Raw genomic sequence first — 72,089 nt, 5'->3', positions numbered from 1 at the left:
ATGATAAGATGATCTATGAGCTAACTGAGTACCAAGAAAAGAAAATAATTATGTCCAAAAATTTCCAGAGAAATAGGATCTCTGTCACTTACAATAATCGTTGGGTTTCCATGTCGCTTTTGAATTGTTTCCATAAATGCAGTAGAGATTGTACTCGCTTTAAATGGATGAGATAATGCACAAAAGCGTGCATACTTGGTAAGTCTGTCAACTACCACCATGGTAACACGCTTTCCTTTAGACTTGGGTAAACCTGTGATAAAATCCATCGAAACCTCCTCCTGTCATTGGATTTGAATGGATAAAGGTTGTAATAGTCCTGGGGTCTTAATTGTTTCAACTTTATTTTGTTGGCAAACAAAATATTCTGCCAAAATCTTTTGAATATTTGATTTAAGGCCATCCCAAAAGAAAATGCTTCTTAACCTTGTGGTAGGTTTTTAGAAATCTCGAGTGCCATCCTAAGGGAGAGGTGTGCAATAACCTAAGAATATTTTGTTTGATTTGGGAATTCTTACATAGGTATAACTGATCCTTGTGCCATAAAGAATCATTTTTCTAGCTAAATGTATTAGATGTATTGGGATCTTGTTGTATCTTTTGAATGATTTCCCACACTTCCTCCTCATTCTTCCATTCATCCCTTGCTTCATTTATCTAATCTGGTTGGATAATATAAATGGAGCAAATAAATGCTTCCACATCCTCATCCTTTCTTGAGAGTGCATCTGCCACAACATTTTGCTTCCCTTTGTTGTAGATGATTTCAAAGTAATAACCCAACATCTTTGTGACCCATTTTTGCTACTCTTTTGAAGATAATCTTTTTTCTAAAAAGTATTTAAGACTATCATGATCTGTTTTTACCTTGAAGTGTCTTCCCATTAGGTAGGGTCGCCATTTCTTAAGTGCATGTAGTATTGCCAACATTTCCTTCTCATAAATAGCTTTTTGTAAATACTTTCCCTTGATTGGACAACTTTCGAAAGCAATGGGTCTTTCTTGTTGCACTAAAACAACACAAATTCCATTTCCTGAGGCATCACATTCCACAATAAAGGTTTTTGTGAAGTCTGGTGTAGCTAGGACTAGTACTTGGCACATTGCCTCTTTAAGATATTCAAAGGCCTTTGTTGCTTCTAGAGTCCATGAAAATGCATCTTTCTTCAATAATGTTGTTAGAGGTGCTGCTATTCTCCCATAATTCTTAACAAACTTGTGATAATACCCTGTCAACCTGAGAAATCATTGTAGATGCTTTATGGATGTGGGGATTTTCCATTCCTTAATTGTTTTAATTTTGCTAGGGTCTACCTTGACACCTTCATGAGATACAATACGACCCAGATATTCCACCTCTTGTACTGCAAAGAAACATTTGGAGATTTTTGCATATAATTGTTTCACCTCCAATAATTTGAGAACCATGTCAACATGTTGGACATGATCCTTCCAAGACTTGCTGTAGATTAGTATATCATCAAAAAATACTAACACAAATTTTCTAAAGAAGGGTTTGAAAATGGAATTCATCAAACCTTGAAATGTAGAAGGTGCATTAGTAAGGCCAAAAGGCATGACCAAAAATTCATAATGACCCTCATGAGTTCTAAATGTTGTTTTTGGAATGTATTCAGTCTTCATTTTTATTTGATGATATCCTGAATGAAGATCCAACTTGGTGAAGTAAATTGATCCATGCAATTCATCCAATAATTCATCAATGACAGGAATGGAAAATTTATCTTTAATAGTGAACTTGTTGAGCTCCCTATAATCTAGACACATGCACCATGATCCATCCTTGTTGTGCACCAATACCACTGGAGCAGAGAAAGAACTTTGACTAGGTTGAATTATACCAGCCTCTAGCATGTTTGCAACCATACGTTCAATTTCACTCTTTTTCACATAGGGATATCTGTAAAGCCTGATGTTTGGAGGAACACTTCCTGGAATCAAATTAGTAGCATGATCTTGATCACAAATAGGTGGGAGGCCTTTGGGGGTCTCAAATACCTTGGAATGATTGTCCAAATTTTTTTGGAGATCTGGTGAAATCGATGATTTCAAAGTGGGAACCTCTAGTGAACATAATTGTGCAATTATTCCTTATTGTTATTTCTTTAGAAGCTTTGTCATTCCGTTAGAGGTGATTATATTTCCCAGTTTCCCTGCGATACCCCTTAATTCAACTTCCTTTCCTTCTAAAGAGAATTTCATGAAAAGTTCTTGAAAATTAAAAGCTATTGTACCCAAGGTTTGTAGCCATTGGACTCCTAGTACAACATTAGCACCACCCATTGGAATGGAAATCATTGGGCTATTCAACACATATTCTCCCATGGATAGCTTGATATTATGGCACTTTCCTGAGAAATTTATGGTTCCTCCACTTGAAACCATTGCTTGACACTCTGGTGCTAGATATAGGAAGCAATTCAATTCCTTAGCTATCTTACAATGAATAAAATTATGGGTACTTCTTGAATCAATCAACACTATTACCTTTTTCTTCTTGATATGCCCTTCTATCTGGATAGTTTGAGGAGTGGTAATTCCATCCAATGCATTACAAGATATGGTCAAATTCATTTCTTATTTTTCTAGGGTTTGTTCCTAGTGTATATCCTCTTCTTTTGATGTTTCTTGTTCTTTTTCTTCCTCCTCTTCACAATCTATGTAGAATAATTTCTTCTCGGCACCTTATGACCTTTAGTGTATTTGCTATCACAACTGTAAAAAAGCCCTTTTGCTCTTTTTTCTTCCAATTGTTGTGGCATCAACCTTGTACGTTGTGGATGGCTAGGGGAAACAACACTTCCATCTTTATGATTTTGAGTGGTAGGCTTCCTTGTTGCCATAATTTTTCTTTCCATTTTTCTTCCCAACCTAAATGCCTTCTCCAATGAATCTAGTTCCCAAAGGTGAACCACATGTTGGATGTTATCTTTTAAAGTCCCTATTAACACATCAATCCTATGGTCCTCTCGAATATCTTTTACCCTTATATTCAATTTTTGGAAGTCCTCAATGTGCTCCATCATTGAACCCTTTTGTTTGAGATTGATCAATTGGCTAAAAAAAGTGTTGCTTTTTGTATCCTCATAATGTGCTATCATTTCATCTGTAAAAATAGCCCAAGTGAAAATTTGTTTACGAAAGCAAAGCCATCGATACCATACAAACTGATTTGGTTCCAAATATAAAATTGCAATGCGTACCTTTTGTGTGTTTTGCACATTATGGAGATCGAAAAATTGCTCCAGTTGTAGTATCCATGTTCTGGGATCCTTACCATCAAACTTCCTCATATCGATATTTGGAACATGGTGGTTCTTCGATCCAACATTAGAGTCTGTGAAATCATGTTTAACATTTATTTTTTTCTCATCATGAGTTTCCTTTACTACCCTTTCACCATCAGTAAGCATTTCTTGTAGAAACTTTGTCAAATATGTCTTCAAATCTTCCATTTCTTTCTTTAAATAATCCATCATAGCTTCCATGCCATCCATCTTAGCTTCCACGTCATCCATCTTAGCTTCCATGTCATTCATCTTAGCTTCTATGCCTTTCTTTAAACCATCCATCTTAGCTTCTGTTACTTCTTGTGCAAGTGAAATTTGTTGCACTTGGTCTCGTAATTTTGATATATCATGTTGCATTTCTTCCTTTTCTTCATGAGTCATGCTAGAGCTTTCAGGTTTCTTACCAGGTGTTTCCATTTTCTTTCTTTGGGGCATCAATTACCAATAATAATGCTTCACTATTCCCTTTGAGTTCCTTCAAACTAATTTTCTCAAACCAAGCTTATGAAAAAATTAAAAAGAAAACTACAAACCTTTTTTCACTTTGTAGGAGCTTGATATTGAATCTAATGTATCTATGTAATTTTGGATCTCCAAGGTTTTAAATTTCTTCCTACAGTAACCCTATGAGTAATCTTTCTAACCCCACAATTCTGATCAATATTGGATTCTCCAATGAAGATTTATGCCAAATCTCCCACGATGACCTGAGTATAGACTTTTTCAATAGAGTGAACTTGTACGACGTGTCGCAGGTCATTGTTTCAACCTTAGGTTCTGAAAATCATACCCAAAAAACTACAACTCATCCTCTTTTTGTAACTTCTTATGAAAATTTAATCTGATGCTCAGAGCGAACGTTATGAAGATATTCCCAAAGTCACCTATTTGGAATGTAATTCGGTGGTCTTCAAAAACGCTAACTTCCTCAGATTATATCTCTGAAAATATAATGAGACAAGATCTGAAGTTTGGGCCCGAGGTTCAGACCGACTCTGTCCCAAATGGGTTTTTGTTTTAGCTTCTGAAACTTTGTATCGAAAATGTTATTACAAAAATTTCACGATTACCTGTTTGGAGTAGCGAAACTGTAGAATCCAAAGCTCTGATACCAAATTCTATGAAACTAGCTCACAAAAAGATAAAAGAGATAGATCAATGCCTTAGAAATAAGCTTCTTTGAGGGGGAAACCTCCTTTACATTACACAAATGAACAATTCTTGGATGATTCAAATGAAAAAACCTCCTTTCTATATATAGGAGTCTAAGGAGTCACAATATAACCAAAGACAACCTAACAATAATAATATAAACGCAAAAAAATAACAATAGTAGGATTCTATGGGGCACAATAATAATAATATGGGGACAATAAGGGTACAACAATAAAAATAAGGGATACAACGACAATAGTAATGGGGGAATCACTAATATTATAGGGACCTAACACATAGGAACAAAATAATATATTACAATTGTGCAAACAAGGGATGGAACATTTGTGTTGAGGATGAGTGTGAGAGGATCAGAGAACTAAGTGTTGATAGTCAAATGTTTTTATAGTGCAGCTAAGGGCTAAGACGAGAGCTTTTCGATAAGTGTAGAGGGAAGTGGAAAGTGGAATTGCAGAGTAGAATGGAAGGAGTTTGTTCATCAACAAATTAGGTTTATATTTTTGAGCATTTGTATAGTTCTTTGTCTTTAGTCTAAAAATTGTATGAAAAGTAGAACAATGGCTAGAGCAGGTAGTGTCTTGCGTTCTAGAGAGGTTGGTGCCTCTTGGAAAGTAGTGGCTTGCTATATTAAGGGGGTTGGAACCTCCTATGATTATCTACTCACAAAAAACTTGACGTAATTAAGTGGGTTCTTAATTTACATCATAATAACAAAAAAATTGGTGGTTTTCTCCCTTTGGGTTTCCACATAAAAATACCTATGTCAATATTTTTGTGGTATTGAATTGATGGATTGGGTGCTCATGTGAATGGGTTACTTTGTTGTATATACATACATAGTACTATGCATTCTTTCGCAAGTAACTTGAAAAAGTGAAAAGGGAAGATAGTAATTGAGCTTAAAGTTTAAGAACCTCACTATTACTGATTGACCCCCACCAAGTAATTCCTTATTCTAACATATAGGAGTATGATCAAGCATGAGCTAGATGAATTCTTGGATTGAATCAAATGGGAAACTACTTAAGATTAGTTGGAGGTGACTAAAGACTCTATTATGCAATATGTAGCTGAGGCAGTCCAGTTACATATGAAGCTAGTCACGTTGTGGAATAAAATACAATCAAGCTCCAAAACCATATATCCAGATGCTTTGGATCGTAAGATCAAATACAATCTAGATCAACGATAGAAGGTAGAAGATGTAGTAGAAAAATACAAAGCTTTGTATCAATACGTGACAATAGATATTTACGTCACCATCGCTAGAATACAATTTCCCTAATGTGTACACAAATGTGTATTTTTTTTAATGGGTTTTGCCACAATTTTTTTTCAAATGTAATTTTGCATTTGAGAAATAATAAAATTTAAAATGTGTGTAGAAGTCCAAAAGTCACATGTGGAATGTGAAGAGTTACTAGGAAGTCCAAAGGTAATATGGGAGCTCAAGAGTCATGGGGAAGTTCAAGAGTCATATGGGATGCAAAATGTCATATCATTTGTTATAAATAAATCATCATTCCTCAAACAAATGAATTTTAGCCTTGGTTTCTCTAACTAAGCACAGGAGAGAGAGAGATCATTCTTTTGAGGAGTAATTTGTGGCTTCATGTTCCACTACTGGAACAAGTGAAACATATTTGTAATTGTGTATCTTGGCACTTTCACTTAATATCTTGAAGCTCTTAGAGTCGGACATACTTTCATGCATGTATAAAAAATGTTGTAAGACTTTTCTTTTAATGTTTTCGGTATATATTTATGTTTATATGAACTAAAGAGAACAAGATATTTTGTTATCTTTAGTACAAACCTTAATTGAAACATGGATCTTATTTGCTTTCATGATCATTGTTATTTTGAGAAACACTTTTCAAATTAATTAATGATTATTTCTATACATGTATGTCTTTATTAGAGTGGTACTATTATTATTCTTCTAAGGGCTCACCTCATTTTATTATGTCCATGAAATTACTTTATACACATTACAATTATATGTTTCATAGAGCTAACATTGCTTGCTTGTCTCAAAAGTTATATGCATGCTCTCTTATGTTGCTATTTGTATCCAAGGCAAAAATATAAGTTCATTATAATGGCAGCTAGGTTGCCTTCCCAGATGGGGCTTCTATTCTAAATGGTGTGAGGTCTAACTGGGGCTTCATATTTGGGAGACTCCCTCTTGTTGGTGGATTTATAGAACCATCAACAAAGCATTAATAAGCTCTACTTCCATATCCATTATGCCTTTAGCTTCTTATTTAGAATCATAATTGTATTTGAGTTTCAATTCAGAGTCTAAGGCCTTAAGCAATCATTCATCACACTCTTCATTCAATGATTGTTCACTACTATCTTCAAATGAGTTGTTGTCTTCTTTAGAATCAAAACTCTTATTTTATTGAGTCTTTCGCTTCTGGTATTTGTGAGATTTACTTCTACCCCCTTTCTCCTTTTATTTCTCTTGTTTCTCATCTTTAATGTAAATTATGATATTTTGAAGCAAAGTGGCCAACTCTACCAGAATCAAAGCAGTTAATGGGTAGCTTACCTTTATATTTTCTTCATCCTTTATTTATATTTCTTACAAATTGGTCCATCTACTAATCTGATTCATAGCTTGAGCAATCTTGATGTTCTTTAGACATCTTTGAAGCTTTTAATGTGAGCTCTTTAGGTTCTAACTTATCGATTCAAATTTTCATTTCATAAGTTGTGATAATTCCATGAAGTTGTTCCACTGTGAGAGCCTTCAAATCTCGTGTCTCTTCAATGACAAATATATTGCCACTAAATCTCATAATACGAGATCCCAATACTTTTGAACGACTACATCATCCACAATATTCTCAATAACCCCCCTAATCATGTTAGCCAACCCATCAAATATGAGAAAAAATTTCACAATACTCTCATCCTAATTCATATTTAAACTTTCAAATCTCATTGTATGAGTAAGAATTTTAGCTTTCTTTACCTTCTCATCTCCTTCATAACTATTATTGAGTTTTTCCGATAACTCCATAGGAGATTTACAGTGCATCTCTTTGAATATTTTAAAGTGGGTAAGACAAAACATAATTGCATTTTTTCCCTTTGCATTATTTGAATAAGCCCTTCTTTCATCTAGATCTATTGGAGGAGCTATTGCAATTGTATATCCAACTTCTCAAAAAGTACATACATCAACACCAAGACACATCATAAAATATTACATTCTAACTTTCTAGAACACATAATTTGCTCAATCAAATTTGGGTGCTCTATTTGAAAAGACATCTTCATTAGTCATGATTCCCAACAAATCTACCTTCTAGCGATTAAATTGTTCTTGAATTGTGTGTTATTTTTCAGAGTCATTGCATTCATGTTTTCAAAATCAACGTTTTGAACCCTCCTCTGTGTTTCGTCATTAGGATAGATCCATGACTCATGGATCTATCATAATCATTAACCACAGAGGAGGGTTTGAAACGTCGATTCTGAAAACATGAATGTGATGACTTTTTGGAAATAGCACACAAAGCATAGATCACATAAGCCTCAAATCAATAATGTTCTTGAATTGTTGCAATCAACAAATAAACAAATATCCATTCACCTTACATAGACACTATTTTGACATGGAAACCCTTCAAGGAGTAAAACCACAAAGTGAGTTTTATTTTGATGTAGTTCTAAGTGCCAACTTTTGATTACATAACATTTTGTGAGAATAAACTCACTTGAGGCCCCAACTGCCTCAGATCTGTAAGCCCAAACTTCATAGATGCACCAACATATGATATTTATATGAAGCAACTTGCAATATCCAATCAAATTTATATTTCATACATTTTCAAACTGAGATCTTTGGCCAATCATGTCCTTTTGATTCAACTAATATAGATCAAGTATATTTACTTTGTCTTCAACAACCTCCTCTCTTTCTCCAATTAAAATTGCACTCACACATGCACACACACTTACACACCTATATAAAATATGTTTATCTCTAATAATTCTTAATATGCACACCAATTTTTAGAACCAATTTAGTATACTTCAATTCTCTGCATTATATCCATCACTTACACATTTTGCTTCACCCCATTTTTACATGAAAATCTATCTTCTTCTCATACATATCAAACTAGTTGTTTGACTCTACACCGCAAAAACTTCGACACTTAGTTTTGTGTTAGATGTAAATGGGAACATTCTTTACTTCTCATGTCATCATCATATATTTTATTTATAGGTGCCACTTTAATTTCATTTTCCAAATTTGGGCCCAAATGCTAAACTTTTGTCTCATCCTCTAGTTTCATAAACATTTCCAATGTTTCTTGCATCAATAGCTTTCTCTTTTATAGCCTTGTCCCTTTCAATACCATGGGTATCAATATGGTTTTACCCATGGGAATTTTTCCCTTTGACTATATCAAGTAGACGAAGTCATTTGACTGAATCAATTAGACCAATCATGTGCAAATCTCTCTTCTTCACATACCATTAAAATTGATTGTTCTCTCTCACATCATGCATGGACACCCCTCCTATTGGTTTAACATCATTCACTACATAGATGCTCTCTCTTCAATTATCTAGTATTCACATTGCCTTAACTTCAGTTTTATCCATAGCCACAATAATGCCTTCGTCTAATAACCTTTAGTTCCTTAAATGAATGTTGTGCTCAAAAGCCAAATTTTCATTTTCACTACCCTTTAAAATTTAACGCTTTGCCTCATATGACCCTAAGCTAGGACCAATGGATTAAGCATAGAAGGAACTTACCTTCATGACTTGTGCAATCAGGTTGATTTTTTTTATCCAAAATTTTCTGTTCAATCTAGTATCTAGGTTTTTTTGTGCGATGGCATGTGTATTGTATGCACAAAGACTTAGATTCCCAGATACGTCTCTCATGGATAAAATCATTGCCACATCATCTACCCAATTCAACATTGTTAACCAATCAGATGCTACCACCTATCAACCATTATGCCATTATACAACACAATCCCACATCATCTTCTGATATACCATGTCATCATAGTGACATTGTCCTGTCATATGGCATCCTCTGAGTGGTGTCGTGTGTCACTAAAACATAGGCCACTTGGCCACCCAATAAGTTTAATTCCACCTACCACATGTCTCTTCAATAGTGTGCCACAAAATCTCTTCGTTGTGTCAATGCCACCTATCTACCACATCATCAATGTTCACCACTCATGCTCTAGAATTTTTCATTGCTACCACCTGACTCGATAGAAAGGGGAATCTGGTATGCAGGTATTTTTTTCTCTTTTATTCCTAAAATGGATGGTTACTCATATACAAAATTTTACTTATGGAACCACAAATCCATGAAATGGTGACCACTAGCATTGAATTCACATTTGGATTTGGGTAGTTCTTTAAGTGTTTTCCTTATTCAACCCCAGATACTTGGTTGTCTAAATATCTCTTCCTTCACTCATAACCACAAATACTATAACCTTGAGCCAAAAATCCTTCAATGGAAATGCAGATTTGGGAATTTTGTTAAAATGGTTACCTTACAAAACTCTCGGATACCCAGATGCCTAGATATCTCTTCCTCCACTCTAAACCATGAACACTTGGAACTTTGGCACTACTCACTTTTCACTTAATTTTTGTACTTTGAGAAAATAATGAACCCCTGGATACATCACACTTCCTAGACAAGTATGGATAATCCAGTTCTTAAGCAATAATGAACCCATGATTTCTCAAATAAGCTTGGATATTCCTAATACCTTAGTCAACACAAACTTACTTCACTTCAAAACACTTTTTCTCATCAATTATTGGGAATTTGACTAAGAGCCACATATTGTTGGAAATATCTATGAGAGGGATACCCAAAAAAATACTTTGCAATTGATTTTGAACTATTTACCTATAGACAAAATGCCTTCAAAGATAGGTGACATCTCATTAGTAATAATCATCAACAATATCCCCTTGAACTTGTAGTATTCACTTGTTCAATTGACATCAATGACTAGACTCAACATCAATGACAATTTTTGTCAACAAGAGAATTAGCAATAGAAATTCCTAAAGTGTTGTTGATAGGCATATAAAAAGAGGATTTTTTATGTTTTCTTGAAGATATAAAAGATATTTTTGAGAATGAAATTATTTCATATTGGAAACAAAATGTGATACTCTCTTATGTCTTTTTAAGACACGCTGACAAAGTGTATGAAAAGGTTAAATAATATGTAGTTGGAATTAATTTTCAAGTATGAATCAAAGATTCATTATGAATTTCACTTAATTTTGCGTATCTTTCTTTCTACGGTTCAAAGGACAGATGGTTTGAAGTAGATCAAGTAAGAGTTGTCTTGGTACCATTCGGAGTATCATTTCACCTATTTAAGTTACATTGTTTTATTTAGAGTAGAGATAATTGTACATAAATAAGCTCTATGTCAAAGAATTTGGAATTAATTTATATATCTAGTTCAAATTTGAGAAAGTAGGGTCCAAGAGAATTTTTTGAAGAAAAAATTTCTCAAAGGTTTTCATCTTCAAATTTCATAAGTTTTTCAGGAATGGTAAAAGATAGGATGAAAATTTGACTCCATATCCCAATGGATAAGGCACATGGTCTACAATTCTTAGCATCCCATAAGGAAATTCTATCCCTAGATAGAGCTAGATGTTGTAACAAAAATTCATAGGAAAAAAATTGTTAGGTCCAAAGAGCTATTAGTAGAGCACCAAGGACTAAAACAAGGTCTGCTAATTGGTCGAAGTAGTAATTTCCTCTCATTTATTTGATGGTGTGAGAATAATAAAAACACTTTACGAGTACCACCAATCCCATTGAATCCATTGAAGTGTTAATGTGAAGTTAGGCTTTCTCAGAGTAGTTAAGAAATGATAAAGGTTGCCACATATTTTGTTAATGCTTTCACATGTCAATTCTTCGAGACATCAAGGCACTTAAGATCCATGGATATTGATTCTAATTGGAATTTTTTCCTTGCTGCATGCCTATCAACACACATTATATTTTATCATCATTCCACTTGTCAATATATAAATTCCCTTCGTCTCTTACTAAAACCTTAGTCCCAAACTACTTTTTAGTGGAGAGCACCTTAGTCCCAAACTATTTTTTAGTAGAGGGAATTTTCCATTTCATCCATTCAAAGTATCCATTTCTCATAATGGATAAGGGGAGGATTTTAGATTCCACATTTGAGTTTGATACAACATTAATGTAGAAAATCTGTGATAGGTTAACCCGATAATGCAATATAAATCAAAGAGGAATACTATAAGCTACTTCTTTTTTTTTTCCAAAGAAAAAAGCGAACTTTTTATTAAAATAAAAAGTTACAAGCATATGCATTAAGCATTCAATTTGGCTCTTTGAAAGTTGATCATACAACCCGCAATGTATAGCACTGCCTAAAATCAGAAAAAGAATGAGTTGCTCCAATTTTCTGGAGTGCAGCAAAAAAGGAAACCCAATTGAGCTAAGTCTTCCTGCCCTTCTTCTCCACTTTTCACCAACCATCCATGTTGGGAGAGGAGTCAATAACAGCTAGCTGGTTTTCCATGATTCTCATTGGTTGCTCCTTATCTGAATCCGATCCTTCAGGACTGTGACTTCGTTTGTTACCGCTTATTTCTAGCTGGAGATCTTGTTCCTTTTCCTCATTAATCTACTTGTCCTTATTGTCCTAATTTTTATCCTTTGTTGTATTTTGTTCTTCTTTCTTTGCTGTGGTTGCCTTTTTATATGCGGTGTCTATATTCTGCCATCCTTTCGGTTTCGTTTATTGTTGCTTGCTCTTGTTGAGACTTGGACATGCATTGTACAAATGACCTATTTGTTTACATCCCCGGCACCTGAAAGTTGTATTCTTATAGTCCAACAGTTGTTTTCACTATGTATTATTGAAATTCAGGATGATACTCTCAGGTAGTCCTCGGCTGAGATCTACCTCGACACATATTCTGGCAAAAGTAAATATTCCTTTTATGTGTCTCTCTACGTCTATCTTTAACATTCTCCCCAGGGTATTTCCAATTGTTATTAGAACCTTTGAATGCCAAAAATGTAAGGGAAGATTATGCATCCTCACCCATACTAGCATCCTTGATACCACCATGGTGTTTGCATCAAAATCAGGAAACCAAGGGGTAATAAAAAGTCCAGCACTGCCCCAGAACCATGGCCCTTGGTTGAGTACTGTTTCCTCTTCTTCTTCTGTTTCAAAACATACTATAAAAAACCCTTTGGGGTATAGGTAGATTTGGCATTTTTTTGTCCAAACCGAGTGAATCCATTGATACAATGCATCCGTTCTAGGTCAAAAGCCATTAAATCTACAAATAATTGCATTTTTTTGTAGATCTGAATATATACTTTTTACCTTTGGTATTTTGATGGAGATAGCTGGGCTCTCCGGCATTTGATCTACAATGTACTGCCCTGGAGGTTCCGTGAAAACTGTGGGATTTTTTCCTTTTCCCTTCACTGCTCCCTTAAAAGACCCATTGCTTTGCGAGCTAGTTCCAGCATTTTCGGCGCCTCCTCGTAATCTCATATTGAGAATGATTGTGGAATCTGGCTTGATATTGTATCCTTGTATGGTTCTGCATTCCTGCAGCGATCTTCCCTCATTTAACAGGTGTTGTTCCTCAGCCGGGTAGCCAGTCTGATCGGCAATATTTTTCTTTAGATCTGAAACCCAGTCACTGTCATAAGTCCAGACCACGATTGTAGTTCCTTTTGGCGTCTTCACAAAAATTTGAAACCCAGATCTGGCAATCTGGGGTGGCTTGGTTCTTGTCAGATCTGAGCCATCCAACTCCGTATCCGAGAGAGGTTCTAGATCTCTTGGATTTTGGCGTTTCCTTCGATTGTTGTCCGGATCAGGTAGATCCAGGCCAGATCTGGAAGTCAATGATCCACCCGCTCTGTCATGGGCATTTATATCCAGCAGTGGGATCCAGATCTTCGGGCTCATGGCCGGTATGGGTAGGGTCTCTATACCCGACTTCCATTCGATGGCGTAAACCCTCGCCTGTTCAGCAATGTACCGGGGCGTCGCATTCTGCACAGACCATATACCCCTTCGTTCTGTCCAGCTTGGCCTTCCTGCTACTGGCTGATCTGAACAATATCCAACCTGCATATTGCATTTGACGAGGTCCAGAGGGGTTACGCCATTATAGGTTAGACCGCATCTGAGAATGCCTCCTATGGTGCGAGCCGCATGTAGGGCTAGTGGAAACATGGCAATTTTCCCTGGCTCACAGGGTGCCGGCTCGACAAATGTCTTTAGAGCATTGGCGTTATCATTAACCTTTTCTGCAGAAACCCTGGCGCCGTTGATATTCGACCGAGGATTCCTGCTTCTGTTTATAGGAGTCTCTGAGACAAACGTGCCTCCTTTGAGATGGCTCAAAGAAGAATAAGCAGGGGAGTACAGAAAGCTTGGAATCGGAGATCGGGTGGTTTGCTCTGAGAACGCCATGGCCGTCCTGAGTTGATAGACTATATGCCGTTTTTGATTCCTAGAGGAAAAGAGAAATATTTTTGTCCACTATAAGCTACTTCTACTATCAATTTGCGGAAGCTTAAAGATTGAGTTGAACAATATAACCATAAGAAGAAGAATCAATGGCACAATATACATGAAAATACTTTGGGGAAAGTCTCAGATAAAAACCCCACACTATTGTATTATCATACATGGTGGAAATATATAGGAATTATACAAAGCCTTAGCTCTCATAGCTAGCCAGATCTCAGTACAATCCTCATAGATGCTCACAGGAAATCTTGGCTTCTATCCCACCTTCCTCTCTTACCTCCAAGCTCCTATTTCCTTGTGGATGATCAGCCTATTACCAAGTGGAAAAACAAGCCTTCAAAACTGTGCAATCCTCAAGGATGAATCCTTGACTACATGCATGACTTTTTTTCCATGAGAAAACACATGCGACTGATAGTACACTATCCTTAAACATTAATCTCAATTGGGTCTTTCTCACAATAGTAATGCATGAGTTTCTGATGAGGGAATATTCAGTTAACTGGAGTAGCACTAGTTGAGTGCATTAATGCATCAACTGACTATTAACTCACTATTAGTTCCTCAAATAGTTTGGAACTAATTTAACTGGAATTAACTCAGTAAAATGAGTTAACTAATTACAACTCAAATATAACTCCTTACTTTAAGGCATAACTCTTGCATGACCTCAGAAAGACTTCTAACTTGAATTTCTCCAACTAATTAATTTAAAATAAATTAATTAATTATTTCCAAGTAGCTGTTAAGACTAAATTTGATTTTAAATCACAATTTAATTCAAGGAAATATTAAATTGGAATATTCTTATTGCCATATTTCAATAGTCCCTCTCAACAAGAAAGGGATTATCTTCCATCTCGATCCTGTCTCTATGAAACTTGAATTTACACTTTGACAATGCCTTTGTCAAAATGTCAGCATCTTGCTCCTCTATCGAAACACACCGCAGCAACATGATCCTCCTCGCTACATACTCTCTGAGATGATGATACTGGATGTTGATGTTCTTGGACCTATCATGAAATACTATATTCTCAGAGAGTTTGATACAACTATGATTATCACAATAGATCACAGTTGGGTCCATCCTCTAATCAAACAAACCAACTAGGATTTTCCACATCCAGATGGCCTCACATGCTACCTGACTTGCAGCCATGTATTCTACCTCTGCCAAGCTAAGTGAAATTGACCTTTGTTTCTTGCTATATCAAGAAACTTCCGATGACCCAAGGTTGAAAATCCCTCCTGATGTGCTCTTCCGATCTAATGGACTCCCTGCCCAGTCTGCATCAGTGAAGCCCTATAGCTTCACTCCCTCTATTCACCTATACCATAATACATACTGAGATGTGCCTCTGAGGTATCTCAATACATGCTTTTATTCCTTCCAAAACATCTTGGTAGGTTGAATCATCTCTTGACTCAGTTGGTTCACCACATAGCACAAATCTAGTCGTGTGTTTATTAAGTACATTAGTGAACCCACAAGCTGCCTATACATAGTAGCCTCGACCACTTCTCTTGAAGTAGCAACCTCCTTCCTCTAGTTACCTGCTAGAGGAGTCTACATGGGCTTGCAATTATCCATGTGGAATCTCCTAAGTATCTCGTTGGCATACTTGCCCCGAGACACAAACAACTCCCCATCCTTCTACCCCACTTCCATGCCAAGGAAGTAATGCATGAGACCCATGTCTTTCATCTCAAATTCTCTCGCAAGGTCATCCTTGCAAGACATGATCAACTGATCATCACCAGTCAATATGAGATCATCAAAATAAACTACTATGATCAACAACTTACCTTTCACCATGATGTGGTATAGGTTCGCATCTGCTTCACTCTTTGTGAAGCCCAACCCGGTGAAGTAGTTGTCTCTCTTGGTGTACCAAGCACAAGGTGCTTGTTTCAGCTCGTACAACGCTCTCTTGAGTCGACACACATGTGACTCATGATCGAAGGTTTCAAAACCTTCCGGCTGCTCTATGTACACCTCTTCCTCAATCTAGCCATTAAGGAATGCAGTCTTCACATCCATCTGATGGATCTTCCAACCCATCTGTGTTAATAGTGTCAACATTGATTTGATAGATGAGTACCTTGCAGCGGGAGCAAAAGTCTAATCATAGTCAATCCCCTCAATGTGTGAAAAACCACGGGCAACAAATATTACCTTATGCTTCTCCACACTACCATCAACAACCTGCTTTAGCTTGTAAAGCCAATGGAACTCACAACTAACTTGTTCTCTGGTCTCGGAACCACATCCCAAACACTGTTACAAACTATGGAGTCATACTCCTCCACCATAGCATCAACCCAAGTCAGCTACTACACTGCTTCCTCAAAGGAAGATGTCTTGGTCTCAACGCATTCCTCAACAAGGGCTATGTATCCAGTGTACCTCTCAGGTGACCTCCTTTGTTTGCGCTGAGAATATGGTGCTCCCACATTCTCTCTCGCATCCTCCAACAATGTGTTAGATTCTCTTGTGCGCTTCCATGCATCTTTGGAAGACTCTGCTTGAGTGGATGTCTCCACTCCTGGAACCTTTGCATGTGGCTGATCCACATCATTCTGAGGCTCTTCCTCATTAGGAACCAACAATTCCTCCACAACTTGTAGTTGGAGATCCCTCTCAAGGGAAACGCGCATGTCCTTCTACTCATCAAACTTGAGATCTCTGCGAACCACTGTCCTCCGACTACTACGCAAATACACCCGATAGTTGTGAGGTGCATTAGTGTACCCCACAAATATCCCCAATTCTACTATCGGCTCAAGCTTCTTTAAAGCATCCTTTGTCACATGGCAATATACCGATGAGCCAAAGATCTTGAAGTGACCCACATCTGGTCTCTTACTGGAGAAAGCTTCATCTAGTTTCCTCATCCCAAGTCTGTGATGTGGGCTTCTATTATGAAAATAGACTGTTGTGTTGCATGCCTCAGCCCACAAGTGAAATGGTAGGCCTTGGTCATGCATCATTGCCCGTGCTACCCCTAAAATAGTTCTGTTCTTCCTCTCGGCCACCCCATTCTTCTATGGGTTATGAGGTGCCGTCAACTCTCATTTAATTCCTTTTGCTGCACAGAAGTCCTTAAACTCTTCAAAGACATATTCTCCACCATTTTCGCTTCTCAAGGCATTGATCTTCTTCCATGACTCTTTCTCGACCAAAGCTTTGAACTCAAAAAACTTTGTGAAAGTTTGGTCCTTCTTCTGCATGAAATAAATCTAGCATTTATGAGAATAGCCATCAATGAAAATCACATAATACCCTTGCGTCATTGTGGATGCCATCGAGAACAGTATGAAATCACTCTAAGATAGCCTCTACTCAATTGTCTCGATCATGAAAGGAAGAGTTGGTGTACTTTCCAAAGGTACAGCCTTTGCATGTGTCAACTTGCTCAAGTTTACCTTCAGGAAGCCATGTAGATATCTGCTACATTATCTTCAAAGCCCGATGATGCAAATGGCCCAACCGTCTGTGCCACAACTCACCAATGTCTTGGCTTTGAAACAATTCTTCTTTCATACTCAATGTTGCACAATCATCTACTTTTAGTTTATAGAGATTCTTCACCCAAATCCCTATCCTCTTGGTCTAACCTGTGGTTATGTGTCTTAGGAATGCCTTTCCTTTACTGAAGACAACATTGTAGCCTTTGTTCTCCAACATCGCGATCGATACGAAGTTCTTCTTCAGTCCAGGCACATACATCACATCTGTCAAGGTGAGAGGAGCTCCATGCTCCCTTTGAAAAGCAACTGTGCCCACTCCTGAAACACTATACCTTCCGTCATCACCCATCTCTATGCACATCTTGAGGTCTTTGTCCTCCAAGGCACTAAATAAATTTTTATCACCAGTCATGTGGAATGAGGCTCCACTGTCAAGATACCAGACACAACCCATCATCGATTACACCATGCATACGATGAGGGTAAATTCCATTTTGCGCTGAGAAGCTAATGCCTTACCTTCTAATCCTTCCGAGGATCCCTTCTAGGACTTCTTCGATGGGTAATTAGTCACATAATGTCCCATCTTGTGAAAATTAAAGCATCTTACTTTAGACATGTCACCCTTCTTCCCTCCATAAGAAGAATTCGATTTGTAATGGGAAGCCTTCCCCTTCCCTTTACTTGCCTTATGTGCTAAGACCAGATTTTCTTCATCATCATTCTTGGATGGAGAACCATCTCATGTGCTCCTCTTGATCTCCTCCTACATAAGATCCTACCACAGTCATTCCCAATCTGGTAGTTTCTCCCTTCCATTCTGTTGACATGGCTAATGTGCACTATGCCAACAAGGGGAACTAACCCGATCACAAGCCCCAATTATACCTGCTTTCATTTGGATTGGCTAGCTCTGACAGGTTTTAAGGGACCCTGTAAACCACTTGAACATGTCAAAATATTGCTTCCGGGAGGAAGACTTCAATTAAATCAAGAAAATTAAACAACTAACCTCTATGTATTAAATCCTATCTATACTACTTCTAACTACTCTAATCTATCCTGCAAGAGCATGATATAGAGGTTTAAACATCATATATATGTTCAGCAGGAGCGTGATAAAGAAGGTTAAACATCATGCATATATTCAAGTCCAAATGAATCAATCACTGAATTCATAGTTGGACAAGACTGTATTAAAGCTAAATTGCAATCCAATCACTCATATAGGAATCCACATTCTTCTATGGAATTAAAACTGCAATTGATGTTTAATTTAGTTTCAAATCAGAGACCATTCACAAGTTAACCATGAAACTCAATCACATTTAGTTTAACAAGACTAATAGTGAACTGTAAGTCATCAATATGCATAAATCTAATTCGCATTTACATTCATGCCAGTAACAACACTCTGATCCAAGACAATACAATGAGTTTGAAACTAATGGCTCCTTCTTCCCTCAAAAATAGTTCTCCTCATTCACAATAAAGCAACACTATTCTTCTAGAAAATCAAAAGCCCTTTCTCCTCTTGGGAGGTAATACCTATGCGGCCCTGAATGACCCTCAGCCTTCCATGACCTTTCCCTGCCTCTTATCATTACACAAATCAAAATGTACAGATGTGACAGGTTGGTGAAACTACTAACAAGCTAAGGTCACCCTACCTCTTCATCTTCCCATTGCTTCAGATATGCCAATTGAGTACACAGAGATAGGATCATTAGCGTGACCACTGGCATGTAGAATGCATAATGAATGGGTCGATTCCTTTCCTGAGGAGGAGAATAGATGTTAGCAAAAAGGGGTGACTACGTGTTGCCTCCTTGTAATGAAGACTGGGATAGTTCTGCTTATGGAATGCATAGGAATTGCGTGGGCTCCCGACCTAAAATTATTGCAGCCAGACCCTTAAACACAACGCTTTTGTATCCATGGATCTTTGTATCCCCTCCTACGTCCTTTACTTCTCACTTGCATAGATAGCTATCATTAGATTCATAATTGTGAGTGATATAACAAAGATATTCACATGAAACACAAACGCTACTTCCATTAAATTTTATAACTGGGAACAAGTGTGAAAAGGATCTATGCATAAAACACAGTCAACATATAATTTCCCACTCAAAGCATAAGCTTGGGACAGTTTTCGAGGGCTTCCTTTCATCGCAATTAGGTATCGGCTCCCTCTCAGGTCACAGGACCCATGCCTTCCACCGCCCCGATGTGCAATTGCACTATCGGGAGTCCACAGGCTTGCCCTTTACACTAAAAACCCGATCCCATTATAATTTCAGAAAATTTGGAAAATAATGAATACACAGGAAAACCCGAGTCAATCGCCCAAGCCAAACCTCAAATATTATATGCTGGAGCCTATAAATATCATCGGGTCTAGCCTATCACATATCGCAATATGCATAAGCCTGGGGCTCCACCGATATGCGATGTGTGATAGGGCTTTGGACCCGAATATATATATATATATATATATATATATATATATATATATATATATATATATATATATATATGTATATCATATTCCATAGGTCCGCAGGTCCACTATATCGTTGCACGTAATATGTATAATGCCCAGGGCTCTGTCGATATGTGATATGTGATTGGGGGTGAACCCCACAATATATACAATGCAGTTCATAAGGCGGGCAAGTTCGGAGACCAAGGGTGCACTATTTATACACATGGCTTTGGGGCTGGGCCGATAGTGATGTGCGATGGGCTCTATATCTGAAATGCATACATTTGAGTTAATAAAACCTGTCGGGTCTCGAAGCCGGGGCACACTATATATATATAAACCCTGGACTTAGGCTAATTGCAATATGCAATGGGCTTTCAGACCTAAATATATATATATATATATATATATTGTGGTTTATGATGCCGTCGGGTCTGGCCCTTATGGCATGCATTATGTTAATTGTGATAAGCCCCAAAAAAGGGATTTATGCATGATTTGTGAGGGATTTTCGTTATAAAGAGTTAGAACGAAAATAAAGTATGATAGAAGTGAGGGCAGAGGTGATTATGTGAGTGAGCATAGAAGTACCATGAATACATATGAATATTGAAAAGTTTGATGAAGGGAATGAATGAAGGGTTGAGCTAGGTCAAGAATGAACTATGCAATAGAGATTTATCAAAAGATGGGTCTTGACCATTACGAATTAAATGTTTGACTTGGAAATGAGTTAAAATCTATGGGATAAAATGGATAATTCAGAGAGGTGGAAGATAAAACTTCTAGGGGGACCCATGAAAACTTGCTACTAGGCCAAGTTTTTAATAGGGTGGTGGTTGTGGCTACAACAATGGTGAACCGCTGGGCGAACCAGTTATCTCTATTTCCAAATAAATTTTTGATCAATAGAGCATCAAGATGTTAAAATAAACTTGAAATGCAAACTATATAGATGGACAAGGATGGGTTCCACTTAAACATTACTGCTTCGGAAGGGATAGAGACAAATAGCTCCTACTTGCTAATATGATTTTGACAAGTGTTCTCCAATGGCAGTATTATGGGGTTTATTTACCTTCCTCTACCTGTTTCCCACTTTCAAAATCCCTTTGGGGCCGTCACTGGTCTATCCATACCTGTTTAGGTGTGTACCTTAGCTCTTTATTGCTCATCATGCTTGATGTAGACATGTTTTTCTTGCATTTTATATGAGAATTTCAGTGCTATATTTTCATTGATTGAATGGGGCATAGTCATGGATCATGCCATATTTTTAAACCACTTAAGCAAGGTTGGGCTTGTTGTGTCAACCGGTACTCTAAGCCCAGCAATAGCCCTTACTCTAACTGGCTTCCCAAACAACATGTCCTTCCAGATTGGCACAAGGACTTGACATTTCATTTTCTTTTAAATAATTCCTTCTAGTTTCAGGCACAAGGACTAGAGCACAATTGGATTTGCCATAAGGTATATGACAGTAATCTTTGCCCATGAAAGGAGATTTACTTGTAGATAAAAAGTATTGGACAATTTAGTGTGGTGGATGGGACCAATGGAGAATGATTGTAAACCTCATAGGCAAGTAGAGGCTAGGTTTGAGTGGGATTTATTTAAATGCAGTGTTCCTTCATGCCAGTCTAGCTGTAGTTACACATTTTTTGTTTTATAAATATGCCCTTACATGCTCCAGATATCCAAGTTATCAATAGATCTCACATAGTTCCCAACATATGCCCATGAGAGGTTTCGGTTTGCATTCCACTGCTGATTCTCAAGTGCTCGTGGGATGATAGAAAGTTTGTTTGATTTGCAGGGAAATTATGGATTCAGGAATCATCAGTAAGTTAATGAGGAAGGGAAAGGCCAAGAGTGGTGAATGAGGGCAATTATGAAAGGTAGAAGGACACTGGAGGACCACCATTAGCTAGCTGAAAAGGAATGTGATTAAAAACATCAAGAAAATGGACTTTGCAGAAAACAAAAGAAAGGAAAGGAATACAACTACACTAACAACAAAATGATATGAACTCTAACCTACTCAGCGGGTAACCACCATGTGGTGGCTACTGGAAGTATCTCTTGAGATGTTGGCCATTAACAGGGAGTTTTTCAATTTCTCCCTGTAAGGTTTTCAATCTGTAAATTCCATGACCAATTTTTTCCACAACTTGGAATGGGCTCAGTCATGAGTGTTGTAATTTTGTGTGCTTACCTATTGGCTCACTCATGAGAGATGAAAAGTAAATAAATTTCTCGATGAAAGATATCACCTCGTCTTCACTTCCATTTATAATTTTGTCATGCTCCTTTTTGTTAATGGATGTGTTTCTAAGTGTTCTCTCACAATGTAGGAACTCACGGATTTGATTATCACCTTTTAACCCCTGCCAATTTGAGATGTTATCAGTTACGGATGATCTAAAAATCAATTCAACACGAAATTTATTCTTGTTTAATCTAAGATTAAGCAAAAGTTTCACAGCCATAGTAGCCATCAGATCAAAATCATGGTTATACTTTCGAGGTATGTATGTGACATTGAAAGAATCAAAATTGCCAATTAAACTCCATAACTCGTGTTGGTACCTCACCGGGTGTGGCAGACTGTAGTGTATCTTTTTCTTTACCTAGTTCACCATTATCTGTGGGTCATTAAAAACTCTGAGATTTTTTATATTCCTTTCAAGGGATCTTCTCAGGTCTTTCAGCAAGCCTTGACGTTCTGTTGTGTTACTGGTGTGCGTGCATTCCAACCAGCTGGCCATCAGGCATTGGTTCCCTAGTGGGCCAATGAAAATGTTCCCAGTGCCTGCACTTTTAAGACAGTTAGCATCATCAAAGTGAAGTGTCCCGAAAATAAACTCTAATGTTACGCTAAAAGAACTACTTCCTATGAAATTAGTCCTACCATCTACTATAATACAAGGTAATTCATTAGTTGCAATATGTGGGTGTTTAATTCTTTCTTCCAACTATGTGTTTATCAAAGCCTCCGTGACTATTTCTGCATGGCACTCCCCGAAACAGGTTTCCATGGCATAACATCAAAACTGTGTTTCCCAAGGATAGAGTTATAGAACATTACAGGTTCATTGGGGCTGTTTGGTTCCGTTACCACGTACTTCATGTATCTTTCCCTGTCCACTCTTAGCATATCACTTTTTCCCCTCTAAGGCAACAAAAGATGGGACCAAACAGTTGAGAAATATCCATTTATATTTGATGACTAGTCCCTACTAAGCAGCATCCCATAAGCCTCAAGTATATCCACTACCACTATATCAATGACTTGAGTGTATTGAGGCTTGGCAACCATCCGAATCAACACATCTTTCAGCTCCCCAATAACTCTCACATTCGTTCTATCCAACTGCATAACTCGAGTTTTAGTTTTATCGAGTATTGCCTAAAGTCTCTTATTAACAACGTGAGGCATAATAGTGGATGAGGCACCAGAGTCTACTAAGCAATTATGCACATTCATGTTGAAGATTTCGAATGTGATAAGGAAGGGTGGAGTCATGGATTTTTATTTCCTCCCTATCATGGCTGCACTGACATCTTGGGGCTTTCGATTCATTTTAGACAATGTGGCCTCCATAGCTGATGGTATTTGGGTTTCGTTAGTCATACTAACTTGTTTGGACATTGGCTTCTTGGTTTGGGTGCTTGAGGTGGTGGGGGTTTTGAAGTTCTGCTCATTCATAGAATCCAACAACTCTTTGCTGCATTAGTTTCAACAAGTCAAAACATGTGATATTAGCCCTAGACTTCTTGAGATCATCCACAATATTGTAATCAATGTTATAAACAGGATATGGTAGAGTAAACATACCTGTCTTTCCATTCTTATATGGGAGTTTACCATCTTGAGTAGCCTTTGTTCCAGTGGGGGATGAATTTTCTTTCTCTGGGTGACTTGTAATAGGGGCATTCTTGGATTGACCACTAGGTCTACAATTCTCGACAGGAACTCTGGGAGCGGATGCTTTCACAGGACGAACATCTTGCTTTGTTCAATCTGGGGGCTTTATCATATTAGGGAGCAGCCCTTTACTTCACGTGTGGATTTCTGTAATGTTATCTCCTTCATCATCATTCTCATCACTATGGAAATCCCATAGAACATTAATCTAGGTTTCCTCCTACGAGGTTTCTTCTACTTGGTATCCTTCCTCATCTTCTTGTTCTGGTTTGAGCTCCAGTACATGTTCTTATTTGTTAAGGAGTGATCTAATAAGAGCCAAATCTTCTGTGTTTAAAGCCCCTTCATTAGGTGGAGTAGACAATGCAAGATGGTCATGACCACCTGCTACTTTCTTATGATAGAAAGGCTTGAAGGGCTTTCTATTGTTATAGTCTCCTCCATTACCACTAGTACTCTCTCCATGATTCCTTTTCATATCAATGACCGTGTTCGTAAGTTTCTTAATGATCCGATGCAACCCTTCCACATCCGTGGTGTCCTTTTCTTTAGTTTCAGCCCCTTTTTTTTATCATTTCCATTATTCTTCTTAGATGTCTGAGAGGATTTCTTTTCTCCAGTTGTAGGGTGGCATGCTATGACGTTGATCATTTCATTTTCAACTTTCACCGGTTCATCGATAGAACCTTGTAAGTTTTGCACATTACTCCTTTTAACCCACATTGCTGTAGGGATAGGGAGAGAAGAGATATAGAATTCCATTAGCACCTATTAAGTAGGTCTAGCGGTAGCTGGGATTTTTTTGAACAAGGTGTTGAACCGGACGTTAAATTTCTTAACCTTCTCCTTGGTTTCCATTTCCAGACGGGATAGTTATAAAACTAAGGTCGCAGGTGTTTTGTCATCACCAAACTTGTCCAGAAAGGCCTGCTGAAAAGCGTCCCAAGAGGTGATTGACCCTACTCTCAAACTGAAATATCACGTGGAGGCTACACCAATCAAAGTAAAAGAGAATAGGTGGCACACCACATCTTCATCGCCGACCCCCAACGTATGCAAGGCTAGGAAGAAAGAGCGAATATGGTTATCAACGATATCTCCCCGCTTAGGCTCAAAATTGGGTAACACTCTTTCTGTATTTTTGGGTAAGGGATGCTGCTACTTAGGTACCACTACAACATCCTGTGCAAGCCAGGGAGGGAGTGCTCCTGGAGGAGGTGGAGGTTGATTCCCACCTGGAGGAGGAGGTGGAGGTTGATTCCCACCTGAAGGGGGAACGTTAGCCATATTATGGACAATGAAGTTTTGGTTGGAGACTTCTCCATTAGGATTCTCAAAATCGAGCGAGGAGTTTCCTTTAGAAGGGGAATCCTCAGGAATTTCTTCCCAAAGGGTGTCGATACTTTGCAAGGATTCTAGCACAATATCTTTGAGAGAAATGGCTACAGATGTATCTTGGCTCAGGGTAAAGATCCTTCGCTTTCTCTTAGTTGTTGGAGGTAAAGAGTGAAAGATGGGAAGTTGAGAGAGGGAACGAGCGTAAGCCCAAGTAAGTTCTCTGACTGGTTGTTCCTGAGTGACAGGATACTCCCACAGTCTTTCTTCCTTGGGTGACCTAGAAACAAGACTTAGAGGGGTCTCTGTTTCTCCAAAATGAGGCTCTGTCAAATGTGTGGCAGGATCCCTCCGACCTTTACGATCCATACATTAATCCTTTTGAATCCATGCATGGCACTTATAGATGAAATCTTGAAAAGCTGGAGAGGGTGGTTCAGGCCCTCCTTCTAGCACCAATTTGTTGACATGGCGAATGTGCACTATGACAACAAGGGGAACTAACCTAATCGCAAGCCCCAATTAGACTTGCTTTCGTTTGGATTGGCTAGCTCCGACGGGTTTTAAGGGACCCCGTAAACTGCTTGAACATGTCAAAAGATTGCTTCTGGGAGGAAGACTTCAATTAAATCAAGAAAATTAAACAACTAACCTCTATGTATTAAATCCTCTCTATACTACTTCTAACAACTCTAATCTATCTTGCAAGAGCATGATACAGAGGTTTAAACATCATATATATGTTCAACAGGAGTGTGATAAATAAGGTTAAACATCATGCATAGATTCAAGTTCAAATGAATCAATCATTGAATTCACAGCTAGACAAGACTATATTAAAGCTAAATTGCAATCCAATCACTCATATAGGAATCCACATTCTTCTATGGATTTAAAATTGCAACTGATGTTTAATTTAGTTTCAAATCAAAGACCATTCACAAGTTAACCATGAAACTCAATCATATTCAGTTTAATAAGACTAATAGTGAAATGTAAGTCATCGATATGCATAAATATAAATCACATTTACATTCATGTTAGTAACAACACTCTGATCCAAAACAATACAATGAGTCTGAAACTAATGGCTCCTTCTTCCCTCAAAAACAGTCCTCCTCATTCACAATAAAGCAACATTGTTCTTCTTGAAAATCAAAAGCCCTTTCTCCTCTTTGGAGGTAATACTTATGCGGCCCTGAACGACCCTCGGCCTTCCACGACCTTTCCTTGCCTCTTGTCATTACACAAATCAATATGTATAGATGTGACAGGTTGGTGAAACTAGCGACGAGCTGAGGTCACCTTGCCTCTTCATCTTTCCACAGTTTCAGATATGCCAATCGAGGACACAGAGATAGGATCATTAATGTGACCACTGGCATGTAGAAGGCATAATGGCCAGGTCGATTCCTTTCCTAAGGAGGAGAACAAATGTTAGCAAAAAGGGGGACTGTGTGTTGCCTCCCCATAATGAAGACCGAGACAACTCTACTTACGGAATGCACAGGCAACGCATGGGCTTCCGACCCAGAACGCTTGCAGCCAGACCCTTAAGTGCAACGCTTCTGCATCCATGGCTCTTCGTATCCCCTCCTGTGCCCTTTACTTCTCACTTGCAGAGATAGATATCATTAGCTTCATAATTGTGAGCGATATAACAAATATATTCACATGAAACACAAACGGTGCTTCCATTAACATTTATAACTGGGAACAAGTGTGAAAAGGATCTATGCATAAGCCACAGTCAACATATAATTTCCTTCTCAAAGCATAGGCTTGGCACAATTTTAGAGGGCTTCCTTTCATCAAAATCGGGTATCGGCTCCCTCTCAGGTCACAGGACCCATGCCTTCCACCTCCCCAATGCGTAATTGCACTATCGGGAGTCCATAAGCTTGCCCTTTACACTAAAAGCCTGATCCCATTATAATTTCAGAAAATTTGGAAAACAAAGAAATACACAAGAAAACTCGAGTCAATCGCCCAAGCCGGACCTCAAATATTATATGCTAGAGCCTATAAATATCGTCGGGTCTGGCCTATTGCATATCGCAATATGCACAAGCCTGGGGCTCCGCTGATATCCGATGTGCGATAGCGCTTCAGACCTGAAAATGTATATATATATATATATATATATATATATATATATATATATATATATATATATCATATTTGATAGGTCGGCAGGTCTGCTATATTGCTGCGCGTAATATGTATAAGGCCTGGGGCTTCACCGATATGCGATATGCGATTGAGGCTGGACTCTACAATATATACAATGTGGTTCATATTACCAGTGGGTCCAGAGACCAGGGATATGTTGTTTATACACATGGCTTTGGGGCTGGGCCGATAGCAATCTGCGATGGGCTCCGGACCCGAAATGCATACATTTGAGTTAATAAAACCCATCGGGTCCAGAAGCCAGTGCACACCATATATATATAAACCCTGGACTTAGGCCGATTGTGATATGCGATGCGCTTTCGGACCCGAAAATATATATATATATATTGTGGTTTATGATGTCGTCGGGTCCGACCCTTATGGCATGCATTATGTTAATTGTGATAAGCCCCAAAAAGGGATATATGCATGATTTGTGAGGGATTTTCATTATAAAGAGTTAGAAAGAAAATAAGATGCGATAGATGTGAGGGCGTAGGTGATTATATGAGTGAGCATAGAAGTACCATGAATGCATATGAATATTGAAAAGTTTGATGAAGGAAATGAATAAAGGGCTGAGCTGGGTCAAGAATGAACTATGCAACGAAGATTTATCAAAAGGTGGGTCTTGACCATTACGAATTAAATATTTGACTTGGCAAAGAGTTAAAGTCTCTTGCATAAAATGGATCATTCAAAGAAGTGGAAGATCAAACTTCTAGGGGGATCCATGAAAACTTGCTACCAGGGCAAGTTTTTAATAGGGTGGTGGTTGTGGCCAAAACACATTCACAGAGTCCTGGTAGCTATTCCAACTCTTTGGAAGGCGAACGAGAGCGAGGCTCACCATATCATCATCACCAGTAGTTATTCCCACACTGCTAAGCTCATCTCTGCAAGTGGTGAGCTTGTTCAGATATGTGGAAATAGTATCGCCCTTCTCCATCTTGATTCTTCAAAGCTTATTGTTGTTGGGAAAAGTATCCAATACGGAATGACCCTATCCCACTCTAAGGGTGATAGTACCTCAGCAACAACCGAATGCAAAGCTAATCAAGATTACTTCTTTATGAGATGTGAGAGAGAGGAGAAAGAGATCCACTAACCGTTATCTTCCGCTAATGGTTGATCCAATCTTCCCTCTTTGCTGCTTGCTCCCGGCTCCTTGCTCTTTCACTGGCCCAGCTACACAGAGATCCTGCAAAAGCATAAGAAAGGGAAACTACAAGAAGCATACATCCACAACTGATTCAAGGATTAGAATAAATCAAATATACAAGCATCAATTCGCCATAGAGACACATGCATATAGAAGAACCTCAAATGCTTTATTAATGGAAGAAGTAAAGTTCTGAGAGTGTTACAACCATAAGAGGCCCAATCCAGCAACACCTCCCAGCAGGAAGAAATCTCCTCTTCACCTCCTTCAAAGCAATCACCCAATAGTTCTATGCACAAACCAACAGCACTTCCTTACATTCACAAAATTCCAGCCTCCTTAGACCTCATGAGAGAGCTCTATATATAGGAGATTTGGAGAAAGGATGAGTCAGCTTGAGCTTGGCATGAAGCTGACTAGTGTCCTCTCCCACTTCAGTTATACTTCAATTCTTGAGTCCACTTGGAGTTTCTTGCTTCCACTTGGAGATCTAGATCCTCTTACTCATCATAAGGCGAATTCCCTGATCCAAGTGTCATTTTGGAAGCTTCCTGGGCATTTGACACCTTGCAGAATGACTGTGCCACTTGGCCAATCTCACCCAGCGCAGGTAGCCTTCATTAGATTTGACATTCACCGCAGGTACAGAGTGGAGCAGTTGACATTCAGCGCAGACGCTCAGTGGAGCAGTTGACATGATCCAGAATTAGCTTGTTTTTGAGAGTTTTCAGGTGGAGAACTGATTTTCAGTGCTGTGGTTTGCTGACCTTGTTCCTCCAGGGGTAGGAACAACATGTTTAGGGACTTTGGATCCCTCAGATTATTGACATTTCATGCTTCATGCTATAAGGCACAAAAATGTCTATAACACTTATCCTTGAGCGCCAATTTCCTCTAGTCACTACTATTCTCGTAGAGGTCCTTCAATGTCTTCCAAATTGAAAATGGAGTATACTTCCTGTTAGCACTTGAAATTTCAGCTCAGGCTGAAAAGACAAATCTCAAAGCTACATCAAACCATTCAGCCTCGTAGCTAGCCCTACGGGGCAGGAGAAGGCTCTCTCCGGTCAATCTCGATAGATCTTCGATGGGATGAGATGACCAACACGGTAACACTGATATTAGGCTAGTAAACTGATTATAAAGCTGATTTGGAGGTTTTTGGTGGCAAATTGAGGAACTGCAATTTAGGGTGCGGGGATTGGACACAGTTTCTGCAGGGGGGTCTTTGGGGCAAGGTAGGAAGTTGTATTGATGTCTTTAGCTGAAAGGGATGATTAAGAAGAAATATGAGAGGGCTAAAGAGAGCAGACAATGGGTTTGAATTCTCTTTAGACAGCAGAAAACATAGAAATTAAACAAATTTAAAAGCAGAGCATGGCTAGCATGAATTCTAACTTTATCACTTCATTTGTTTAATATGCAGCAGTATAGAAAGGATATGAATCACATAACAAAGCTTACAATGACATGAAGAAACACACCATCAACACATGAGTCCACAAGAATCCCAATGATGACTGCAAAACCCTGGTCTTCCTTAGCCAAAAATTGCAGAGATACAAGTGAAATATACAATGATAGCTCCTCCCTCAAGAGTCCAACCATGAAAATGAGCAAAAGAGTGCATAATATAGATGATCTAACCTCTTTCCCCACCTCTAGGGGTCGAGCTCCCCTTCCTAGGAGCTGTTGCAAATACTTCTAAACTGAGCACTAGATAATAGGCAATCATAACAACATGCCTCTATAAGCTAGGAAACCTATCCATACATTAAATATTTACCATTTACATTCAAGAAACTTCTAGAAGTGTTAAAGAAGAGTAAAAGTGTCTTTGAGTCATGATAATTACATAAAAATCCATCATATAGAACCCCAAAAAGTCAAACTAGGTGAAAACAGTGATTTTCTGGCCGAACTGGCAAAATCTGGCACAAATTCCTCAACGGGTCGTGCACACTTTCTCAACGGGTCGCGCACTTTGGAGCTCTTTTTGGAGGCCTTCCCGGTGTCAGAATGAGGTGCAGGATAGCTCGTTGGAAAGGCCTCTGAGTCTAATTTACAACCCAACCGGAATTTTTGGATTTGGAGGTCATTTGCCCAGTCAAAAGTCAATTCTCCCAAGAATACGTCTGCAGCTCAAAAAAGGGACAGAAAGTCAAAATTTGACTGTATTTTGACCTTTTGGAGGCCCAAAACTCCATGAAAACTCAAGTCCATCCATAGGCATGTGTAACTTTGCATGAAAAATCCAAAAATGTTGAGTTTTTTCAAAACGGAGCTACGATGACAAAGGGTCTCACCGGGGGTGAGACCCGTTGAGAAGCCAAAACCTGTAAATTTCCCAAAAATGCCAAAAATGAGCCAAAACTTCCAAAAAATTTTGTGCTTGGTGCTGTGAAGAGGCTAGTGGGTGTCATGATCCTTGAGGGATGCCTCAGCCAAGATACGGAGTGGATTTGGCCTTTTTCTCCGTTTTAGTGCCTCGGTCAACCTCCTTTGGAACATTTTCATTTTTGCCTTGAAAACATGCATCCTCGCCCAATAATGATTCTTCATGTTCTGTAGCAGCTTTTTCTCTTGGTTGACCTTAGCCAACAGCCTCTCCAAGTGGGCATTCTCCTGAATGAGCAAAGACTCCCGGTCAGCAGGCAATGGATCACCGGGCCTCCTACGGTTTAGGACTCGGTCACTACGAATCCTCCAAAGCTCATCAAGCGCTTTCTCCTCCTCCAGCTGTGTGTTCCGCTGCTCTAGATAGGTGATGGTCCATTGGGCACCCTCAAGTCTCCGCTGCAAAACATCATTCTCGGCCCTGAGCTGCTGAATGATCTCCTTTGCCTCTTGGCTAGGAGAACTGACCTCAAGATCAATCACCGGATCCTCATGAACCATGGGCTCTTTGCCCCTCTGCAATACCTGTGTTGGTGAAGAAAGCAAGACCCCTTCCACCTAATGTGGAGATAACACTCGCTGCTCTGAAGATGAAGGCGAGACCCCTTCCACCTGTTGTGGAGATAGTACTCGCCTAACTGCTGCAAATAAGGCCCTTGGGCCTTTCTGATAGGTGACCAAAGGAGTGGAGCTGACATGTTGGGTGATGGGAGCATCAGGATGCTGAGATGGTCCTCCCTCCTCATGAATGGCCTCCTGATGTGGCTGAGGTGGCACTGTGAAAAACTCACGGGAGATGAACTCCTCCCATGAGATGCCCTGCTGAGAGACTATGAGCTGGATCAAACCATAGTGATAAAGGCTCCTGAACTGCTGGGCCGGGGTCTTCCTCTGCAACATGGGCACCATCCTCTGAATGTTATGAAACAGGAAAACCGGGAGGTTCATCATCCTCACCCGGGTGAAATGCATCAACAGGCGAATGTGATATGAATACACCTGTGAAAATCTGCCCTCACATGTAAAATAATGCATGATAAGTCTCATGAGGGGAGCATACTCACTCCGAAGAAATCTGAATGGGAAAACACCCGTCAGTAGTCTCACAAATGATGGCCGGACATAGGGCTCAAAGTGAACAAAATCAAGTAATCTGCGCTTAGGCCACACCTCACCCACATTTGGTATCCCTGTAGCCTCTGAGATCACCTCGGGTGTCAATATGAAATTCACCCCTGCAAGAGTGACATGTCCATCATGGAGGTGTAAGACAAACAAGCGGGCCAACTCTCTATGATGCTGAATCTGTGAGATCCTCTCACAAAACTGATAGCATGACATGTACTGGAAACAATTCACTACCAAAGGACAAGCCTGTAATTCTGCCAAAGAAGTAGGCTCTTCCCTCTTATGATGGCCTCCCTTACCTCCTCTACGAGGCCTCCTTTGTTCCTCAATCTCTGTAGATGATGAATGGTCATCACCTTGCTCATAAGTTTCGGTATCTGACATGGTTTTGGAGCAAGGTGGACAAACTGAAGGATAAATTGAACTGCTGCCTCTGCATGCAAAAGTACTGAACTCTATGCTGTTTCAAAGGGAAAAACATGAGGGGAATGTTAGGGGAGGGAACTTCTTAACAAGGAATGGGAATATATGAAAATAACAGGGAATTTCAAGGGAAACTTTACAAATTGTCATGCATAAAGGAACACATTTTAACATTGGGAAATCATTTTGCAAAGAACATCTCATATGGGACAAAAACATGTATGATAGTGAACATGGAAGGGGCATACATGTATCAATAGGGACATAGGGACACCATACACCTAATTTACTTGTAGGAGTTTCATGTGAGTCATAAGGCAGATTTTGTCATAAGGAGTACATGTACATTGTTTTAACATAGAGGGAAGGTTTTCATGTACAAGGGGATACCAAGGGTATGTAGGGGTTATGTACATGACTCTAAATATACAGCAACATTTATTTTCACATGACTCTTTTCTTTATTTGCAAATGTATCTTTTCTTTTTGTTTTATTCTTGCATGTGTATGGTAGAGGGAATTAGGGTTTTGTGTGCTTGGGAGAGGGGTAGGGTTTATAGTTTAGGGATGGGGGAAAGGTCTTCATTTTATGTACAAATAATATGGGACAGAGATGAAAGCATGACTGTGAATACAAGAGGAAAAGAGGGAAGGGACCAAATGGGACAAAATCACTTGAAACAGTCACAAAACCCTAGCATTTTACAAACATTAGCAAGCAGCCATATCAATCCATTCATTTGCAAATTTGGAGGATGAAATCATAGCACACAACCTTATTTTCATCATCAATCTCCAAAACAATGAGTAAAGACTCTACCTCGAGCAATGAAGATGAGTTGAAGGGAAATTGAGGAAATTTGATTTGAAGTTTTGATGGCAGACAGCTGAACGGGTCGCGCAGGCTCCCCAACGGGTCGCGCACAGTCCTGGACGGGTCGCGCACCTGTAAACTGCCCGAAAACACTGTAATTTCGCCTCCTTCGCCTATCACTCTCTCACAATCTCTCTTGCAAACTTGAAATGCACAATGAGAGTGTTTAGAGGGAAAATGACCTTTTATATTCTTCATTTGAAAAAATTTCATCCACAAACCCACTTTATAAAGTCTATTTTGACACTTTTTTAAAACACTGATTTTCTTGGTTTCCTTTATCCTGAAGTTGACTTTTTGAGTGCTTTGACCTGATTCTTTTTGCAGGTAGATCATCTGAAGGACTGTGGAAAGGGGACCAGGGTTGTTGCTGCCTTTTGAAGACTTTTTGAAAATTTATTTCTTTTTACAAAAATTTATCATGAATTTGGCTTTAAAAACAGGGTTTTTAAATCCAAGTTTAAAAATGAACTGTACATAATGAGAATATCAAAGAAACATGTTTACCATCCTCCCTCTGGCTTGCTGGTCACTCAAGGACTTTCAGAGACATGACCTTGCAGAGACAAATGACCAAAACCCTAGACCTAGAATTTTGACATTAAGACACATCAAGACAAGCTTGAAAAACTCAATGACTGTTATGACCTCATCCAGCAAAGCCAAGAGGGGTATGAATAGACCAGCTCCTCCATCAGGGTTATGGCATGCCTAACGGGATGAAAACTTTGACACTGATAAGACACCTACTAATGCAAATGCAAAGAGCTTTGTTCACTGATGGAGGGCTTTCAAGACCGACACTAACACTTCCCATGGAGACTCGAGACAATATGGTATCAAACTCCCTCAAGGATGATCCGTCTCACCCTTGCCACACACTTCTTCCACTCAATGAACTCTTGTGAATTAGTTGAAGCTGGCTTTGGCATTTCTTAATCAATGAATTCCTTCAAGCCATTGTCTCCTAATACAACCTCCATTATATCTTTCCATGCTATGTATTTCGAGCTACCTTCCAAGGCATACTCGAGTCTCAAGCCATAGAATGCAATTGGCCAACCTTGAAGTATGATATGAATTTGATTTGCACTTGCAACCCTGAACTTCAAACTTCAAATTCTCTTCTCAGTATATTGTTCACAGCTCTGATATGTTGAAAATGGCAATAAGAAATGCTATAAATAGCATTTCAGGTACCAGTGTTGGACATAGCAACAAGGAATGAAAAATGGAAATGCTAAAAATAGCATTGCTATAAATAACATTTCGGGTTAGATTCCAATTTTAGTTAGTCCTTGAACTAAAATTGAGAAGTAAAATTTGAATTTGATCTTAGCAGCTGTTTGTAAAATAATTAATTAATTCATCTTGAGTTAATTTGTTGTAGGAAATCAAACACAAAGTATATGTGAAGACATGCAACAGTTTCTCCATTGATTGAGGAAGTTATCCTTTGATTAAGGAGATCATGATGAGTTGTACTTTGAGTTGTAATTAGTTAGCTCAGTTATCTCAGTTAAGTCTAGTTAGATTAGATCAAATAGTTTGTTGAACTAATTGTGAGTTCAGTTAGTTAATGCATGCATACATGTAATTGTTGCACTTTAGATAACTGGATATTCTCTCATAAATAACTCATGCATGTCAGTTTAGTCAGAGACCCAGTTGAGATCAGAGGAAGGGACAATGTACTATTAGTTGGAAGAATTTTCCTATATAGGAAACTCGTCCATGCAGAAGGAATTATCTCCTTCAGGACTGTGCAGTTACTTTTGAGTTTAATGTGTTGTGTGAGAGGCAAATTCACATAGGTGGCAGTATTAGATCCCAAGAGAAACTGTGCAAGGAAATAGGAGGCTTGGAGGGAAGAGGATAAGGTTTTTGAGAAGCCTTTGACTGTCTATGAGCAGTAGAGGGATTGTACTGAGAGCAAGATAACTTGTGAGCTAATGCTTTGTGTAATCCAGACTTATTTCCACTTGTATGATAATACAGAGATCGGTGTTTTAGGCTGAGGATTTCCCTAGAGTATTCTTCTGTGTTCATGAGTGATTACTTTCTCATTCTCAGTTATATGTTTTCTATTCGATCTTGCTTATATTCGATTAAGCTTCCGCAAGTTTGTTGTAGAAGTAGATCTAGTATTTTGCTTTAGTATATTGCATAATCTGTTGATCTACAATGAGAAATTCTACATGGTATCAGAGAAAAGGTGATAAAAGTAGATAAAAATATACAAGAAGGGAAAAGTTTGAAGTTTTAGGTTCCTAAATATAGAAATTGAGTTCTTATCACATCTCAATTTCACCAATGGCATTCAACGATTTAAGACTCGAGTATGCCCTTGATGGTAGCTCGAATTATATAGCCTAGAAGGATCGCATGGAAGCAGTATTAGAGGATAACGGTCTAAAGGACTTCATTGATCAAAAAGTCCCCAAGCCGGTAACAGCTAATGCTACAGAATTGGTGGAATGGAAGAAATGTGTGGCTAGAGCGAGGAGAATCCTTCTGGACGGAGTTTGAGACCGCATAGTCTCGAGTCTCCATGGGAAGGAGACACCATCTTCAATGTGGAAATCATTGAAAGATCTATAACATAATAGCAACGATCAGAGGAAGCTGGCGCTGAAAGACAAGATTTGGAAAATCAAGTGTGAAAGGGGTGACACGATCTCTACATATCTAAACAATCTCACTGCTTGCAGGGATGAACTTGGAAGTGTACAGATCACGACAACCGATGATGACATGGCAAGTCTATCTCTCCCCGGTCTTCCTAATAGTTGGCATAACTACTAAGACTTGGTAAATGGAAGAGAGAAACTGCCAGATTGGGAACGACTTTGGTCGGATCTGATGCAGGAGGAGATAAGAAGAAGCATGAGATATGGTTCTTCATCCAAGGAGAATGAAGAAAATTGTGCCTTAGCAAGTAAGGTGAAGAAAGGGAAGGAGAAGGATTCTCATCCCAAATCAAGTTCTTCCCATGGTGGGAAGAAGTTTGACAAATCGAAAGTGTGATGCTTTCATTGTCATGAAGTGGGCCATTATACTACGAATTGTCCACAGAAAAAATCCAAGAAGGGATCCTCAAAGGGATCTGATAGTGAGGCACTGGCCTCATAGTTTGAGTTGGATTTCACCCTCTTCGCATGCATGGTTTCATCCATGGTGGGATGTGGTTGGTTTCTTGACAGTGGAGCTTCATTCCATATGACTGGTGACAAGAGTTTGTTCAATACCTTGGAGGAGAAAGATCTCTAGATACTCATAGCAATGGGTAATGATGAAATGTATAGTGTCTCAGGTGTAGGCACAGTTGTTTTCCAGAGGGAGCATGGAGCTCGCATTACCTTGATCGATGTCAAGTATGTACCAGGACTGAGGAAAAATTTGGTGTCAATCACAACGCTGGAAGACAAAGGATATGATGTAGTCTTCAGTAAGGGAAAGGTTTTCCTTTGACACATCACCACGAGACAGGGGAAGCATATCAGTTCACAAGTCAAAAACCTGTATGCTCTTGAGGTTCAAGGTGCATGCAAAGCCTTGAGGAGCAAGGCAACTGTTGAAGACTTAGTGGTTGAGAGGGAGAGTACATTTTCTCTCAACATGCAGCGCCAGAATAAGTCTCAGACAATTGTAGAGGAGCCACAATTGGTGAAGCAACTTCAAGAGGTTGTGGAGCAGCCACAAGTGGAGAAGCCGAGAGGAGACCGAGTGGAGGCATCCACTCATGTAGAGACCTCTAGTAAGGGGAAATTTCGATCCAAGTGGGCAGAGGGATCACATGCATCCATGCCTCCAAGTAGGAGGTGGGGCGATGTGGAGTGACAATCCCAAGAAGGCTGGAATAGGGGCAAGATCATTGAGGTACCCAACCTCTTTTATTAGACCTTGCTACGAAAGCCCCAATGAGGAGTAGTAGAACTGGATGAGTGTGTAGATACAGATGTGGATGGCACGACAGAGAGAGCTATAGTGCAAGAATCCCAAGATAGCGCAGAGCTAACAACTACAACAATGCGAGAGCCACAGGAGTGTTGCACCATTGCAGGATGGCACAGAGAGGTGCGCAACTGTGCGAGATGCATGGAGTGTTGCAGCAACTTAGAGGTCATAGAGGGAGCACTTGTCAGCAATAGAGGGAGCTTCAACATCAGAGGATGTTTCTAGCTCAACAGGGAGGTGAGTTGGGAGATTTGTTTGTTTCTAGAGTCGCTGGAGTAGCGACACTTGGGAGAAGTGTTGCATGCAGAACATTCCAAAGGTTCAAGATTAGGTTCGAGTTGAATTCCTTTATTGTTGAGAGTGAGTGTTGAAAATGCCAACCAGAAATGCTAAAAAGTAGAAATTCCATATATAACATTTCAGGTACCAGAGTTGGACATAGCAACAAGGAATGAAAAATGGAAATGCTAAAAATAACATTGCTATAAATATCATTTCGGGTTAGATTCCAATTTTAGTTAGTCCCTGAACTAAAATTGAGAAGTAAAATTTGAATTTGATCTTAGCAATTGTTTGTAAAATAATTAATTAATTCATCTTGAGTTAATTAGTTGTAGGAAATCAAACATGAAGTCTATGTGAAAACATGTAATGGTTTCTCCATTGATTGAGGAAGTTATCCCTTGATTAAGGAGATCAGGATGAGTTGTACTTTGAGTTGTAATTAGTTAGCTCAGTTATCTTAGTTAAGTCCAGTTAGATTAGTTCAAATAGTTCGTTGAACTAATTGTGAGTTCAGTTAGTTAATGCATGCATGCATGTAACTGTTGCACTTCAGATAACTGAATATTCTCTCATAAACAACTCATGCATGTCAGTTCAGTCAGAGACCCAGTTGAGATCAGAGGAAGGGACAATGTACTATCAGTTGGAGGAATTTTCCTATATAGGAAACTCATCCATGTAGAAAGAATTATCTCCTTCAGGACTGCATAGTTACTTTTGAGTTTAATGTGTTGTGTGAGAGGTAAATTCACACAGATGGCAGCATTGGACCCCAAGAGAAACTGCACAAGAAAATAGGAGGCTTGGAGGGTAGAGGAGAAGGTTTGTGAGAAGCCTTTGACTGTCTATGAGTAGCAGAGGGATTGTACTGAGAGTAGGATAGCTTGTGAGCTAATGCTTTGTGTAATCCAGACTTATTTCCACTTGTATGATAATACAAATATCAGGGTTTTAGGCTAAGGCTTTCCCGAGAGTATTCTTCTGTGTTCATGTGTGATTGTTTTCTCATTCTCAATTATATGTGTTCTATTTGATCTTGCTCATATTTGATTAAGCTTTTGCAATTTTGTTGTAGAAGTGGATCTAGTATTTTGCTTTAGTATATTGCATAATTTGTTGATCTACAGTGAGAAATTCTACACGATACCATGTAGAAAATTTGTGATAGGTTAACCCGATAATGCAATATAAATCGAAGCAGAATATTATAACCTATTTCTACTATCAATTTGTGGAAGCTTAAAGATTGAGCTGAACAATATAACCAGAAGAAGAAGAACCAATGACATAATACGCATGAAAATACTTTGGGGAAGTCTTAGATAAAAACCCTACACTATTGTATTATCATATATGGTGGAAATACATAGGAATTATACAAAACCTTAGGTCTCACAGCTAGCCAGCTCTCAGTACAATCCTCAGAGATGCTCACAGGCAATCTTGGCTTCTTTCCAACCTTTTTTTCTGCCCTTCAAGCTCCTATTTCCTTGTGCTATTCCTTGTGGATGATCAGACTATTACCAAGTGGAAAAACAAACATTCAAAACTGCGCAATCCTCAAGGATGAATCCTTGACTGCATGCGTGAGTTTTTTTTCCATGGAAAAACACATGCAGTTGATAGTACATTGTCCTTTAACATTAATATCAACTGGGTCTTTCTAAGAATAGACATGCATGAGTTTCTGATAAGAGAATCTTCAGTTAATTGGAGTAGCACTAGTTGAGTGCATTAATGCATCAACTGACTCTTAACTCACTGTTAGTTCCTCAAACAGTTTGGAACTAATTTAACTGGACTTAATTCGGTAAATCGAGTTAACTAATTAAAACTCAAATATAACTCAATCTTATCTCATTAATTTAAGGGATAACTCTAGCATGACTTCAGAAAGACTTCTAACTTGAATTTCTCTGACTAATTAATTTAAAATAAATTAATTAATTATTTCCAAATAGCTGTTAAAACTAAATTCGAATTTAATTCACAATTTAATTCAAGGACAAATTAAATTAGAATATTCTTGTTGTCATATTTCAACAATTCACTGATTGCAAAAATGTAAAAGGGTTTTACAAGCCAATATTGCCAATATTACCTATTCTATAGAGCAAAAGAGATGTGATGATCCATAAGAACAACGAGGCCCCTTGGTTGTTAAACGTTTTAAGAGAGGGGGAAAAGGAGGCATAAACATGGAAATAAAGACCCATATATCAAGGGTCAATGGATAGGATTCATCACGAGACCCCTGCCACGAAACCCAAAAGCAACCAAGGGGGTCCGCATTCCACTATTTTTAAAACAAGTTGTTATATAATTTATTTAATTTTTTTTAGTTAAACAAAATGAATTACATTATGTATTAATCTTAATTTAAAATAAAGTTTAATAAAATATTATTTTAATATTTCTTAAAAGAGAGGTTAATAAATTTAAGCCAAACATTCAAGTTATTCAACCAAATACCAGAAGTTATTTTTCCCGGGAAAGATAAAACGGAATAGAGGGGAGTCTAAAACTGGAGACTAGAGATAAAAATGGTTGAAGGAAAAAATATTAAAGATTGTCAGGCCAGGGTAACTCCAGAATAAGCAGAAGAAAAATTGATATGTAATTTCATTAGAGAACTATTGATTATATACAGAAAGGAGACGGAACAGTTCATCTTCTTGATGACTGTTCACGTTCCAGTTCACCCATCCGTTGAGGATTAGGTGTCAACATTCCCCCCCTTAATCTGAAGGGATGTTGGTGAGTCCAAGCATCGTTCTGAATATTTCAAGCTTTTCTCTTCCAAGCGCTTTGGTGAAGATGTCTGCAATTTGCTCGTTTGTGGAACAATGACGGAGATGGATTGTTTTGGCCTCAACATGATGTCGGATCAGATGATATTTAGTATTGATGTGCTTAGTACGATCATGGAACTTTGGGTTCTTGGCCAACTTTATTGCAGAGGTGTTATCAATCATGAGTGGAGTTGATTGTATTTGTTTTACCTGCAAATCTTCAAGAATTTTCCTAAGCCACACAATTTCTTTCGTTGCTTCAGCTGCTGCCACGTATTCTGCTTCTGTTGTGGAATCTGCTGGTACTGATTGTTTGCGTGATATCCAGGAGACAGCTCCTGATCCAAGACTCATAGCATATACTGAAGTAGATACCCCAGTTTCTTTGTCTCCATCGAAGTCTGAATCAGAGTATCCAATCAAGTTGAAGTCGTCCACCTGTGTATACTTGATTCCAAGGTCTTGAGTTCCCTTCAAGTACCTTAGAACTCTTTTTGCAACAGACCAATGTCCCTCACAACGCTTTTGCATAAACCTGGAGAGGATTCCAACAGCAAATGAAATGTCTGGTCTGGTAGTAGTGAGGTAGATGAGACTTCCTACAAGCTGTCTATACTTTGTTGCATCCTCAAATTCCTTTCCTTCAATAGATGTGAGCTTCAAGTTTTGTTCCATTGTAGTAGAAAGAGGATTGCACTCTGTCATGCCAAATCTGTTTAACAAATCTCCAATGTATTTCTTTTGAGAAAGAAATATGGATTTTGGATGTTGGGTTACTTCAATGCCAAGATAGTAATGAACATAGCCAAAATCAGTCATTTCAAAACTTTTTCCTAATTCTTTCTTTATGGATGCAATATAGCTTTCATTGTTCCCTGTCATTAAAAGATCATCTACATATACCACAAGATATACAACTGTTTTGCCAACTTTCTTGACAAATAAAGTTGCATCATCAAGATCAAAATGTTTGAAGTTGAGTTTCAGAAGATGCTCAGTTAGTTTTTCATACCAGGCTCATGGTGCTTGTTTGAGGCCATACAAGGACTTCACAAGTTTGCATACTTTGTGTTCATGTCCTTTCACAGCAAATCCTTCAGGCTGGGACATAAAAGCATTCTCTTTTAGATCTCCATTCAAGAATGCAGTTTTTACATCCATTTGATGGACTTTCCAACCGTTCTGAGCAGCTAGTGCAAAGAGTGTCTGGATGGTGGCCCATTTGCTGTGGGGGCAAAAGTTTCCTCATAATCGACCCCTTCCTTCTGTGCAAAACCTTTTGCCACAAGCCTAGCTTTGTGCTTGTCAAGTGAGCCATCAGCTTTGTACTTGTTCGTGTAGACCCACTTGCAGCCAATTGGTTTGGTTCCAAATGGAGGATCAACCAGCTTCCAAGTGCCATTCTTTATGAGGGCATCATACTCCTTCTGCATCGCTTCTTTCCATTCATCATGAGAAGCAGCTTCTTTGAAGGAAGTTGGTTCAAAATCTGTAGACAAGTTCAATTCACAATCATAAGTAACATCCATATCAACAGGTGAATTAGAGTTATCTACATCACCTCCATCTTGTCGGTTTGTATTTCTGGTTCCTGTTTTTCCAATTTCATCAGGATGAACACTTTCAAGTGTCTTTGTCAGCCACTTTGGGGGACCTTTCTAAGATGGTCCAGGCTGCTCTGTTGATTGAGTTGGGACTGAATCAAGATTGAGTCTCCCAATTCTATCAATTACATCACTTAAAGGATCATCCAGTGTTGGAGTTTCATGCACGGGAGATTGTTCTTCAGAAGAAGATTCCACATGTTGATCTAGTATAGGAATCCCCCCTTCAAGATGTGGAATTTGATTATCAAACTCTTGAAATGATTTCGTTTTTGTGAATCTATCCAAGCGATCATGTTGCCGCTCAAGAACACTATCAGATTTGGATGATTCAAGAAAAATGACATCTCTAGATACAACAAACTTTTTATTTACTTCATCATAGAGACGGTATGCTTTAGAGGTGTTTGAGTACCCCAGGAAGATACACTTACGACTTCTAGCACCAAGTTTGTTTCTATGTACCTTTGGTATTAAAGCATAATAGGTGGAACCAAAAATCCTGAGATGTTTTACCGAAGGAACATGTCCATACCACAATTCATAAGGAGTCTTGTTTCTTATAGCACTAGATGGACATCTATTCTTTATATATGCAGCACATAGAACAGCATCAGCCCAAAACATTATCTTTACATTTTTGAAGAAAAGCATGGATCGTACCATATTCAAAATTGTTCTATTCATTCTTTCTGCTACACCATTCTATTGGGGATTATAAGGTACAGTTGTTTGATGTTTGATCCCATGTTGGCGAAGATAGTTTTCAAATTCAGTTGATGTATATTCTTTTCCATTATCAGTGCGAATAGACCCAATATGAGATTGTGCATCATTTTCAATCCACTTATGAAGATTCTTGAATGTTTGAAAAGCATCAGATTTTTTCTTCAATAAATAAACCCAACACATTCTGGTGTAATCATCAATAAATGTCATGATATATTTATTTCCATTTGCAGAAGGAACAGGCATTGGACCACATAAATCTGAATGAATGAGTTCAAGCTTCCTATGTGCTCTTGAATGTGAATCATGAAAAGACTGTTTGCTATGCTTTCCTAGAATGCAAGCATCACATTGCTTATGTTTTCTAGGAATTGTAGGCAAACCAGCAACACCATTTTTCCTTAATAAGCAGAGACTGTCATAGTTTAAATGTCCAAATCTAGCATGCCATAATAAACTTGATGGAAGTGTACCTTCTTCATGATGAGAAATATATGATAAATGTTGTGCATGAGCAGAAGTTCCTTGCAGTTTAAGAAGTCTTTCTTCTTCTATACCCCTCATGACAAGTGAGTGGTCAGATGCCTTTCTTACCTCAAGCTTGCCATCAAACATATGAATGGAGTGACCTTGCTGGCGGATGTGGACCAAGGACAACAAGTTTCTCTTGAGCTGTGGGAGATATAGAACATGATCCAGAAGAAAGTCTGGAAGACCAGGCAGTTTAAGCCTGATTGTGCCAAGCCCTGATGGCTTGATTTTTGACTGATCTGCAAAGTATACTACTCCATCAACATTGTCAGTGAAATCTTCAAAAAAATATTTCCTATGAGTCATATGACAAGTTGCTCCTGAATCAAGCAACCAGTCATTTTTTGAAGAAGCAAGTGAAGCATTAAACAAATCTTCATTTACTCCAGTGTTACATTGTGCCTCAATATAGTGAGCGGATTCAGGTGCTTTACCTTTGTCTGTGTCATCAGTTTTACCTTTCTGCTGGTTTCTTCTCTGCTCAATTTTGTCCCATGGTAGCTTGCATGTAGAAGCATCATGTGATCCATTTTGTTTGCAGCGAATGCAATGCAGATCTGCCTTTTCTGCTTGAGAATGTCTGCCCCCCCTGCCTCTGAAGTATCTTCCTCTTCCTCTTCGTCCACCTCTTCCTCTTGTAGAATCTTGAGCAGGATGCTTTTCTTTATGAGCAAGGCAAACAGTCTCTTCAGAGGATTCAGGGACTGTTTTCTTTCCAAAGGCTTTCTCTCTTTCAGCAAACTTTTTCACAAGAGACTCAAAGGTTATGTCTTTAAGATTTCCATTTGCTTGTAAAGACTAAAGATAATTGGAGTAGGTAGGATAGAGTGCCTTGAGAAAGGCAATAAGAGAGATATCCAGCTCAACCTTAGTGGATTTAATATCATGCATTATAGACTTTATTTCAGATGCAAGAGCAAGGGGATCATTATTTTTCAGTTCAAGAGTGAAGAGTTTAATCATGAGCTGAACAACTTCAAGTGCAGAATGTGAATCATAGAGTTCTTTCAGCTTTTGTAAAGCTTCAAAGGCAGTGGAATAGGATGAAATATGACGACTTACTTCTTCATTTACAGATGTTGCGATCAATGCATAGGCTTTGTTGTTCTTGTTTTCCCAAATGACAAGTTCTTTATCTGATGTAGGCTGCACAGGGTCTTTGTCTTCTTCTCCGACACACACTCCTTTCCACAACTCATTGTAGATGAGGGTGTGTTTTACCATCCGAGACCATTCAGAATAGTTCTCCTTGCCAGTGAGAACTATTCCGACCATAGAGATGATTGAATGCATTCTGTAAAAAATATCTTTGCTGATAAAAAAAAACTTTCCTTACGTTACAGCCTTCAAATCCCTCTCATGTTTGCTAGAAGCATCAGCATTGAAATGATAACTTTTCAATGCAACATTATCATTCAAAAGAAAACTGTGTAATAAATTGCGTAATATCAAACACTTTGATTGATATATATAAATACTTTGAAGAACAACGCAATACTCAGAATGATAAATAAACCCTTTGAAAACTGCTTACATAAGCCCTTTGAAAACTGCTTACAATGCAATACTCAAAACTGCCATCATAAATATATATTGAAAAATCAACAGCACAACATTATACCAGAACCGCCATTAAAATCATCTCTCTTGTCATATATCGGCATTCTCAAACTTAAGGGACTCACAGATTACAGAGCGACTTCAATCCATCAGAAGGACTATGCCTTGAGAAAGAATACATCTCCCTATTGAAATGAATCTCCCTAGTTTGAATGAATTCTAATTGGAAACTGACGTGAAGATATGAATCGATCTTCCTTTGACTAACCAGTGAATACAAGTTTTTGAAAAAGAATACCTCTCCTTGATGATATATTTAGAGCCATCCTGCCACGATACGATGAGGAATTTCACCTCATGCTGAAAGATCCGCACCAGCCTTTTGAGAGAGATAGGCTGGAGTGTGTAGCTAGGGAGAGAATAGAAGAACTGTTTATTCCAAATCGTAGGAACGACCTCCCTCTCGCGACACAAAGTCCACCTTCATTGCCAGGTTGAGAGAATATGGGTTTGAACTGCCAGCCAGCTTCAAAGTGCCGGAGGCTACAGCAGACACTTCTGAGTAAAAAGCACAAAGGCTTGGACGCATGCAAGGAGCAATTTGGAAGCAGAGCAGAGCAGAGCATATAGCGGACTGAATGAGAACCCCCGACGTCCTGAGAGAGAAATGAAGATATTATGAAATAAAATGATACCCGAATGCGGGTGATGGACAGATGACAAAGTTTCTGGTAAACGTCACCGCATATGCGAAAACAAAGATTTGAAAATCGAAAACCAGGCCGATGCGAGGAGAACGCTCAGGGAAATCAAGCTTCTCAGGCTGTCGAGAATTGAACGGTAATCGAGAGGCGGTAAAACGGATGCGCAGAGAATCAATAATACTCTGGACGGATGCAGCGCTCAGAACAGAGCAGCGCTCAGGACAGAGGAGCGCTCAGAACAGAGATGGGAGTTACAAGGAATCTGGGACCTGCGCTCTGATACCATGTCAGGCCAGGGTAACTCCAGAATAAGCAGAAGAAAAACTGATATGTAATTTCATTAGAGAACTATTCATTATATACAAAAAGGAGATGGAACAGTTCATCTTCTTGATGACTGTTCACGTTCCAGTTCACCCATCCGTTGAGGATTAGGTGTCAACAAAGATCATGTTCTTCTTTCTGGTGTGAATTTCCACTTTCTGATTTTTTTTTTAATACGTATTTTAGTGTTTGAATTAAATTAGTATAATGAGGAAAATGTATAAGCTTTACCTGATAAATAATATATCTAGTTAATTTAAGATAAATAAATTACTATTGAAACAATTTGTTTTGAACACTGTTCAAAGTTTTAATGACGTCAACGCAATATAAATTTGGAGGCTAAGAAGGATATTATATGGGTGACCCTTGGATTTTTCAGGATTCAAAGCATTCTCATCCCAGAGTTATGGTTATGTGAATTCATTTATTAAATGTTGAGATAGTTGAAATTTGTTTATTTTATTTTATTTTTATCAAATTTCGAAACTGCAAGTTGTTGGTGACTTGTCTTCATGAATGGTTCAAGGAGAAATATTTACATCAAGGAAGAATGAGCACAATTCTTCCCAATCACTAATATTTTAAATTATTTTGTAAATTTTAATGTCTTTGGAATTGAATCATCTACAACTTGGGAATTGTCTCAAGGGTTGCAACACTCGCTAAAGATCAATTTTAGAATCAGTGAAAAAAAACATTTAGCTACAAATGCACTTCATCAAAAAGATCATTCATGATCACGTTATCGAAGTTCTCATTTTCCAAATGGATGATCAAGTTGTGGACAATTTCACATTCTCTTATTGAAGTGGATTTTTCTAAACAATGATCTATGTTAGGAGTTCAAGGAATTTCACAATTGGGGGGAATAGGCTCTAATTCTTCCTTTCTTCTCTTATTGTATCATTTTTGTAAATCCTTCAATACAATCCCAAGTTGTTCTTAAGTGGTAATGTTAGGATATTTAGACACATATGATTTAATTAAGTTCAAATTGGTCTAATTTTTCTATTAGGTAAATGTGTGTTTCTTTAGTACGCATTAGCTACATTGTACTCTCATGGTCATGATATGTTCTAAACATAGAGTTATCCAATGTCTCATATTCTCCTTGATACTAACAACTATTGATCCATGGATTAACATATGTTTGGTCGATGATCCCTATTTAAAGATCATGGAGGGTCATGCTTGATCATTGATTGTGAGAACTCTCTTATGTTTTACATTAATAGAATTTCCTCAATTGGCCATGTTCACTCAAACCGTAAATTGATTCCCTCTTAAAGGGTTATTAACCACATATTAATACTAACATTATGATCTTTGATCTAGTGTTGTGAGTGGTTATTGAAAGTTTTCACTATAGAATACCTTATTTCCTCAAACAATGAGTACCCATGCAATGTGACAGAGTAGTGATCAGTTGAAAGATAACACTCCTTGATTCATTTATCACTTTGAACATTATGAATAAATAAGAATATATCATAAGAATATTATTCTCACAATGGGTATTAATAAAATAACGTAACATTAATTATGCTTGATTAAGCCAAACTATAAACTATATCCCAAATTGAAAGGCAACTTATCAAAATTTGTATTAATGATCATTTTTGATGTGAAAGTAATCAAATAATAACATTGCTTTAGCGTGATATGAAAAGAATTACATTTAATGTGTACTTATAATTAATAGTAAGCTTCATCTATTCCATAATTTCGAATTAAAAAATTTATTAAGCTTTGAATTTGAACAGCTCAAATGGGATTAGAATAAAACTTGTTCATAAATTAGGAGAATTTTTAATTGTAGCTACAAAAGTAGTCCCAATTTTGGAAATGGGTACAACTAGATTGAATATAAAATCTTGGAGTGAATTTTTTATTTTGAAATTAGTTAAATTGGAACATGGATGAAAGCTACTATGATTAGTCTATGGAAATTATTTACTTTAGGGTCAAAAAGATTAGTTTAACATTAGAAATCACATGGCAATTTAAGATGCAAAAATAAAAATGATACCCATTTAGAAAGTTAGATTTAACTTAAGAATTGATAACGTAATATGAAATAAATGGTAACAATAAGAAGAGGGGACGTGATTGACAAATTGTCCCATTTATAAAATAAAAAAGAGGGAGGAAAAAAATTAACATATGTGATGTTTGATTAATATTTTTAAAATCTATAATGAAAGAGAATTGAAGAGAGAAAGGAAGAGAGAGAGACCAATTCAATGATCAACCCATTCCGTTCAAACAACGTCATAAAAGATGATGAATTTAGAAATCAAGGAGGAAAAAAAAGTAATCCTATTTATGAAAAGATAAAAAAATCAAATTGTAACCAAGAAAAAAAAATTAAACGAGAAATAACTTAAAAAATTTTAAAAGAAATTTAGCTTAAATCTATGATGCAGATGAAGAATTAAGCTTAATAAAATCAAAAGAAAATTTATTGGTTTCATTGCATGAAAAGGGGTTCCCCAAGTTCTAATTAAAACTTTGGGGTTGTTGAAGGCTCAACAAAATTAAAATTGGCATTCTAATAATTAACAAAGAATTATGATCATATTAAGAAACTAGGGGAATGTAAAAATTCATAAACTTTCCTAAAACTAGAGTCCCTCAAACACTTTTTGATAATCAATATGATCATAAAACTTAACCAAAAAACATTTGGAACAAATTAAGAGGGATTTCAAAATGCTTTATCCAAGATAAGTGGAAACATAGGCACAAAGTTAATATAGTAGAACAATGCCAATTAAATTTACAAATAAATGTATTTTTTTTAAAATAGAACATGGATGGGCTATTTTTAGTGTCACGGTCTCTGCCAATAATACATATTCATCATGCCCCACTACCTAAGTGCTAGTAATAGAAGAAGGCTTTGAAGTATTTGAAATAATATTTATTTATTTTATTGCAACTTTGAAAGACACACTTTTTGGAGTTGAAGGTACCCTACTTCCTGCCACTTTTATGTGAAATTACATTACCAAAGTTATGTGAAATTACATTACCAAAGTTAGGATTGAATATTTAAATATGTTTTAGGTCAAGCAAATGAATTATTTCTTAAATTGATAACACAATATTAGTTAGCTAAAAAAACTGTGATATCTCTAATTTCTAATTGATACCCACCACATAGTCACTAGATTTCACCACAACACATAATCATCAAAGTTCATCCAAAAGAATAAGGGCTTGAGAATTCCATTTTCCATTTTTCTAAAAGCTATCTTCAAACACTTTTGCACAAACATACTATCAAAAAATAGCCTTGAATCCTATATCAATCTTTTGTACTTTTGTACTTTAATGCCAAAAGATTTTTTTTACAAATTGATGAAAAACATTCAATCATGTATTCTTGCTCACCTTGGATTTGATGGTGAGATACAATAAATAGTTGGCATGCAATCTCTACTTCCAAAATCCTTTGAATCTATGAGAGCCATTAAAAATATTTTGCGATAATGAAGCTTGAATGAAGATGGAATTTTGAGAAACACTCGTCATGACTATGGCATTGAGCTATCAAGTTCTACAAATTGATCTTGCACAATTTTGGTATTGATAATGCACAATTTTGGTATTGATAATAGTAGAAGGATAATTATTATCCCATGAAATAATTAAGCATCAACAACTCAACAAATTCTATTGTCTAGAAAGCCACCATTTATATAAAGGTTTTTTCAAGCCAAAACTACAACCAAATCCATCACCTTGAACCTCAATTTGAGAAAGCTTTCTAATACCGGAAAAAAAAATCACATTTGTGTCTCCATGTACTTAGTGCAATCAATTTTGAAAGCTCCTCCTCACAATAATATAGTATAAGGGTTTTATTTAACCATACATAATCAGCCCTTTAAATAAAGGACTCATAAAAGCCAAGTATCTTAGCTTTACAAAATGAGCCATGCATTTAACCACGTAGAACATGTGTATAGTTGTACCACTTTGTTAACATGTCATATAAATTGATTTGTTTTATTCAAAAAGCCTATGGAATGAGTAATTATTGATGTGAGGACATACCATTGCACTCACGATTTGGAACTACAATACACGAATAAAAAGTCAGTGAAGAGCATCACACCAATCCCATTATGCAAGGAACAAATTCTGGAAGCCACCAATATATGTTCAAGCTGGATCTTTCCTTCCTTGTGTGGTTAGTTCAGGCAAAACCCTGCAAAACATCCCTTGTGCTGCTTATAAACTTGTTCTGGAAATAGTCCCTAGTTTAATTTGTGTTGAAGTGATATGAAGGCGTTTGTTCTGCATTGGAAATGGCGTGCTCCATTGTTCCTAAGCTCATGAACTGGGTCAATACTTCAGATCAATACCCAAGACCATGTGGCCTGCTTTCTTTCAGGCATATAACTGTGCATAACAAACATTTGTAGTCAGAATAAACCAGACAAAAAAAATATGGCAGCAAATTAATAGAGATGAGACAAACCGTGCACTGCTGAATATGAATAGAGATTGAACTAAAATATGGTAGCCATCCCCTATAAATCAAACACAACGTGTGAAACATATCAAAGAAAAAGACCCGGAAAACAGTACTGTAAAATTTTTATTGCATGAATGTATATTTTAACTTGTCCATAACCAGGAAGAAAAGACCTGAAAAGCAGTGGTGTAGAAAATTATTGCATGAACATATATGTGAATTACTCCATCTGCAATCAGAACTCAAAAAATGGAATCAGTTTCATAATGTGTTGTTGAACAGGATATCAATTAAGGAATGATATATCATTTTATGCTGGTGTTGATCATCTCCTACCTATTAAGAGATTGGTCATCATTTTACATCTATCAGAAAGGGAGATACAATTTTATACTATATTCTTTGTCATAGATATATATGAATGAGAGCTTTACATAGAAAAATTAAAGCAAGGTACCCTAATATGTTAGCTACCATTTTATATAGATGTAACATTACCTTAAATTGAATGTTGAATGGATTGTTAGTGGAATGCTTGCTGCGCCACTATTAATCCACTAAATAGATTGTCAAAAGTAATATGTATGTGGTGGAAAGCTAGTTTTATATATTGATTAGGACAGAGCGAGCTTATCTTATCATATCTTTAGGATCTAAAGTAGTATGTATGTGGGGAAAAGTCAGTTTTATATATATAGCTTAGGACAGAGCGAGCTTATCTTATCATATCTTTAGGAAATTAAACTTCATAAAATATATCACCGCCCCTTTCAATCAACCACTTAGATGTTGATCATCACCGCCCCCTTTAGACCAATCAGCTAGATGTTGATAATCTTCTACTTAGATATGGATTATCACTTTGCATCCATCCTGAACTGAAATATTATTGAACTTTCAACAAATTGAACCTGAAAAACTATATTACCACCTCTGTAGATTAACCAGTCAAATACCAATAATAACAAGTTAAAGGGACATGGAAAGAAAACCCTGAATAATTGGATTGTACGGGGAAGGTGTGATATTGGCACGGCTCAATTCGATCACAGTGTTGGATACAGAAATCAACAGAGGCAATCCGATTGAATCGTGCCACTATCACACTTTCTGCAAAATCATCATGTTAATATCATTCTTTTTCTTCTTGTACCATTCCACTCTACACCAGAGCTCCTCCATGGACGCTTGAGCTGCATGCCCAAGATATAGAAATCCTGAAACCCACATGTAACGGTTTGAAACACTAAGAAAAATGGTGGTGTTTAGAGACACCGTTGTTAGAAGTAGTAATGTCTAGAGACACTTTTACTGGAATCTTATCTATTACTGGAACCAATTAACCTGAAATAATCTGAATCCAAAAACTAAACACTAATAACATGACCAAATCAAATTTACCAAAATCACATTACAAAATATGGTTTTGCCAATTGTATAACATACGAATTTTGAAACCCATGTGTAAACCAAAATTCCTTCGAGGATGGGTGATATTGGCACGGCTCAATTAGATTACAGTGTTGGATGCAGAAATCAACGCAAGTAATCCGATTGAACCGTGCCACTATCACACATTCTGCACAACCACCATGTTAATATCATTCAATTCCTGCAATGCCAGATCTCCTCCCTCCATGGACGCTTGAGCTGCATGCGTTACCCAATATTAAATCAATCATTACATGGGTCTTGCTTGTAAGCATGACATATAAATTCTGAAACCCATCTGTAAACCAAAATTCCCTGGAAGATGGATGGATTTAAACGAGCTGGTATACGGCCGTGCAGAGAAGGCAGGGACAGCACGTGAAAAAGCTGGCTGATCAGAATCAGCTCTGAAGAGTTCCAGTACAGCGGGGAGAGCAGGTTAGGGGAAACGGATCGCAGGATTCCGAAAATCAGGAATATTATTCCATTATTTGATGGAACAAAGAACACGTAAAGTGCAGGAATCCCTTAAAGGAACCTCATGACTCATCAGACTCCCTTTTATGTAGACAGAGGCACTGAAAACAAAAAGCACTACAAAAGCATCGGGGACCACTTATTTTTTTTCTTGTAATGTCTTATCCATCTTTCCCTTGGCTTTCCGTGTTTTGAAAACGAATAACCCTACACTAGCACCAACGATGCGTCTTTCCAAGGTGCCTACTAAGATGTGAAATTCTTTTCATTTCTTTTTCATCAAGGGACCAACGGAATAATTATGCACCTATGAGGTCTCCAGTTTACTATGCAAGGGGAGCAAGGGAGCAGTTGTGCGAAGACCTCATGTGGCTTTTTCATCTCATATTGTTGAGAAGAGCAGTTGGAGGAAGACTTCATGTGACTTTTTTCATCTCATAATGTTGGGAATAGGAACAAGTTTCTGATGGATGGTAATATGTTTTTGGTTTTTTCATCTCATAAGGTTGAGAAGAGGAGTTGTTGGAAGACACTATGTGATCTTTTCTTCTCATAAGGTTGGGAATAGTAACAGCTTTTTTTGGTTGATAGGAACATGTTTTTGGTTGATATTTTGTACTAAAAAAAGAATATGAGAGATCTTTGAATTGTATTAGATATTTTATTAAAATATTTCATCATAACAAATTTTACAATGTATTGATTTTTTTTACAATTTATTAAATCTCATGTTTATTACTATTACTTAATTGTTTAAATTTATAATATAACTAAATTTGAAATGAAGGAACATGTGGATACATCATCCACATAGATAAACACAAGATGCGATCTAGGAAATCTAAAACTTTAGAAAACCAAACTAGAAGGTGATGTCCATGATGTGCTCTCTTTTTTATTGTTAAGAAATGTCAATATAAGAAAAGAGACGCTCTCTATGGTGTTTCCCTCAAAACCTTGACTTGAATAGTTGCCCTCAAAAGTGTGATTTGAATGGTTGCTATAAAATCTACTACCTCCTTTTTAGACTTGGTAACCAACTTCTAGGAACTCTACTCAACTATGCAACAATACGAATATTAAAATATTGTAGTTTGTTCTCTTTCTAGCAACCTAGTATTTAACATGGCTTGATAAACATCTCGCATTATGGTAAGAGTTTCTATATTCCTCAACCCCTAATAAGTGTCAAGGTTTTGGAAGATATTATTGAAATTCCACATGTGAGTAGCCCATGAGGGCTTCACCTTGTTAACCAATTAAATATTATTATGATCATTCATAAAGGGGGTTTTTTAATTGTGAAAACTTAAGTCAATATATTATAAGTATTGGGGATAGAGGCAGCCTCCAAGGGGGTTTATATCTATTAGAAGTTTATAAAGAGTGGTATCTAGTAAAAATTGAGGATATCTAGTAAAATATGGAGTTTTTTTACTACAAAAATGTATTGGAGGGGGATTCAACAAAAATATTTAGGGGTGTATATATTATTATTAAGTGAAAAGTGTATTCTTTAGTATTGCATATACGCAAAGACTATGTCTTAGGTTCACTAAGTGAAACACCCATGGAATGTAACCACATGTGTGAGTAATGAGGACTAATATGGTATCCACTAAGTATTATGGTGATCAGTAGGGTAGGTCAACTTATAGTAGGAATAACTTGTGCATAAAAATTCCAACTGAGGCGATTTTCATACAAATTGGAAAGTTCAATTTGTAAAAACATTAGGTAGGTGGAAGTTACGCTTACAAAATTTTGACTCCAAAACGTTCCATTTTATGACTCAAATTGGTTCCATAAAGTTCCATACCTCAAATCACCAAATTAGGACCTTCCAGTGAAAGGGTCCTACAAGTTAATTCCTTCAATTTCTTCACAAAAATACCAAAATAGATGGAAAATTATATAACAATCTATTCTAGACCATTAAGCGAGAGTTGTATTAAAATGGATAATCTCTTTAATTTTTTCTCAAATTTTAAAAGTTACAAGTAATAAGTTATATCAATCATATAATATGATGCAATGAACATTCTATTAACAATTAGCTAATTTTAACCTTATGTAATGAGTGTTTGATGCAGTCACTACTAAATGGACTACTAACACCTCACTATTTTCAATTATACTACATCTCTTTTTTTAGCATCACTTAATGTAGTGATGACCATACAGACTAGTCAAGCAGATGAAAGATTAGTTATACATGATCTTTATGAAAATTTAACATAGTGAAAGACTTAAATATTAGATATTATACAAAAAATAGTTCTCAAAAAATTATCATTGAAGAGAAAAGCTCTATACATACATACATACATATACCCCCACTCAAAACAAACCACAACAAATTTTACAATGTCTTGATTTTTTTTTTTACAAATTTATTAGATCTCATGTTTATTACTATTATTTAATTGTTTAAATTTATAATATAACTAAATTTGAAATGAAAGAAAATGCGAATAAATACATCATCCACATAGATAAACACAAGATGCGATCTAGGAAATCTAAAACTCTAGAAAACCAAACTAGAAGGTGATGTCCATGATGTGCTCCCTTTGTAGGTTTTAACCCTGTACAGAAATTACCTGCATACAAATTCTAAAACTCAGAAAATAAACAATGCGAGAGCATAACACATAAAATGCATACACACAAAGATTTTCCCTTGGATCGAGAAACTGGGACTACCCGCTTGATTTTTCATTATGTTACTTTCAATGTTACAATACATATTTATACATGCCAAGGCATCCATTCCCATGGACCAAAAACCATCGTGTCCAAAACCATGGACCGAAAACCATTGCATCCAAAACCATGTGCGAAAATCATGCACAAAACCATAGGTAGGTCTGCCCAACCTAATATAGAGTCCAAAAAACAAAATTTTTTGAGGCGCTACCCCGGACCACATAAAGGGGGGTTACCTGCACCCCACAAACCCCCTGTGACCCCCCCGCTATGCAATCAGCGCGACGAATGGGGGGCTCTGCCCCCCCTCTAACCCCCTGGTTAACTACGTGGGCTAGTCATGGAAAGAATATAACACAACCCAACACTCTTTTTCTTTGTTTAGAAATGCAAATACAAGAAAAAAGACACTCTATGGTGTTTCCCTCAAAACCGTCACTTGAATGGTTGCTATAAAATCTACTACCTCCTTTTTTATACTTGGTAATCAACTTCTAGGAACTCTACTCAACTATGGAACAATAACAATATTAAAATACCTTAGCTTGTTCTCTTTCTAGCAACCTAGTATTTAACATGGCTTGATAAACATCTAGCATTATGGTGTGAGTTTCTATTCGTCAACCCTTAATAAGTGACAAGGTTTTGGAAGATATTATTGAAATTCCACATGTGAGTAGCCCATGAGGGCTTCACCTTGTTAATCAATTATATATTTTTACAATCATTCATAAAGGGGTTTTTTTATGCAGGGGCATTCAACCCAAGGAAAATCGTTGTAAATAGTAGACATAGGGGGTCATGCATTTTAGAAAATAGTTTTCCTAAGTCTCAAGTCAATGTAATATTTAGGCCTTTAAGTGTGATTTAATTAGATAATGGGAGAATATGTAAATGCTCTCAAAATAAATAAATGAGAACGTGAGTGGTAGAAGTCGAATCCAACTCTTAAATAGTTCCATGATTCTCAGAACAAGAGAGAGCTTTTAGGCATTAAATGGGAAACTGAAAAGAAGAATTTTCTATTTTAAAACAGAGGAAAAGATGGAATGGATAAAGTCTCAAGGAGGCTTATCTTCCATATACATATGCATTCATGTAGAGCTTTAGGCTTTTGTTAGAGGATTGATTGGACCTTCAATGATCCGATCCAATGTTTCTATATAAATATATGTAAGCCTATGGGCAGGGTGGACGCCACTAATAGTAGAATCAGGCTTGCGTGTGTGTGTGTGCAAGACCGAGGTGTCTCAAATGTAATCTTGCTTTTACATTAATATATATTCAGAGTTATTCCTGATTGTGTCAAAGAATTGAATGCGTGTTTTAAGTGTTGCTTGTATGTGAATTCGTAGGCTCTGTGACAAGAGGTTACAAACAGAGTTCTACAGAACACGCAGAAAGAGGAGTGATTTAAAGGAATCATAATGGACTTCAAATCCAAGTGAAGAGATAGACGAAGCTCTGGAGGAATAGCATAGCAAGGGTGCACTTAAGAGTTAAGCTCAGAAAAACTGAATAGTGGAAGGTGAAGTTCTGAAGAACAAGCAGAGAAGAGAGTTGAGAGCTCGAGTAGTTGAGATGTGGAATAGAATACCTAGAACCTTTGAAGAAACCCTTTGAGGAGAAACTAAAATATGGAAAACTGAAGACTTAGCGGGAAAACTAAGTAAACTGAAGAGCGAGGGATCAGAATACCAGTGCACAGGAACCATTTGATCACATGGATCAATGGTCCGGATGATTTCTTTGAAGAAGGAGGCGAAGCATCGCATCAGCGGGATTATTCTTGGAGAGTAAGTCTCACAACTCAAATCCCTGTTTACACTGAATAATTAGTGAAAACAAAGTCAAAACTGAGTTTTGGACGTGAATTATTATAGAGACCGATTTATAGCCTTATCGGGTCTGGAGAACCAGTCAGATTGGCAGTTTGAGGTAATCTAGGGCAAGTATAATGGAACACCGATAGCTATTAAGCGCTAATCGGCGATCAGAGGTTCGGAAATCGGGAATCGTCGTTCGAAGAAGGTAGAGGTCGCAGTGGAAGGGTGATGGAGTGATAAGTTATGGAACTGACGACAATTATAAGCACCGGTGTATAAACTTTGAAGTCCACTTATTATATGATTCGGGTAGAAGGTTAGTGCAACTCCCTTGTATTGTGTAAAGTGTTGCGTTGGGTGGTTTAAGACTTAAGTAGTGTTTTACGATTCTGATAGTCATATATCGGAGTCAGAGGGGTGATGTACCACATATGTGGTAAGGCTAGGGAAGACTACCGATAGCGATTGCGAAGAAGTTTTAGCCTCGGGTTCTGTGTAGAACCAGTAAAATGGAGGAAAAGGCGTATTGTGTGATAATCCTTTGTGTAAGGATTATGAAAGGAATAAAAAGTGTTGATTGAAGGTTCTGAGGGGTTTTTATTGCCGATATAAAGGTTCAGCGGGGTGATTGAGTTCCTATGTACAGAAAATGTTGATGAATGGGCCATTACCATTTATGGTCTGAAGGTTTGACTCCATTGTAGAGTCAGACACTTGGGACAGTTTTGGATGCATCATGTGTTAATTGCATACTGTGGGTATGTGTGGGTGTTACCCTACACCATTTTTTAAATTGTGAAAATTTAAGTCAATATATTATAAGTATTGGGGGTAGAGGTCATGTGCAAGGGGGTTTATATGTATTAGAACTTTATAGAAAGTGGTATCTAGTAAAAATTGAGGATATCTAGTAAAATATGGACTTTTTTTATTATAAAAATGTATTGGAGGGGGATTCTACAAAAATATTTAGGGGTGTATATATTAATATTAAGTGAAAAGTGTATTCTTTAGTATTGCATATATGCAAAGACTGTGTCTTAGGTTCACTAAGTGAAACACCCATGCAATGGAAGCACATGTGTGAGTAATGAGGACTAATGTGGCATCCATTCAATATTATGGTAATCAATAGGGTAGGTCAACTTATAGGAGGCATAACTTCTGCATACAAACTCCAACTGAGGTGATTTTTATACAATTGGAAAGTTCAATTTGTAAAAAAATTAGGTATGTGGAAGCTATGCTTACAAAATTTTGACTCCAAAAAGTTCCATTTGATGACTCAAATTGGTTCCATAAAGTTCCATACCTCAAATCACCAAAATAGGACCTTCCCCTTAAAGGGTCCTACAAGTTAATTCCTTCAATTTCTTCACAAAACTTACCAAAATAGGATGGAAAATTATATGACAACCCATTCTAGGTCACTAAGCGAGAGTTGTATTAAAATGGATAATCTCTTTAATTTTTTCTCAAATTTTAAAAGTTACAAGTAATAAGTTATATCAATCATATAGTTTAATGCAGTGAGCATTCTATTAACAATTAGCTAATTTTGACCTTATGTAATGAGTATTTGATGTAGTCACTACTAAATCGACTACTAACACTTGACTATTTCAATTATACTACTATTCTTTTTTTAGCATCACTTAATGTAGTGATGACCATACAAACTAGTCAAGCAGATGAAAGATTAATTATAAATGATATTTAAAAAAGTTTATCATAATGAAAGACTTAAATATTAAATATTATACAAAAAAGTCTCAAAAAAATATCATTGAAGAGAAAAACTCCACACATACATACATACATACATACATATACCCCCACTCAAAACAAACCACTCAAAAGAAAATTCATAATGTTATTTAGGGTAAAACAAATTACATAGTCTCATAACATTTTAAATTTAAAAGGGTACTCAAGAGTCCTTGAAAAGCTATCTACGTACTTGCCATTCTTTCATTTCAACAACATTTTGGTTTTAGATTTTAAACTCTTGTGGTTTTCTTTTGTAGAGAGAGGGTTTGGATTTACTAAGGTGGCATGTGAAATTTGTCAATGTTCCTAATTCCAAAGAGGATCCATCATCAAGACAATGTATGAGGAAAGAAGAGTCCAGGCAAAAGAGGAATAAATAAATAATAAAGAAACAAAAAGTCAAAAACATAAAGGTCACCTAAAGATATATAAAATAAAAACTAAAATTAAACTATAGAATGAAATAATTATTAATCTAATGAAATAATAATATTCTTAATGATATTAATAAAATAATTAAAACTTAATGATATTAATGTACTAATCTAAACTAATAATCAATAATAATAAATAAATTGATATAAATAAATAAATAAATAATTATAATAATTATGTATTGACAATAAATATATAATTAATTTCTATAACTGAATAAATAGATAATTATAATAATTAATAATTATTATTTGTTCATAATGAAAATAATGATAATTTTATTTTATTTTATGTTGTATTTATTATATGGGTTAATATTAATATTATAATCTCTTTAGAAATTAAAGTTAAGGACAGAAATTCAAACCCAAGATGTTATATCTAAGAAGTGTCAGTCAAACTAGACTCTCTTATAAGAGGAAGCCAACTACCACTGATCTCAATACCACCATCCTTGTTGAGATTATGTGGATGTTTCATAATCTCAAGGGTTTCCCTAATCTTTTTCTCCTTATAGTGTTCTTCCCTAGCGATAATTCTGGCACTTTCTACGAAAACATGTTGCTTCATACTTGACGAGTGTTCAACAAGGGTTGATGTACGAGATCTTTCATTTTTAATGTCAGCTCCATGCTCCTTCAGTCTTCTTTGCAAGGAGCATCCTATTTCCCCAATATAACTTTTACCACAAGAACAATCAATTTTGTAAACTCCTTTAAGCTGGTATTGATCAATACTATCCTTAACAAACCTCATTCTTTGCTTGATTGTTCTTGATTTTGTGAATTGAGTCAATATATATTTCCTACCCAAAATCTTTGCAATCTTATTAGTAACTCCCTAAATGTAAGGGAGGTATACCTTACCACATCGTGCTTGAGGGCTTTGGGATTTAACCTTTCCTTCAGCTCTTCTTATAGCCTTCTTAATATCTTTTTCCTTATAACCTACACTTTTAAATACATAAATTAAGTGCTTTTTCTCTTCATCTAGGTGTTCAAAGTCACATATTCTAAGGGCCCTAACAACAAGAGTATTAAGGACTCCTAACTTTTTATAAGAATGATGATATGATTCAGTATGGAGATAACTTTCTATGTGAGTTTTCTTCCTAAAGACTTGATGTCCTAGAGTACCATCCTCCTTCCTGGTAATAAGAACATCTAGGAATGGTATGTTTTTTTTCTCCTCTAGTTCCATGGTAAACTTAATCTCAGAAGAGATGGAATTAAGGTGCTTGAAAAAATTATCAAGTTCTACCTTAGCATGAGTCCATTTTATGTTGGTGTCATCAACAAATCTCTTCCACCAAGCTAGCTTTAAAGGGTAGGATTCAAGGGATTTCTTCTCAAAGTAATCCATGTATAAATTTGCAACAATTAGTGAGAGTGGAGATCCCATTGCGACTCTAAATATTTGTTCATAATACCTTCATTGGAAAATAAAAAATGTAGAATGCAAACATATCTCAACAAGCTTAGTTGTTTCTGAATCAATAACCTCTTTTATAACGTGAACGACTTTGTCCAAAGGAATTTTGGTGAATAAGGAAAACACATCAAAACTTACAAGAATGTCATCTTGATCCACCCTTTCATCTTTGATAAGATTAACAAAATCATTAAAATCTTTAATAAAAGAATACATATTTCCAACAAGAGGCTTAAGAATCTTGGCAACATACTTAGCTAATTCATAGGTGGGGGATCTAATGGTATTAACTATTCGCCTTAAATGAGTCCCTTCTTTGTGAATCTTTGGAAACCCATATATTCTAGGGATAACCTCATAAAAAGGAGTTAATATGTTCTCTAACTTTTCGTCAAGGTTGGACTCTTTAGTTTCCTTCTTGACTTGTTTTATAACCTTGGGTATGGGATTAGTGTTAAGTTTACTATAGCTACCACAATTGAAATGTTCATTCATCTTACAAATGTAATCCTCCTTGTCTAAAACAATTTCTTCATTATTGCGAAGGGCCTTAACAACAATTTACTTCTTTCTATTTAAATTTCTATTTGGAGGTTTAATTTTCCTCATTATGAGAGAACAATCTTGTCTTAATACTTCCTTTTCCTCCAATGATAGGCCTTGAATCCCCTCCTCTATTGTGCAAATGATGCTTTCTGTAGGAATGTTCTTTAGTGCAATAGCAAACCCTAAGCCTTTGTTGAGAATATTCATTATCTCTGGGCTCAACTCTTGTGAAGATAGATTAACCATCTTTTTCCTAGGTTCTAATCTTAATTCTAGGTCCCTCCCCTTATTCTTAATAATTATTCTTTTATCGCTGATGATGCTACTATAAAGGTCTCTTTCTTTGGTATTATCCATAAAATGAAATATTTTAGAACCATGGTTTCTTATGAATGACAAGTTATTATTAAACTCAAATGGAATAGTGCTACCTTCTTTATTAATTCCATCGATGATTTTATTAATGATCTCAATCTTCTTACCACATTTTCCTTTGATATTCAAGTTTTCCAAGTTGTCTATAATGATTTCAGTGTTCCTACATTCGACCTCAAAGTTCTTGACATCACTACCTTTGATACCAAATCTTTCAATGATACCTACAATGTAATTTATGTTGTTGCCCTCATCCTCAATGTTGTTGACATTACTACATATGTTATCCAAGCTACCGATGTTACCTTCATTGTCACTGTTATCGATGTGGCCATCTCCCTTCGTTGTCTTTGTTATCGATGTTTTTGTCTTCCTTTTTTTTTTCCATAAGTTTCGATGACATTTTATATGTTCTTAATGTCGATACCCATGTTAATAAACATTTCAGATCAGTCAATAATACTATTGTTTCCAAAGCTTCTATTACAATTGATATTGATGCTTCCTCCTTTATTCATTTTATCAGGCTTACCAATGTTGTTGCACAAGCCAATATTGGGGAGAACATTAATCTTGGGATTACTCAAGCCATTCTTGGGAAGTGTGATAACCTCATGGCTATTCCAGATATCAATTGAAGATCAAGGGACACTACAGACCTTAACACCTTTGTAATAATTTGTTGATGAAGGGTGACTACTATCCCTAATGCTATCACAACTTATTCCTCCACCGTTGTTAACATAAATAACCTTATCATCATTCCTAATGTTATTTTCACCACTCTTCTATGATCCTTATATTTCTGTAATAGAAGCCATGGGTCCTGAGACGACAATTGAATTGTTTTAGATACTCTTATTCTCATGACTAATTGACATCGACTAGCCCGTTCCTTTGATATCTGGACTCATACTTCTTAAAATGCAAATATTGTTGTTATTATTGACTGAAGACTTAACAATATGACTTCTTAACCTAGAAAGCTTCTTCAATTTCCTATCCTGAAAAATTTCACCTTCTTTATGGGCCTTGATTTCTGCTTTGGCATCGATTATTCTCCATATATATTTATCAATGATGTTCGTTAATTTTAAGTGTGTTGTTAACGAAAGTCCGCCAATTCTGTCTAAAGTAGCACGAGTTCACTTGATTTCTCATTTCCCTTATTTCTCCACAAATGAGTGCTAGGCTTGATTTTAAAAACGATTTTTCATTATCCCTATTGAGAAATCTATGATTCACGCAACAGAAAGAAGGAATGAGGTTCTTGTTATGAATTTTTTAAGAAATTGAATATTTTCTTCTCTTCTTTTGATTTTAATCCTTGTTTTTTAGAGATAACAAATGTCATTCCATGTATCCCCTCTGTACAGGGAAATAATGTTACATTTGAAACTCCTGTAATTTTCTTTGGTAGAGAGAGGGATTGTATTTATCATAGTGGCATGTGAATTTTGTCAACGTTTCGAATCCCAAAGAGGATCCATCATCAGGACAATGTATGAGGAAAGAAGAGTCCATGCAAAGGACTAATAAATAAATAATAAATAAACAAAAAATAAAAAACTTAAGGGTGGACTAAAAATATATAAAACAAAAACTAAAGTTATATTATAGAATTAAATAATTATTAAACTAATGAAATAAATAATAATATTAATTATATTAATTAAATAATTAAATCTTAATGATGTTAATGGACTAATATCTATAACTATTTCGACTGAACGCTATAAATAAACATGATTGAAACATGATTTTCACACTCACATTCCTCATGTACAACTTATGAATTCCAAACTTCTTTGCATCTAATTTTTGGACAAACAATTTTTTGACTGAATTTTTAAAGTGAGTTTTTTGGGCTGAATTTTGAAAGTAAGTCTTTTGGGCTAAATTTTGAAAGTGAGTTTTTTGGGCTGAATTTTGAAAGTGAGTTTTTTGGGTTGAATTTTGAAAGTGAATTTTTTTTGCTGGATTTTTGAAAGTGAGTTTTTTTGGCTGGATTTTGAAATTGAATTTTTTGGGTTTGATTTTAAATATCTACATAAATTGAATTATCATTCGAAATCAAAGAAATTGCAAGAGAAAATATAATCAAATAAGAGACCTTGAGGCTCCTAGAGAATACTCGAGAAACTATTACAAAATAAAGAAGGAAGAATGCTTAAATATTGAAAGGGAAAATCAATCTCAACAAGAAGTTGAAGAAGGTATGTAAATGTAGATATTATAAATGATATTTAAAATTTAATATTGTATTGTGGAATTTAATTTTTATTTGATGAATGAATTTGAAAAATATTTTGCAATGTAAACAGAGAGATATTTTCCTCATAACATTGATGATGAAATTGAAAATGTTGAAAGACAAAGTGAAAAAGAGAATGAACCAATAATTGATGATGTTATTGAAGATGTTGAAAGAGATTCAAGTGAAGAAGTTGAATCACCCTTAGGTATGTATATATATGTCATCCATTATTGAAATTACACATATTTTTTAGTTTTAATTTCATGAACTCTATTATTTAATGTATATTTATAATAATTTACATTAAATTCTCATATGTACAAATGAAATAAATATATATGATGAGATGTTAGAAAATGTCGACACTGGAACATATGGAGGTAAAAAAGTTGACCATGTTATATGATATTGTGTTAAGCTCATTATTGATAAGTTCTTCAAAGATGAAAATGTGACAGTTCAAGCTCAAATTTTGAGTGATCCCTTAACATAAAAGAAATTAAAAGAAGCTACAACACTATAGGGTATTCAAAAATAAACGAAATATAAAAAGGTGAAGGAAAATGTGATTCAAAATATAAATAGTGCTCTAAAATCAAATGGAAGATCTAAAAAAAAATGATCTAGATACACATAGAGCAATACAAATGACAGTGGTTTCATCAAGTACTAAAGAAAATCATATGGTAAAATCTATGGAAAAAGAATTAGGGACCTCACAAAAAACATTGAACAAGCATAGGAAATTTCAACTGAAAATAGATGCAAATGATAAGCTTTCTCATTGGATAGTTATTTGTAGGCAACCATACAAAGATAGACTTTGAGAAAATGTCAAAAAAATAACATATGAATATTGGACGAAAAATTCACATGTTTCACCAAAAGTAAGGGATGTGATATGGCGAAGAATAGTAGGAAATCAGTATGAAGAACATGCAAAAAATATCTTGGACACCACTCAGATAGAGTTGTTCAATAAGTTCAGAGAAGAGAATCATGGAATTAATGTCCCAATTAGTACTTTTTTGCAACAAAAACTATGGTATGCATTGACGGTGCTGGACCAGCCAACATTAAGGGGATCTCTCCAATATGAAGTCCCAACTAGACCTCACATTGTTTGGTGTAGGAGTCCCATCTACTACGATGGCCTGATGGCCATTATCTTAAAGATATGCCATATATTTTACTTGTCATCACGTGAAAGTGGTATTCTTTGTCTTTGAACAACAAGGTTCACATGCTTGGTGAGTGGTAGTGTTACTTGTGTCAAGGTCCTTTCACCATGGAGAGAGAGAGTGGAAATGAGTCTCCAGTCGAAAGGGAAAAAGTCCCAACTCTATGAGAGACACACAACACAACAGGATATGCATAGCTTCTGGAGGAGCAGTCCACACGGATGTGGTAGTCACAACACGCAAGAGAAGATAGCACGTACAACACCCAACAGAGCAGTCCGTGTGAGTCCAATGGCTGTTATAACAAGTTTATGGGAAAGATTATGTCTGGTGTCCGGTGAGGCAACGCATGCGAGCATGACAGCGTTAGCAACTCATAAAACACATTTTCATAAATATATGTGTTAGAGAAATTGAAAGAGTTCAATTGTTTAACACAGGTTAAAGCAACATGCATTACACATGTTTAAGATTAGCCTCACAAACAGTTACAATACATGTGTGAAAACGTGCGGGCCTATTATCAGGCTTCTGAATTAAGTGAAAGTTGTAAGACACATTGGTACACCATAGATCACTAACCCCGTGAAAGGGAAATTGGAGCAACTCCTCGCTTCTCAAAGAAAAGACTACAAAATATCAAGGCTATGTGGGAGGAGCCAAGGTGAAAAGTACTTTTCATGTAAAAATGAGGGGTATTTATAGCCAAGGGTAAAACTAGCCCTTTTGACCATTCAAATTCCCTCATGACTGTTTGACTTTCATGACTTTTCATCTTGATCATATTAGTGTTTCAAAACTAGGAAGGGTAGTTTGGCTCACGAGTTAAAAATTTTCAGAGTATAAGTTTTCATCTCTAGTGTTTCTCTACTACCAACAGGCCTGGACAGTACCCCAATGGAGTCACGCAGGAAAAAACACATTACTCCACTTCCAGCAAGCCTGGTTAGTACCCTGGTGGAGTTGCATGCTTCACCTCTCTGTGAAAGAAGCCTTTCTCTTCTTTCACCTTTGTATTTTTTTTAAGGAGGATTGTGCATAGGCACTTATTTATTTTTGGGGCGTAAAAGGGATCTTGACTCATTGAGAAAAGAATAGGTTGTTCCTTCAGAGAAGCATGTAAGAGCTTTGACATAGGTTTTCTTGTTTATATTTTCCCCTTCTCTATTTCTATTAGTTGGATGAGGTTGAACACATAAAGCAGAAGGCTGAGTATAGGCATGGGGTTTCCCAGTGTGGACACAGGGTCATGGTTCGACCCAAGCTTCCCTTGCATATGGATCATATTATCCGTTAAGACTTCATCAGCTGAAGGTTATAACCAAGAACAAAGAAGATGGACACAAGACTGACCAAGTGTTGTAGTGTTATAGACATTTTTGTGCCTTACAGCTATAAGCATGAAATGTCCATAATTCAAGGGATCCAAAGTCCCTAAAGATGTTGTTACAGCTCCTAAAGCAACAAGGTCAACCAATGACATCTTCTCCCAGAAGTTCTCCACCAAAAACCACTCAAAAACAGTCAATTCAGGATCAATTCAAGAGCTCCACTAGCTGCCTGCGTTGAATGTCAAAGTCTGCACTGGCTAGGTGCACTGCAACGCAGGTAGAAGCAATACCAGGGTGCGCTGAGCAGGAAATGACAAATGGCAAGTTCATTCAACGAGGTGGAAAGACCCTGGAAGCTTCCAGAATCTTCCTCAATGACACTTGCCTCAATGAATTCGACTAGTGATGAGTAAGAGGTTCTCAAACTCCAAGTGGAAGCAATAATTGACAGAGAGAAGCCACAAGTCAAAACATGAGCTGACTCATCCTCTCTGCTCACATCTATATATGGATCTCTCACCCAGAGGTTCAAGAGGCTGGAATTTTGTATTTGTAGAGAATTGCTGTTGGTTTGAGATTGAGATTAGTACATTGGGTGATTTATGCTTTGTTGGAGGAGGGGAAGGGATTCCATTGCTGGGAGGTAGATGCTGGATCGGGCCTCATTTGGTTGTATCTCCTCTTAGACTTTATTTACTTTATCAATAAACTATTTGAGTTTCTCCTACATGTTGTATATCAATGATGTTTTGGCTATGCTTGCATGTTTAGCTTAATCTGATCTTGAGCTTTTTATGAATGTATATCTGTATCTTCTTGTAGTTTCTCTCTCTTGTGATCTTGCAGGAATTCTATGAAGCTGGGCCGGTGAGAGAGCTGGGAGCTGGGAGCTACTGAAGAGAGGAGCGATTGGATCAGTAAACTAGCGAAAGACACAGGTTAGTTAGATCCTTCTTCCTCATTTACATTCCATAAAGAAGAATACTCGAATAAGTTTACCTGTTTGTTGCTAAGGCACTATCACCTCTTAGAGTGGGATAGGGGCATTCCGAATTGGATACTTTTCCCAACAACAAATTGGTGACTCCGCTGGGGATCGTATCTTGTTGGTTTATTTGTGTTTCTATTTTATTCTTCTCATAAACTCAGGAGTGTCGAATCGAAATGCATTTGCCATTTTCAAATGCAAAGTAGAGATCTGCCACTCTAGTCCACTCACTGGGCCTGTTTTTATGATCTGAACAAGTTGATCCACAAGTGCTCTAACAGCCCTTTGTGATAGATCTTAGTCCTCCTATAAATCATCCTCCTAATTGTACCTAATTGATAGCTTTGATCTGGCCAAAAACTGTTGATTTAACTGCAAACCGTCACCCAGAACCCAGAAACAACTCTCGTTTCTGCTTCAGCGCAGACTCTGTGAAGAGGTTCTACATTTCAACGCAGGTCCCGTGAAGGCTACCTGCGCTGAATGTCAAAACCTCTGTGTTGGGAGTGCGCTGAACAGTCTTTGCCTTGTGCAACTGTGGTTCCCTGATTCCTTTTGCTCAGTTTCATCTCTATTTTTTGCAGCCTGTTATCAGTCAGTGTACCTATCTGAAACGCCTTTTCTTTGCCTCAATTCCGCCTCAGTTGTATAAAGAAATTGTATTTGTTCTTTGTGTATTTGTTACATCATTTGCAGTTTCCCATTACAAAAGTAAACTGGTCATACTGTCGCCCTTAGATCTAGACCTGTCATAAGTGTCATTTTGATCTTAGGAGTGAGTTTGTTTGCTGTTCACAGTTGATTGAGCTTTTACTTTTGTCGTTTGGTTTGAATTTATGCATTTCTAGTGTCGAAACAAGTAAATCATAAAGTGTCGTAATCGTCTTTTTGATTTTGAAAAAGGAACTTGTTTATGTTTTCACTTGCAATCGAATTCAAATTTGTACAACAGCTTTCTTTTTAAGCATCAATATTAAGAAAGCGAAAAGAAATACATGCATATGCGCATTTGAATTTTGATAGTTTGCATGGTTTGATTTAGGGAAAAAGTGCATTACAGTGTGCTCTATGCTCTTTGAGAAAAGTTTGTGTCTTCCTTTTCCCTTTGTAGCTAGGATTTTCATTGTTGAAAAGATATAAAAGCTTGCTTATCATCTTTAGACTGCATTTAGGGATTGTATCATACATCTCGTGGTGATCCAAAAAGGAAAACTTCTAAGAAAGATCAACATAAAATAAATTGAATGAACTTAACAACGCTTTGTAACATAACGCACAACATAGAGGTCTAGGCTAGAGACGTGTTCCGGCGTCGTAAAGCTTGGTGACTGTCGATCTCGTTGATGGTGGGTGATTCCTCCTGAGGGACGATAGCGCCAGTACGGATTGTGCTCCCACGTACCGTCGAGTATATATTGGGAGACCCCTATAGGCATAAAACCTTTATCCTTAGGAAGCCGTGTCGGCCGCCCTACTGATCGCAATGCATTGAACACATCATTCAGGAAGATTGACCGCATGTACCTTAAAAAGTATTCTGTAGCTTTGCGAAAAGTTTGGCACACCCTCTACCTAGAACTCCAGAGCAGTTCCTTTTGGCCTTTTTCAGACTCTATAACGGAAAAAGTCCATCCGAGCATTTGTCACTTCGGGCTCGTTAAAACATCGAAGGAGACTAGAGTCATCTTTAGCTTTTTCTCGACTCTTTAAAATTGAAAAAGCAAGTTCTGTCTAAAGCGTCTAAAATTCATTTAATTCGGAAACACATTTTCCCCTTTTCTGCATCCGCAATCGTGGAAGAAAGTCAATTGAAACCCCGTTGTTCACGGAGGCTTACGAGTCAACCGTCTTTGTCTCCGGAATCAAAAACAGTACGGACAAAGCGAACTCGTTTAACCGGTTCGAAATCTCCTATCAAAGTTAGAACAAGTGTTCCAACAACATCTGAGATTCCAGTTACTCCAAACATTTCTGGAAACCCTGCCTCTACAGAAGAAGTTCAACAGCCACAGAGGGACAGTGATACTGATCCTAGTCTGAGAGCAAACACTTGTGTTACTGAGCCAGTTCCATCTGTAACCGGTTCAGAGAGTCTTGTTCCTCAAACATCTGTCGCTGTTGATTCAACCCCTTCTTCGGCACCAGAAATATTTTACGGACCTGACGGTCTTCCCCTTCCACCTAGTTTGATTGCGATAGAGGAAATTGTAGAAGATCCGCAAGCAAGTACTCCAACACATTTTGGAGTCGGGGTCACTCTATTTCCTTCAACATCAGAAGTTAGTCTACCACCAGTGGAAGTTCCTGTAGAATCGCTAGGTAATATTTTGGATAGACTCAAAATGTCTGAACAACCATCAACATCTAGGACTGTGTCGAATGACACAGCGACAGCAGAACTCCCTGCCGTCACTCCAACAATGTTTGCCGGCATACCATCTGTCCCGACTAGCTCACAACCGCTAGAGGGAGTCCACCCAGGGACTATTTCGACAATGTGGTCCGTTCCTGTTTGTTCCTCCGGAATAATATCCGGCAACTCTTATGTTGAGACTCGCCAAATTGATCCATTTGGAGGTCAATTTGGGCCATCCAGTCCCCAAGGGCAGACAATCCCCTTGAGTTCCGGATTGCCACCGTATGGGGGGCAGTATGCCATTTCGTTACCCCCTCCGGGAGGATATCCATACGGGAGTTCACAACAGTATTCAGGTTATACTGGAGTTACATCAAGTGGTTGGGTACCTATACTACCCCAACAACCAAGGGTTGTGTATTCTATGCAACAATGTGTACCTATGTCGAACATCACGACTACACCAGCTATTATGACAGTGTCGCAAGTTCAAACGTTGCCTGTTGTATGTCAACCTCAGATCTCTCAGGTTGTAATGCAACATCCCCTTGACCCTGTGACTCAACCTCAATCGCATACTGGTGGGGCGACACAGGTCCAAACGGGTAAAATTACCCCACACCTTGGTCCAACGGTTAGTATAGCGCAACAGAACATGGCTTCGCAACCATGGCTGGTGCAATATCAACAACCACAATTCCAACAAGTATACCAAGGTTCTGAGCAGCAGATCTTTGCGAACAGTGGACAACCATACATTAAAAATGGTCAAAATCAACCACTTTACGGTGGTCATGTCCACCAACCGTATCAGTCATACCAGCGTCAATTACATTATGCTGGTATGCCAAGGCCAACTGCTCAGGCAATTCCATCGTATCCTGGGTATGGTTCACCTAACCTGAATCAACAGTTACCATTCGTGGCAACTTTAGAGTTACCCGATTTACACCGGTTAACAAACGATCCAATTGCTTACGCCCCTTGGTGGCCAGCGATTCCTCACAAAATTCCATCAGACATTCCTAAATTCAATGGAAATCCAGGTGAAGACCCATCGAATCACGTGATGACATTTCATCTATGGTGTTCATCAAACACCCTAAACAATGATTCGATAAGGCTTCGCCTTTTTTAGAGGACGTTAACGGGTCCAGCGGCAAAATGGTATATTGAATTGCCTAGAGCTTCGTTCGACAATTTCAGCACCTTAGCCACGACTTTCTTAACCCATTTTCAATTACCGATAAGGTATGAAATGGGAACGGAAATCTTAACCAACTTCAAACAGACAACGGCCACTCACATATCTGATCATATACATGAGTGGCGACGTCGTAGTAGGATGGTAAAAACGTACGTTCCCGACCAGCTATTAGCTGAATGGTTTATCAAATCGTTACTTCCTGCCATAACGGAAGATGTGGCGAAGGGAGGAGTCGTGACGGAAGAGCAAGTTATCGCTTGTGCGCAATATCTAGACTTGGTCTATACTCAGTCTGGCACGCTCTATGACAAAATACCTGATGCCCCTAGACCGGAATTTTCAATTCCTCCTCCTCCTAAATCAAACAATGACTCTCATGCCAGCGATAGCGTGATTGGCACGACAAACGCGAAATCGACAAAGGCCAACTCCAAGAAGGCCCGTAAGATTTCAGATCAAAATGAAAAAGACAAAATTCTTGCTTCGGAAGTAAATACCGTATCAGCAGATAAGGGCAAAGAAACCAAACAACCAGGAAGAAAGAAGAAGCAACAAAGGGAAGAAGAAGAAGCAGGGTGAGTCATCTCCTGAAAAAACTTCTTCAAACCCTCCTAGAAATAAGAAACCACCCTCAACGGGGTGTCATATATGCGATGAGGATCATTGGACAATAGATTGTCCATACAAAGCTGAGCTTAAAAGATTCTTTAAGAGTTCGAAAACCTCAGCTGTGTTAACTGATCCGTTTCCAAATCCAGGAACAAATCTGGTTGATAGTGGAAATGCTTCCCCGTCGCAAGTGCTAATGTTGTCAATCTCGAAGCAACAAAATGATGCTTTGATTTCAACAAGGAACAAAGATTACGGGAATCCGCAGCTGTCGAACAGAAAGGATAAAGATCAACCGAGTAGTTCGACAAGAACTTTGACAGAAGTTGTACCACCCATTATTCCTGAATTAACAATAAAACCGCCAAAGGGAGTAGTACATAAGTCGACATTTAATCCTCGCGCCAGAGCAGCGCAGCATTATAACATAGTGGAAGATTTGGCCCAATCGCCATCCGCTATGTAGACTCTTGAAGTACTACAAAATTGCCCATCCCAAAGGCAGGCTTTGTTATCAGCCATTGGTGGGGTTGATCCCAAGTATTCCAATCTTGTATCCTTTGACCACAAAGGATACGATCCTCAGTTACCGGCTCAACTAGCTTTCCTTATCCAAGTGAAATCCCTCAACAAAACTATTCATCGAACAATTATTGATGAGGGGGCATCTACATGTATTATGTCGATGAGTTGCTGGAAAACTTTAGGATCTCCAACCTTGTCGCGATCCTCG

The sequence above is a fragment of the Pinus tabuliformis genome, chromosome 2_1 (genome assembly GCF_031772625.1).
Source record: "Pinus tabuliformis cultivar Carrire ecotype Pingquan chromosome 2_1, CPIR1, whole genome shotgun sequence".
Lineage (NCBI taxonomy): Eukaryota > Viridiplantae > Streptophyta > Pinopsida > Pinales > Pinaceae > Pinus > Pinus tabuliformis.
This window is presented reverse-complemented; position numbering follows the sequence as displayed.